The 72,089-nt window shown below is 43.2% G+C and overlaps 1 protein-coding gene across 1 annotated transcript; it reads left to right on the forward strand.

Moving 5' to 3' along the window:
- Positions 1-22,962: 22,962 nt before the first annotated feature.
- On the forward strand, positions 22,963-55,144 carry KCNJ4 (potassium inwardly rectifying channel subfamily J member 4). The gene is made up of 2 exons (XM_066594584.1): positions 22,963-23,075; positions 53,774-55,144. The coding sequence occupies exons 1-2, from the start codon at positions 23,050-23,052 to the stop codon at positions 55,071-55,073; spliced, it is 1,326 nt and encodes a 441-aa protein (XP_066450681.1). The 5' UTR covers positions 22,963-23,049; the 3' UTR covers positions 55,074-55,144.
- Positions 55,145-72,089: the final 16,945 nt, after the last annotated feature.

The following is a 72,089-nucleotide window of genomic DNA, read 5'->3' on the forward strand; positions in this document are numbered from 1 at the left end:
GGGAAAACAGTTAAATTTGTTCTCCTTCACTCACTCTCCTCCTGGTTTTGCTTGGGGAAACATACGTTGATGACAGCTTGCTCTGAGCCTGCGTTGGCGAAACAAACCTTTACTTTGATATAATTTTGGATAATCGACATATTTTTACGTCATTCGTCTTAGGACATAAAAGGTAGAGAGAAGTGGGCCAGCTCCTCTATAATAAAAATGGCACATTTCTGACTACCATTTTAAAAACCTGCCTATTGGCTTCTTTTAATACAAGATACAGTCTACACTGAATTGACACTTTATTAGAGACAGCTGGCCTTTTACAATGGTAGCTTCTCTTTATGAAAATCAGACCAGTCACCCCCATAAATTTCAGCATTAAGTCTTGTACGTTTTCCAAGGATTGCTCAATTTTCCCCTTTTAATATAAATTCCCACTAAAGCTAATCTGAGCAACTTCAAACAAGGAATGGTAATCGGTACTAGACTAGCCGGAGCTAGAAGTTGAAAAACCTCCAACCTTGTGGGGTTTTTCTGTGCAATGGTGTGGAGAGTATACTGAGAATGGGGGGAGTAAAGGAAAACATCCAGTGAAAGGGGATATTGTGGACATAAACTACTTGTGGGAATCAAGATCAAATTGGATCACTGATCAGCGGAAAGACATCGCCTAGTCAGAGGGCTTATTCACATGGGCATTGCGATTTTTTTTTTAGCTGCTCAGACTGTGGCCGAAAATCGCATTAGCGAGAGAAAGCCGTGACGAAGTAGCGGCTAAATCTCGCTTTTCTCGCCCATTCAGGCGGCCAGGTGCAGCATATATATGCTGCAGCCCGGAATTCTGTTGCCTGTGGGGAGAGAGTTTAGTGCTGCTAAACTCTCTTGCCAGCTGAACGCAGCAATAGAAGTTTCCATAAAAGCCTATAAGAGCTGCCAGCAAAGGGAGGGGTAGGGAGGGAGTTTAGATGGGCGTTTCTAATAAAATTGTCATTCAGTGTTGCCAACTATCCAAAAATTCCTGCACAGACTGTAAAAGTGAGAACCTTTTTTTTCAGTGACTGTGAAATAAAATTGATGTACCCATGATTTTTTGTAAGCTAGAGGAGTGTGTGCAGTATATGTCACAGAGGTTGTTAGCTTCTGTGATGTAGATCGGTCCAATTTTACTCCAGGCCAGATCTTACACCTAAACCAGCAAGCTATATAAGGAGACAGGTGGAAGTGAGGGGTAGGTGTGTGTGTCTGGGAGAACCAGACTTCAGTGGTAACCTGACTTCTCTTGTGAGCAGAGAGACGCTGTGGACAAGGAGATACGTTGTTCCAGCAGGACCCTTATGGAACGCCTGCCCTAGGACTGGGGTCTTAAGACCCTATAACTTAAAGACCAGCTGCGCTCTGGACAACCACAGGTCTGTGAAAACAAACAGACTTATTACTGTTTACCTCAGCTGTGGACTTACCTGCTACTCCTGTGGACTACGGAGGGTTAACTTGTAAGGACTTTTTGCAAACTTTATTATTTCTCTGGAGACCCAGTCGTTTATGTTCTGCTAAAACTTGTATGAATAAACCAACAAAGAAGTAAAAGTGACCATTTAGCATACTCATTAACCCCTGTGTTGCTACAGGGCTTAAACAGACAAACGCATGGCTAAATATGCTTGTCGCTACAGAGCGTATTTGCGCCTGAACAATTCAGAAGTCTTTTTCTTAACAGTTCAAACTCTGCGCTATTGTGTGTGCAAAAAAAAAAAAAAAGCTGAAGGATAGGGCAGGACCTATCTTTTCTCCCACATATAAAAAATATGTGCGAGAAAGATAGGGCAAGGCCTTTCTTATCATATGCGTAGGAATTGCCATAAAAATTTTGTCTGTCTGTTATTTTTGGATAGGTTGATCAGAAAAAACAGAAAAAAATCAGGTTGCTAAGCCTGGTATGGATGCATCAATTTTATTTCATAGGCATAATAACAATAATATAAATTTAGTTTTTGCATTTTAAAAGTAGCTTTTCAAATGTACCTCCGCTGGTTTTACTTTTTTGTTTTTTGCATTGTTTTATAAGTGTTGTTATGTTTGATTATGTTTTTGTCTGTATGTTCACCCATGTTACAACTCTGTACTGCTAAGATTAAGACTCACCTATTAAGGTGCTTCTACAACTATGTAACTGGTTGAAAATTTTGAAAAATTCCAATAAAAATTAAATTATAAAAAAGTAGCTATTCTTCCCAACCATGAGCTCTCGAATTTAGATAGTCCTTGAGCTTCTTCCTGGAGTGCCTCTCGCATAGGCTCAAAATTGTGTTGGTATAGGTTTTTGTGTAAACAGATTATTGTTGCGGCCAGATATTTAATACGTTCATATAGTTGGTCAAAGAGTACTTGTTTTGTAGGTAGTTTAGCATATCTTTAGAAATATTTATCAGCAAGAGCTGAGATTGTTGCGTTTTTATTTTATAATAAGAGATCTTGCCAAAGTCTTTGATAACCTCCAATGCAGTGTCTAGGGAGAGTACGGCATATAAAGTCAATATAATATTATCCGGGTATAGTGATATAAATATGCGATCTCCAGTATGTAATCTCCAAAAATGTGCTATCTCCAATATGCACACCCCTTGATCTAACGGTTTTCTCTAAGGGCCTGGGCTAGTGGTTCTAATTATAGTATAAATATTAGTGGACACAATTGGCAGCCCTGTCTAGTGCTATTTGTGATATTCAATTCTGAATATGAGATGGAATCTCATTTGTAAAGAACCACCCCCAAAACCCATTTTGCTCAAGACCATAAATGCATATGACGAGTTTACGAGTTTTCCTTGATTCTATAAAGTATGGCTACCTTTCACTACTCCTACTTGATCTTCCTCAATTAACGATGGGAAAATAGGTGCCATTCTAGAAGCTAATATCTTTGTGTAGATTTTGATATCCATGTGCAATAAAGAGATGGGTCAATAATTTTGGGGAACATATGGGTTTTTCCCCAGTTTGAAAGGGGTAACTATTAAAGCTTGTTGGATGAGCGAGTATACTTGCTAAGGACAATTGCTCGATCGAGCATTGTTCTTAGCGAGTATCTCCCCGCTCGGCAGAGAAGTTTCGGCTGCCGGCGCGGGTGACAGGTGAGTTGCGGCAGTCAGCAGGGGGGAGTGGGGGAGAGAGAGATCTCCCCTCCGTTCCTCCCCGTTCTCCCCTGCAGCTCCCCGCCCGCCGCCGGCAGCCGAATCTTTGCTCCTGAGTGGGCAGGTACTCGCTAAGGGCAATGCTCGCTCGAGCAATTGTCCTTAGCGAGTATACTCGCTCATCTCTAGAAAGGACCCATCTGTGACCACTAATTAAAAGACTTTACACATATGTGGAGATAAAATCTCTTGGAGGGTTTTGTAGTAAGCATTTGTAAGTCCATCTGGGATGGGTGATTTACCTGTTGGTAAGGAGTTGATATGACCAAGCACTTTCACTTTTGTAATTGGGGAGTCAACAGATTCCTTCTGGGATACTGAAAGGGTGAGTAAATTAATATTTTGTGAGAGCATTTGAACATGATGGGCTGCACTAGGAAATATGTATTGTCGATCCCACTCCATACAATGCGGGTGCTGGCTGTTTCTTACAGCTGACACCCGCATTCAACAGTTATGATCTGCGCCGCCACTGATTACAGCTGTTAACCCTTTAAATGGCACTTTAAATTCTGACAGCAGCATTTAAATGCCCCAATTGATGTTCTGGGATACGAATGGCTGCCCATGATGAGATCGCATGGTGCCGTTTGGTTGCCATGACAGCTAGGGGCCTTTTGAAAGCCTACAGGGCTGCCATTGCAGATTGCCATTTAAGCCATGTCTATGGTGTGACTTGATAGATTGCCTGTCAGATCACGGTATAATGGAATGCTATGGCATTATATCATACTGCAGGAGTGATCAAACCATCGCAAGTTCATGTACCCTATGGGGGTTAAAATAAAAATGTAAAAATTTATTAAAAAGTTTAGTTAATTATTAAAAAAGTTAAAGGTTATAAAAGGTTAATAAAAACTCCTTTCGTCATATTGATAATAAAGAAAAATCTAAGTAAAAAATTGAAAAAAAACATGTTTGGTATCTCTGTGTTCATAAAGTCTGATGATTCAAAGTAACGCAATATTTACCCTGTGACGTTAGAAAACAACATAATACCAGAATTGCACTTTTTTGGTCATCCTGTTTCCAAGAAAAAATGTAATAAAATACAATCAAAAAGTCATATGTACTCCAAAATGGTACCAATACAGGACGTCCTGCAAAAAAATTTGGAAAATTTAAAAAGTTATGGTAGTCAGAAGATGGCGGCAGAATTTTTTTTTATTTTTTTCCAAAGATATTTTATATTTTAAAAGTAGTACAGCAAAAAAACAAAACAAAACAATGTAAATTTGGTATATAATATTAATGATACTAACCTATAGAATAAAGTTACATGTCATTCTTGCTACAATGCGAACAATGTAGAAACCAGCCCACATCCCAAAGATGGTGAAATCTATCACATATGATTCCACTTTGAATTTTTAAAATGTTTTTCAGTATATCATATTGGTCATTAATTAGTACCATTAAAATATACAACCCCTTCGCATCAAAAACAACAAACCCTCAGACATCTACGTTCATGGATAAATAAAAGAGTTATGATTTTTTAAAATTGGGGAGCAAAAACTGAAAATGGAAAAAAAGGGCCAAGGGGTTGAAGAGATTACTGCATGATAAGACCAAGTAATGCTCTCGATTGAAGGTTTCTGAGATAGCGATAAAAAGTTTCTATTGATAATGAACATATCAATTCGTGAATAACTATTGTGAAAATGAAGTTTGGTGAGGTATACATAGCTCTGAGAAAGATTATTCCTTCAATTCACAAATAGCTCTTCTTTCCACCATATATCACCTAGAGATTCGATCAACCTACACAGTTTAGAAGTTGTGTCTATGCTAACTTCAGAAACTGCGTTAAAATCCCCACAAATAATAGTCGGCCTTGTTTCTGTTTGGAAGGAATGCATAGAACTTTGTGGATGAAACTCCTCTGTTTTGTGTTTGGATCATACATGGAGGCCATTGTGTAGATTGTGTTGCTCATACAGCAGACTAGTATAACACAGCTTCCTTGTGTATTTATTTCCTCTTGAATAAGCTGAAATACTATTTTTATTGCAATTAACACTCCTCTAGACTTGGAATTATAGTGGGACTGAAATATGTTGGAGTAGTTTTTTTTTTTTTTATATGAAAACGTCCTTTTAAACTACATGTGTCTCCTGCCCACAAAAAATATCTGGAAATAGTGACTTGACATTTTCCCACATATGTGTCCATATTTTTATATTTAGCCCTTTAACATTTAATGATAAAATATTAATCACCATAATTGACAGTAAACAAAGAAGGATTAGTTGCATAGCATTTCATGCAGTCAAGGATGTAGGAACTTGGCCACGTAGGAGCATCCACCATGGACCAATGGGAGTGCCTGGTATATAACAAGAAAAGTAAAGAGCAGAAAGTAAAAATGTGCAACATTAACATCAAACAGTCCTGCACGGAGCAGTGAGTGAAAAAAGAAACATGGCAGCTCTTCTAAAGCTTGAAGTTCTCAGCTGTTTCCTGGTTTTACTTATCCATGAACACATGAACAGGCATGCTGAACTATTAATGATAGGAGTGCTTGCGAGGTGTCATGGTGTGCCAGTCTATCGACAGTTGTTGGGAAAATTGATTAGAATCTTTGTTGGGTAAAAACGCTTAAGTTCCATTCACGTATGAGGTTGATCCCATCTCCCAAAGATTTGACAACAAAGTTATTGTCCTTGATGATCAGGAGACGTACAGGAAATCCCCATTTGTATGGAATTTTCTGATCCCTAAGTGTTGTGTTAATGGGGAACAGTTGTTGTCTTTGAGCCAGGGTTGCAGCAGACAAGTCAGTGTACAAAGACTGATTAGTATGGCGCGGGTAAAGGGTATATTTTCCTTGTGGCCTCCAATAATTTCTCCTTTTTGTGAAAGAAATGGACACGAGCCAAAAAACATCTTTCAATATATACCTCTCTACCACAGGGAGAAGAAGCACAAGTAGAATTCAACATTTTTTTGGCTTATGCACAGCACTTAGAACGCCAAATAGTAAAGTTTTTCCTTCAAGGGACTTTAATATTAATGTTCAGTCCTCAGAGTAGTTAATCAATGTTTGATTGGTCAGGTCCTCCACACTCCCTTCATTGTGTACACAAGTACTTGTTGCTCATTCACATGGTTAGTTGTGCTTGATACTGCTGCTTAGTCCTATTCAAGTGAATGAGACTAAGGGCCCAATCAGATGGGTGGATTTTTGGTCCACATGCTGTCTGGGTATTCCATGGACAGCACACAGACCCATTATAGCCTATGCACACAAGCAATTTTTTATAGACTGATCGTCCTTGTGAAAAAAATCACTGCATGTTCTATTCTTGTTAATTTTCAATTATGAGAATAGGACATACAAAGTACATGGTCTGTGGAGATCGGCAGTAGCTGGACAGCCATATGTGCGCTAAAATAAGGATAGTCCATCTGAATTGAAGTCCCATCATCATTGCACTCCAAGAGCCATAAGTGTTTATTTTTCTTTTGACATATCTGAGGGTTTGTGTTTGTGGGGCAAGTTGTATTTTTTATGGCACCACTTTGAGGAGATAAATATATTGTATAACTTTTATGAACTTATTTTGGGGGGATAGGAAAAATCTGAAATTCTACCGTTGTTTTTTGGGGTTTTGCTTTTACGAAAATCACAGCATGGTATAAATAACAATGTTATTCTCTACATCAATGGGATTATGGCAATGCCAAATTTATACAGCCTTTTTGCCTTACCACTTTTGCACAATAAAAACTCATAAGAAAACTAATTGATTTTTGTTCTCCACATTATAAGATCATAGCATTATTAAGAATAAAACCAAACTTTACAGAAAATTTGTGAAAATTAGCAATTTTCATAGTTTGAGCTTTTCTCCTTGTAAGGGGGCCTTCACTCTGGCAAGAAAATCACACAATTTTCTCGTGATGCGAGGGTGAGTGAAAACGTATGATTATGAAACCAATGATTTCCAATGCTTTCATTCTCATTTGCAATGTTTTCACTCCTGCGATGCTGAATGAAAAAAAAAAATGCAGCATGTCCTTTCCTTTTGCGATACAGCCCCTTGTTTTCAATGGGGCCAATGGCAACAGCACCGGCCCCATTGGAAACAATGGGAGAACATCATGATCTCCTGCTGCATCTGTGACAGCAGCGCTGGGGGATTCTTACAGTCACGAAGAGATGAGAGGCTGTTTCCATGTGAAAACGCCTCGCATCCAAGGATTTTCAGAAGAATTGTGAGGGCGATATCGGGCATGAATCACAGCCAAATATCGCCCTTACCAGTGTGAACCAGCCTAAAGACAGATAGTTGCATACCACACAATAGTTAATCCTTTCCAATCCACTGTCTGACGTCTGAAGACATTCTGATTGAAGTCTGTAACAGCTCCGATGTTGGAAGACGTCCAGCAGGGTATTCTTACTGTATATTACGGCCCACTCTGTTTTCAGGGGCCTCTCCAGCATTTTCCATACAGCAGTACTGGCTCTAGCCAGCAGATGGCGCCATTTTATAATGGCAGAAAAAGAAAGCCCCCTAGACAACCCTGAATCCAAATTGGATTGCAAAGGGTTAATTATTAACATTTCCTATAGGCATATCTTATATTGCAATCATTTTTTAAGTGTTAATTTAATTTTTTTAGAACTCTTCAACTTATAGAATTTTAGCAGCAATTTTTAAAATTTACTATCAACTTTCAAAAGCAGATTGTTTAAAGGGGTTGTCCTGCGGCAAAATGCAATTTTTTTCAACCTACCCCCGCATTCTGCCCCGTTAAAATCAATACCGTTTGTAATAAGAAAAAAAAATCGCTTACCTCCTTCCCAGTTCACGCAACATTTTCTTTTCTTCTTTTAAAGATGGCCACCGGTCCTTTCCCAATGATGCACCGCGGTTTTCTCCCATGGTGCACCGCGGGTCTTCTCCCATGGTGCACCATGGGCTCTGTGCGGTCCATTGCCGATTCCAGCCTCCTGAATGGCTGGAATCGGCACACGTGATGGGGCGGAGCTACGCGATGACGCATAGAAGGGGGCGGAGCCAGAACACCGCTCGTACCCGGACCGACCAGAAGGGAGAAGACCCTTCTGCGCAAGCGCGTCTAATCGGTGATTAGACGCTGAAATTAGACGGAGCCATGGAGACGGGGACGCCAGCAACGGAGTGGGTAAGTGAATAACTTCTGTATGGCTCATATTTAATGCACGATGTATATTACAAAGTGCATTCATATGGCCATACAGAAGTGTATAACCCCACTTGCTTTCGCGGGACAACCCCTTTAAGGATCAATTCAGTTCTGACGTGAATTTTAAGATCCTAGGTATCAGAAAACCCCTATAAATCACCCCATTAAAAAAACTGCACCCTCATGATATTCAAATTAGCATTTAGGAAATTTATTAACACTTTAGATGTTTCACAGGAATTAAAGTAAAGTGCACCAGAAATTAGAACAGTTCCAATTTTTTTTTACAGATTTTCAATTTAAAACCCTATTTTTTCTATAAGACAACAGGAGCTTGCAGAAAAAACAAACTGAGAATTTATTACTCAGATGCTGCAGTTCTTAGAAATGCCCCATATGTGGGCGTAGACTGCTGTTTGGGCACACGGCGGGCTCAGAAGGGAAGGAGCACTATTTGGCTTTTGGAATGCAGATTTTGCTGGAATCATTTTCAGTCGCTACATTGTGTTTGTAGCCCCTGAGGAACCAGTACATGTGATACCCCCAAGAACAGACTTCATTTTGAAAACTAGACCCCTCAGGGAATCCATTGAGGGGTGTAGTGAGTGTTTTAACATTTTGATTTGAAAACAAAAAACTTCAAATTTTTCCAGTAATATGTAGATTTTGCCCCAGATTTTCAACTTTTGCCAGCGGTGATAGGAGAAAAAAGCACTCGACAATGTGTTACCCAATTTCTCCCAAGCATTAAAATGCCCCATATGTGGACATAAACTGCTGTTTGTGCACATGACAGGGTTTAGAAGGAAGGGACCGGCATGTGGCTTTATGCACAAGCTGTGTGGGTCCATCAGGACAAAACGTATATTGGTGAGCGCATATATCATTCAATGCTGATGCAATATGCTGTATACTGTGCTTTATAGAGCTCTCCTAAATAGCTGTTAGAAGATATCAAGTAGGTCTACGGGTTTGAGCTACAAGAAACCCCTCCCTCCCAAACCAACCCCAACCACAAACCCAACATGCATCACCAACATAGTGGCATCCTCATGACTCTGGGGTTACTAGAGGGACACCCACCTAAATGACAGCTGTTATATAACATGAGGGAGGGATTCTTCCACTTGACTAACCAGTGAGAGACACTGTATGCTGAGCGGTCAATGGAGAGAAGAGACAGGTCCTTAAGCCAATCATGCACAGTGCTCCCCTCATATATAGCCAATCCCAATGTGTGATGATGTAATCAGCCCAGCGAATGGCGGGTTGACGTTTCTGAGCATGCTCAGTGTGTCCATTCTAGGACTTGAACATTTTTTCACTTCATTTTATGGTGCACATTCAGTACATGAAAGCTCACACTTGGGCTGAATAAAAAGTTAGCTGTAGCGGGAAGGCACATCTATGTTCCACCCTCTGCCTTTAAGCCATACTCCCTGTCACCTCATAAAGCCCTGTTCCCTCATGTCATAACTAACAGAAACATTTCATGTAAATTCCATTCATATTTTGCTTTCCAGAGGAGGAGTGGTTTGACTTTTTTTCTTATATTCATATTCAGTGTCAAGGCAATCCAGGGTGAGCGTGAGGGAAGGGGGATAGCATTCTATTAGAGGGCCGGACGCTGAGCACCGCACAAAATACGGACCAGGCAGGACACACACATGTAAAGGAGCTACCCACTGTGTGACCTAGAAGAACAGCCCACCAGGAGTCTGCCTGATGGGTGGATTGTCAGTCCAGGCCTCTTTTCAAAGAAGAACAGCTCACACTACAAAGGAATTTTTCTGGTGCTTGTGCACAAAATATTTAATGGTGATTCCAGAAGACATGGCAACACTTTTTTTTTTATAGAAAAACTATAATAACAATATAAAATGGAAATGTTGCAGTGTGCCGACCACAACACTGTTACAGTGCAACACCTGACATCAGCCCTGCCCATGTAACTGCAGTGATGACACATGCACCTTGTCATTCGGTGCTTGACGCCAATGTATGAATGTCTATCTGCTGCTGTGAGGTTTGTTTGGTCAGTGCGGAAGTTGTTTTCCCAGCCCGTCAATCAGCCTTTATTATAGTATATAAATTTGGCCACTCCTCTCAGAGGGCGCTGGTTATTCTTCTCATGGTGAAGTTCTGGCCGAGGACCTTTAGGTGCCATCCCAGTCTCATATAAGTCTCTTATTGTCTGGTTCATCTGCTACTTGGTGCTATTTTTATTATTGATATCTACATCTGTCTATATTTACCCTTTTACCATGTAGTCTACATAGCCTCAGGTTCTGGATGTGAGGCTGCCCTCCTCAGGGTGATCAACCCACTTACAGGCAGGGTTCTACCCATCTTAGAGCGATAAGGTGAGATTTTTCTTATCCCCCTTTTTGAGTTAGGTTTTGTTCTCAGAGTTATAGCTAGTGTGTATATCCCCTCTGTTGAACAACTATTACGTTCAATCTGGTCAAGGTTTAATCGTAATGCATATGGATGCCACACACACTTAACCCCTCTATGAGGTGGGAGATATGCACACTTCAATTTGCCAGCTTACCCGGATCCTGGACCAGAAATCCAATAGAAATCAGCTCAATACTTATAGAGAGTAAGCAGCATATGGGGTGTTTTTCTCTTAAAGCATACTCAAGTTGTCATTAAGGGTAAAAAAAATCCATTGTTTATTCTTCCATCTCTTTGCTAAAAAAACACCTGCAACGTTTCGACTGGCTCACCCAGTCTTTTTCAAGCCCATATAAGCCTAAGCACAAGCTGTGGCATATATAGTAGACAAACACATGAAAACACCAATCACCATCACCAACATAAATTGATATAAAAGAACAAGTGCCCTAATAGGATGGCTGACTTACACCTTCGCCGTGGAGACCAATTGCTTTGTCAGTATTATTCACTTAGTGGTTCACTCACCCGGAACTAATCCGGTTTCAACTGGGCATGTACGAGACTTCATAGCAGTCCCGCGGGATGTGTGATACGTCATTCAATATTTTGCATTACATCCAGTCTATACAGCCCCATTGCGCAGGCGCGAGACCGCGCGAAATCAACGCAAGAAACACGGCTCATCACTCACCTCCATCATACCAAAGGGCCGGTTCCCCTGCGCAAGCGCCAACCCAGTCAGTTATTGCAAAAGCAGCGATCAACACTCGCACTGCAGCATATCAGAACAGCGCGTGCGCATAGCCGCCCAAGTGTCTGGATGTCATAATGACAACGTCTCCTAGGCAACACACCGCGCCGTAATGCAGGGCTTGTCACGCCCATATTGCTTATGTATATCGACGTGTCACATATCCCCCAAGCAATTACATTGCCACTAATGGCCAATCTATTGTCAACGGGTTATTTCCAGTCCTCATACTTAGATGAGGCTATTGAGGCAGGTCTTATCCACCAGGTCTATAGTCATAACTTTAATCAGGGCACCAACCATCTCCAGCAATACATTAAACAGGAAGATGAATCTCATCAACTTTGTATTCATAATCAAATAAAGGTAACCAGGGTAAAGATTATCATCAACACCCAATTGATGCCCCATCATTAATATAGGTTAAATACCCCAAAGTTAATCAAGTCCATCATCATACTGTCAATACCGCAAAGCAAAGTAAAGTGAACACACTATACCAGAATTATGCTTAAACAAAGTGCAATTTATTAGATGTACACAAAATGTATGTATCTTAATGTAAGGCATCAATGGTTCTTGTATATAGACAGTAAACGCAATTAGTGTCCACAGCTTCTGGCGCAGTCATCCTCATGGTACGGGCAACTGTAAAAAAATGAAAAATAAAAACAAACAGAATAAGGTCTCTGCAAATTCAGCATCAATGTTTTCACAAATATCCATTATAGACTGTAATTTTAAACATATAGAAGCGGGTTGTAGTCTAAGTTGAGGCCTTTAGGATAGATGGTATCCAGCTCATGGATCCATTTCGCCTCCAACAATTTAAGCCTCCTTTCACGGTCACCTCCCCTCCCATTGTCAGGCATTGTCAGAGTCAATAACCCTGAATCGCATTTGGCTCACCGTATGCCCTGCCTCCTTAAAATGCTTTGGTACCGGTAGGTTAATTTTTTCTGTTCTGATGGTACTTTTATGTCCCGAAATTCTTATTTTAATAGCTTTAGTAGTCTCCCCTACGTAATAGAGGCCACACGGCCAGATAATCAAGCAAATGACATATGTTGAGTTGCATGTATAATGCCGCTTAATCTTATACTTATGTCCCGTATGTGGGTGCGCAAACACGTCTCCTCTAAGTAGGTTGTAGCAGTGGATACAATTCAGGCAGGCAAAATTGCCTTTTCTTAACGGGGCAAAGCGGCGCTGTAGATCTACATCCTCTCTAGTTACCAAATTATGTACCAAAGTATCTTTTAGGTTGCGGCCCCTACGGTAGGCCATCATTGGAGGTCTCTGAAACTCGCTGATATTCGGATGGCATTGTTTTAATAAATACCAGTGTCGATTGATAATCCTCCTCACTTGATCACTATTGGCACCAAACGTTGACACAAAAGGGATTCTCTTTAGTTCAGATTTTGTCTTAATTGAAGTCAACAGATCAGTTCTATCTCTCATCAGTGCTTTAGTTCTATAGGATCTAACCAACTCTTCAGGGTAGCCTCTATGTAAGAATTTATTGCACATTGCATCAAGGCGGGGTTCCACCCATTCATCATTCACAATCCGTCTAACACGGAGTAATTGGCTCCATGGTAGAGACCGTATTGTGCCTGGTGGGTGGTCACTCCCAAAGTGTAACAAACTGTTGCGATCTGTTGTTTTAGTATACAGGTCTGTCTTGAAACATGTGGAACTCTTGTACACCATCACGTCTAGAAATTGTGTCTCATGTGATGAGTACGTTAGTGTGAATTTGAGTTTGGGGATCATTCCATTAATCTCTGCATGGAAGGCCAACAGCTACTCCTCAGATCCCTTCCAAATAAAGAAAACATTGTCTATGTACCTCCACCACACCTGGACCAAGGACCAGGAGGGGGAGGCACACGGACGATGTTCTTCCACGTACCGCATAAAGATGTTCACATATGTGGGGGCCACGTTGGACCCCATAGCTGTTCCTTGCTTTTGGCGGTAAAAGACCTCATTATATAGGAAGTAATTGCATTCCAAGATGGTAGAAAGCAATGCAATCACAAACTCGATGCACCTATTTGACATGTCAGATTGTAAAAGATATTCTCTGGTTGCATGTATGCCTTGTTCATGTGTAATATTGGTGTAGAGGGATGTTACGTCAAAGGACCCTATCAGGGAACCTTCTAATGGTGTTACCTCACTCAATTTCTGCAGGAAGTCAGATGTATCTTGAATGTATGACCGTGCCTTAACTGCATGACATCTTAGTACCCTATTGAGGAAGCGTGATGTGTTGCTGAACAGAGAGTCTCGTCCAGAGATGATAGGTCTACCAGGTGGGGAGCGGAGGTCCTTATGAATTTTGAGTAAAGTGTAGAGAATAGGTACCAGTGGGTGTGATGGCAATAGGAATTCACTATTTATCAATCAATCCCCCATCTCTGGCTTCATGTACTATATCTCTCAACAATACCAAGAATTCTTCAGTGGGATTGTGGGTTAATGGCTCATAGACTTCTGTGTCCGATAATGGGGACATTATCTCTGCGTGATAACTGCTGGTATCCATAATAACTACCGCTGCTTACTCTCTATAAGCAATCTGGTCAAGGTGTTTTAGCGTCCAATTCAGATGTAATAGAATAACTGGCAGTAACGTTTTCTACAAAGTGGTCTCTGAACTTGGTGTTAATTATGGATCCAGTTGAAATGCTTGCCAATCAGCTTCAGGATCTCACACTGGAAATCGCGGAAATCAAACAATAAGCAGCCAGATCTATTTCCGTTAGAGACACTGCAGTTGAGCCTAAAGTTGACTTACCCGACTGATTTTCAGGTAAAGGGAAGGATTTTGTTTCTTTTCTGAAAAAATCTTAGCCTAAACACTTAATGAGACTATTACGCTAGTCATTTGTACAGGGTGACAGGTAAGAGAGAGGGTCAGTGAATTAGTAAAATCGTTACTGCAGTGGTGTCAGATTCAAAGCTGCCTATGCAGTCGGTGCATTACCTAAAAAGAAAATATGCAAGGAGAAATATGTATCAGAGGGTCGTTGTGGCCAGGTGGACCATTTTGTACAGAATTACCCAGTTTCTAACAATCAGTTGGAAAACTAATTTGCCTGGAGGTTAGAGGGGAAATCCCTCTGGGCTCACAAATTACTTGGATGTCATTTTCCAGGCTAGTTCTCGCTGTTAAAATATTAGTGAAAACTGCCGTATTTCCATTGTCTGTATTTTTGGATAGCAGCGCTGGAATTAATTTGATGTGCCAGCACTTGGCAGTTTATTTGGGTCTTTTCCTAAAGTCTTTAGACCATCCAATTCCTGTGTTAGCTATCGATGCTTCGCTTGCCCAAAGATATATAAAATAATGTGTTCCCCATTTGTATCTGAAAATAGGACTGTTTCATTGAGAAGAAAATTATTTTGTTTGTGATAGAGTCTCTCCCCAACACTGGTAGTGTTGGGGTTACCGTGGTTGAGGCTGCACAACTCTACTGTTGACTGGGATCAAGGGAATATGATTGAATGGAATCCTGATTGTTGGCATAGGTGTTTGTAAAAATAGCCACAGTTCAGACTGAAGCATTGCCAAATTGTATTAGAGACTTCTTGGATGTATTCTCTAAAGGTCCTTTTACATGTAACAAGTGTTGGGCAAACGATGCCGGACACTTGCACTCGTGTATACTCGCTCCCGTGCTGTTACACAGGAGCGAGCATCGCTGGATTGCTCACAGCACAGCTGGCAGGGAGGTGGATGGCTGGACGAGAGTTCTCTCCCCGCTCTTCCCTGCCCACCTCAATTCACTGTAAGAAGTGGCCGTTCCGTAATTCATTTTCTGCATGCTTTTACGTGGGACGATTATCGTTCAAAACCCTGCGGGAGCGCAGGGTTTTGGGCAACCAGAAAGATAATCATCCCGTGTAAAAGAGTCTCAAAGAGGGAACCAACAAATTGCCTTCGAACAGACCAGGTGATTGCTCCATTGAACTCATTCTTAATTGTAAACATCATGTTTAATTTTCTGGACATGAGAGACAGGCCTTAAAAGACTACATTGGCAATAGTCTTAAGAAAGACCATATAGTCCTTTGAACTTTTCTCTAGCTCCCAGATTCTGTTTCATTAAGAAAAAAGTATGGGGGACTGTATATTTGCACTGATTTTAGGGAACTTCGTAAGATCATCAAATGCAATCCCTATCCATTGCCACTCATCTACAACCTTTTTAGCCAGTTGATGGGAGTTAGCTGGTTCTCAAAATAGGAATTGCACTGGCATGTAATCTGATACAAATTGGGGTAGGGGATGAGTGGAAAACTGCATTTAACAATCCAGAAGGTCAGTTTGAAAATCTGGTAATGTCTTTCAATGTGACTAATGCACCTGCAGTGTTTCATGCTTTTACCAGTGAGGTTCTTTGGGAGTTTATTGGACTTTCTTGTTAGTGTATCTAGATGATATCATCATTTATTTCTCTGATCATCATGTCCAGGAAATTTTGCAAGTACTTCTTGATAGTAATGTATATGCTAAGAGAGAGAATTGTCTTTTCATTGTCCAGATCTTTCTCAATCATATCATAATTCCCTTGGGTTTTAGAATGGACCCAGCTAAATTTCATACCATTCTGGATTGGGTGCAGCTAAAAAACCTAAAGGCATTACAGAGGTTTTTGCGATTCGCTCTCTGTTTCAGAAAGTTTATGCAAGGATTATTGGAGATTGTTAAGCGACTGATATGACCAGGGAAGGAGCAGATCCATTTAATTGGTCTCCAAAAACTGTAAAGGCTTTAAATATAATTGAAAAATGTTTTTCTACCGCTCCAATACTAATACAGCCTGCTACTTGTAGGCTGTTTATGGTGGAGGTAGAGACATCTGAGATAGGGATCGGAGCAGTGCTATCTCAGAGTAACGATAATTTTGACCTAATTACATCCTTGCACCTTCTTTGCAAGAAATTTTCCTGTGGCTTACTAGAATTATGAATGATATTTGAGAGAGCTTCTAGCTATTAAATGGGTGTTTAAAGAATGGCTATACCTGTTGGAGGGGGCTCAACACAAGGTGACTGTTTTCACTGACCACAAAATTGAATGTATCTAGAGCAGGGGTGTCAAACTCATTTTCACTAAGGGCCATGTCAGTCTTATGGTTGCCTTAATGATATAGTAAGGGCTCATTCACATGAGCGTTTTTGTACAGCATATTTGGGCACACAATTTTGCTTGCATAATACATAGTGAATAGAACCAGATGATTTCAATAGGTTCGTTCACATTAACGTATTTTTACACGCGATGTGCAATCACGTAAAAAATATGTGGCCTGGTCTATTTTGATTTGTATCATGTACCAAAATAGGCCGTAGAAGTGAATGGGTGGATGCAAATATGCAGTAAATATGCAGGAAACCTGCGTACACTGCGGATTTGCACACCATTTCAGTGATCCTGTCTGCGGATTTTTTTGCGTGCTCAAATATGCAGTGTATTTGTGCACATTAAAACACGCCGGAACAGCCGAAAAGCATGTGCATAAGCGAGTTTTAGTTACTCAAATGCGCAGTAAACTTTTACAACCAAAATGCCCTTGCTCCTCTGTGAACCATTCTGAAGATGCTAATTTCTAAGTTGTGGAGTAAAGGCCCATTTAGACACAACGATTATCACTCAAAAGATGTGTTTTGAGCAACTTTTGAGCAATAATTGTTTTATGCATTACATGGCAAGATGATCGCTCAAACGTTGAGCGATCACCTTGCGCTCCGAGTGGGGATGCAGAAGACAAGTGGAGCTGCTTGTCTTCTGCATCCAGCTGTTCTCTGCTTGGAGAGCCTGGCTGTTATACAGCTGAGCACTCCGCGCGGGGGATGCAGAAGACAAGCAGGGCCACTTGTCTTCTGCATCCAGCTGTTCTCTGCTCAGAGCGCCCGGCTGTAATACAGCCAAGTGCTTCAAGCTAGTTATGAAGAACACAGCTGGACCGCTCTGTTCTTCAGCTGTTATACAGCCAGAAGCTCCGAGCAGGGAATGCAGAAGACAAGCGGGGCCGCTTGTCTTCTGCATCCAGCTGTTCTCTGCTCGGAGCGCTCGGCTGTTATACAGCCGAGAACTCCGAGCGGGGTATTAAGAACACAGCTGGACCACTCTGTTCTCCATACCAGGGAGCGGGATACAGCTGAAACAATAGTATCAGCTGTATGCCAGTGTGAATTCCTGATCTTTGTCTTTCAGCATGCTGAAAGACAACGATCAGCAACTGCTTAACGAAAACTGTACAATGTCAGTGCAATTACACACAACGATTATCGCTCAAAAGATGGCTTTTGAGCAAATTTTGTGCGCTAATCGTTGTGTCTAAAAGGGCCTTTAGTCTGGTTGTCTACCAAAAGCATTAGCTTTACTATCTTTAAAACTGGGCCTACCTTTCATTGGTCCATATAACATTAAAGAGGTTATTAATCCTTCTTTCAGTTTGAGCATTCACAATTCTTTTAAGATCTCTGATGTCTTTTGTAAATCCTTAATTAAGAAAAAGGAGAGTTCAATTAATAGTGAATCTCCTCTTCCTCTGATTATGGTGGACAGAAAGCTTCATTTGAAGCCCTTCGAATCATTGATTCAGTCTAAGTCAGAAATCCGTTCTAGTATTTGGCAAATTGGTGTGGGGAACAGTCTTGAGGAAAGGATTTGGGTTCCTGCCGCTGATGTTAATGGTGACGATCTACTCAAAGGGTTTCATAAATGAAATCCTTCTAAGCCAGGTCCTTGAAGTTCTGAGGCCACTCTATTGAGGGGATGGATTGTTGAGGCACGACGGCTACAACATTGTAATATTGCAATAGCTGTCACAGAGAAGCTGGTCCAGCCTGCCCTTACGCATGTGCCCTGATATTCGCTGCTGATGTCTAAACACTTATCTACTACTGTGGGGTTTGATTGGTCAACGGGGAGGTTGTTTTCCCAGTCAGCCAATCAGCTTTTATTGTAGTATATAAATTCTGAACCCTCTTCTCAGAGGCGACCGATTATTCTCATGGTGGATTTCTGGTCCAGGACCATTAAGTGACATCCCTGTCTCAGATAGGTTCCTAATATTTATCTCTTTTTGTCTGGTTCATCACCTTCTTGGTATTGTCATTATTATTAATAATTATGTCTATCTGTATTTACCCCTGTACCATCTAGGGTCAGTGTATGTAGCCCCAGGTTCCAGACACGAGTCCGCCCTCATCAGGGCAACCGCCTTCGCTTTCAGGCAGGGTTCTTCCTACCTTAGTGTGATAGGGTGAAATTTTCCTTTTCCCTCTTTTTGAGTTGTTTTGTTCTCCAAGTTATTTTTAGTGTGTATATCCGTCCTGTTGGACAAATATTACGTCTGATCTAGACAAGGATTTTTGGCGTCCAGCTCAGACGTAAAAGAAGAAAACCTTTACTCAGAAATCACGAATAAATGTGTAGCCGTTTTATAAAAATGAATTTAACAGTACCCTAGAGCAGAGGCAGCAAACCAATGTGCCCACCCCCAGCCTTCTTTTGATAGAAACATCCTCTTACTTTGACGTGTGTTATTGCAGTCATAGACCCAAGTGTGTATTTGTCATCAGAAAGTAATCCACCACCAGATGGTACCTCCCTACCTGCGTCAGCTGGAGATTTTAGCTTGTGTCATCTTGAAGAAGTTAGGGAGTACTTGCAAGTCATATTGTAATGGAAAATGTCAATTTTAAAATGTTTACCGTCAGATTTAATTATGAAAGAAAGTGCCCAGTGATCTTATTGGTAACAACAATTTTAATACAGTTTTCACACATAATTACTTTTACGTTTTATTGCAACACATTGCAAATCAGCAACATAAAACTATACTGAAAAATTCTGTTAAGAAAGAAAAATTGCTTAGGTATAAGCCATTGCTTATAGAGTCCACAGACTATTACAGAACAGTTGCAAGTGATATCATTTTACTACATTTTTCGTTGTGTTTTTGTTGGAGCTCTTGACAGTTTTTCATGTTACAAATGCTGCAACCAGATATTATCATAAAGGTGTTTCCTGTGCCTGCCTTAATATAAGCTGCACTGGAGTAAGATGAGCCAAATTTATTAGGAGCTGCACACCTCTTATTACATTTGGTGCATCTTATGGCAGTTCATGTGCCAGGAAATCAAATCTGCATCAGCTCTGAGCTAGTATAGATTTGAGCCATAATTTACCCCACTTTCTGGCACAATGTATAGTAAATCCATCAGGCTATCAGAACCCATGCCATTTTGGAAATGTGACAAGGGCTGCATAAAATGGAAAAAATGTTGCAATTTTTTTTTGCATGTGCCAAAATTTACTAGTATTTTTACACAAGAAACCTATTTTTTCTGAAATTTCTCCCATAGGCTTTTTTTTTATAGATCTTCAAGAACACCAGCAAAAATGTGCATTCAAAAAAATATATAAATAAGGCCACCTAAAGGGCTTCTATGAAACACTATCAAAAATGCTTGAAAGTCATGGTGAAAAATGCAATAATTATGTATGTAAAAGAGAACTTATTGGAATTTTAATCAAGTTACAATCTCTTCAAATTAAAGCTAACCATGGTAGATTTAATTTTAGGAACCTCCAACAATCAGCTGTTTTTACCAAAGGAAGCAGTAGAGGAAATGCAATATTATATGTTAGCTATTCAAACAAGTGGCCAACCACATAACACATTGCAACACCCAAGAGGGGTGACCCTGGGCACCTGGCTAATGTGAAGAACTGGGAGGGATAAGTACTGGCTTGTCAGGGTGGCACTTACTTGGCTCTGGTCGCTCAGGAATGACACATAGCCAAGGCCAGAGCAGGATCGCCGGCCAGCTTCGACAGTCCTTTGGCAGGGAGTACCAATAAAGGGGATGGGGGGAGTAGTAGTACCAATCACTCGTGATGCCACCGTTTCCACTCACCATTATTCTATTCGGCAGAGTAATGAACACGGAGACTTGTGTATATTACCTCGGGTCCCTAGGAACGTTTAGGACCAAGTATAACTTTTACTTGGAAATAAACTTGTATAACAGGTAATGCAGGTACAATTCCCTTACAGTAGTTACAGGCTATAACTCAGAGGTAGGGAGGATACACAGGATAAATACGTCCCTACAGTCCATGTTATTTGTATGTCACTGGTCCTGGATTGGGAGCACTCCAGAGGAGGAAGGGGGGGTAGGGGTTGCTCCGCAGACTCTCTGGCAGACAATTATTAAATGAAGGCTTAGCCAATAAGCACCCCGTACAGCAGATGCGTGGGAGTCTCTATAAAGTACCTCTGTGCGGTGATCCTAATGACAGATGGCTGCTCAGGAAAAGCCTGTAGTCTGAACGGGTACCTGTTTTAGAATTACTTGGGTAGTACGCTCTCTCTCTCTGTTGCAGGGACTCACTCACCCCATGCGACTCATATGCGGTATGATTGTCTCTCTTTCTCCTCCATATAAAGCACAAGAAAACCAGAGGTGTCTCCCTGCACCCCTGCGGATTCTCCAACGGATGCGGGAAGATGGATAATCCTCAACTCCTGCAGAGGGAGCCTCTCCTTTTTCTCCATTTTCGACACAAGGAAGCTAAAGGTGCTTCCCTGCATCACTGTGGGTCATCCACCATCATGGGCAGATGAATGATCATCAACAACCTTTCCCCCTCTCAAACACTCACATTTATAACCTCACTTGTACTACATGACAAGACAAACTGATACATCTACAGGCATGCATTGATTTTATTAAAGTTAACCTCTCAAGCACCGCAGCTGTAGAACATACACACTGGAGATGACAGGACAAAACATGCATGACAGTTATGGAGGGGATCAACATTGAGAGGCATGGTCCGTCAGAGTAAGATCGACTTCTTTTCAACAGCTCTCCTACCTGGCTAATAGAGGGCTGACATAAGTTGGAAAAGCTTCCTCCATGACACCCACATACCCCAGAAGACTATATGGAAAGGGGTTTAATAAAATAAATGTTGAAATAAGATGCCTTGTTGGCTTGGATTGGCTAGCCACTCCAATTACAGCTTTAACTTTGAAACCTGCTCCAGGAAAATAAAAGCTGAGATCTAATTAGTTGCTATGAACAGCACTGACTCTTCATAGTCGAGTACTTTAATGTATAAGGCCCCCATGTGTTTGTTCTTTGCTATTTCTTTTGGCTGTAAGCATGTCTGCTTTTTTAAAAACATGCTGCTAGCTTTCCCTGAAATGTATGCCTAAACGTGACTGCTTGCCAGGGAAGATAGAGGTTGATTTTAAAAGGTGTCGGTAGCTTCAATGTATAAAGGCCACTTTGAAACAAGTGTATTATGAGTGCATTTATGCACCTGTAACATAGACGAGTGTCCTAACCCAATTGTACTCGACATTGCCTAGACAAGATAGGTTGGTGGGTGACCCCTATACAATGCAATATTCTGTTATTATATAAATGCATAGACATCAGTTAAATTTCCGAAGAAGGGCATAACTGTACATGAAGCTCTATAGACCGGATTTGTCCATTCCCTATATGTTTCTCAGCACATAACCCACACATTCCCAAATTATCCAGGCTAGAATTTAAAGACAACCCATACTTCACTCCTGGTCATAGAAACTAAGATCATCATCCCAGGAGAGATTCTTAAAATTGTCTGCAACCAAGATTGGCTCTGTGAAACAATGTTTTAAGAACTGTTTTTCTTGTCCTCTTGATGCTAAGCCATAGAATCATATTGTCATATTCACATTAAACTAAACTTCCTAATTCTTTCTCAGCCTCTAAAAATCCATATCCATATGCAGTAATGTCTATCAAGAATTATTATGCAACTAGAAAATGAAGAAACAGATAAAAATAACCTGCGTTCCACTGTGCACATTACAGCAGATGGTTTTCAGAAGGATTTGGCTTGCTATTTCTTTTATCTGTTGCTATTTTTCTTTTTTCTTTGCTCAACAGTGAGAACGTGGTTTGTCAACTGGGGGGGCGGTCGGAGACTGTGTCATCCTCTCACATTACCAGAGATCATCAATGTCAAGACTGTTATACAAAATCACAAAGAACACCGTTGCTGTGGTTAAAAAAGCTGCTTTGAAAGTCCCACTACTTACACCAAGAGAACCTAAGATTGTCTGAGTATTTCTTATTATAATGCTACAGAGGATATGATGCCAGTTATAAGACGTCATCTCTCATATCTAAAGAATTCTTCAAAAGTTCATCAAACCACGATTATATGGATTCTGGAATACTGAATACAAAAAGACTTCAAATTCCCACTTTTTTCTCCATACTGTTGTCTTTTATTGAAGACCGTCAAGAACAACATCTTATTTGACTTCGTCAAACACCCAGATATGGTAGATATAATTATTTCATTACGAATGTGCCAAAGTTTCTAAGCTGCAGTGATGCATTTATATGGGCATTGGATGGTCACCCAAGAGGGCCTGAGCTAAGGAGATTTCTACTTTGCAAACAGATTTCGATATCTGTCTCCTGGGAGAAAAGAACATGACGATGGATACAGTTCGCAGCAGGTAAGATGATCACAGCCATGAAAAACAAAATCACATTCCCAACAACCTGTGCTGTCTGCTTCTGATCACACAACCTGTACTGGTGATTCTCAGCCAAATAAACTGTGTTGCCAAATTTTACTTAGCCTTAAGATGAGGCAACTGAAAGTGTTCTGGCTCCTGGGGTGGTAATGTTATTATGTTTCCTAGGCAGAGGCCCTGTGGGCTAGAAGGGTGGGCTATGGGTGCTCTCAAAACCTGTTTATCTAATGACCCATATAGTTAAAACCATACTTTCCTGCTGTTAAAATGCATGACTTCTAGGTATTTCCCAACACAACAAGCAGCTTAGGGGACCTTTCACACATGCGGAATATTTCTGGAAGACGCGGACAATTCATCACCAAAGTCTGCATCTATACATTGTGGGTTATAGAGCAGCCAATTAATCTGCGTCTTTAGGTGCATTTTTGGTACACAAGTGAAAGATCCCTTTCCCTGAGGCTGTTTTCACACAGCTGAGAAAATCGTGTGAATTTTGTGTGTTGTGAGACACACAAATCTTGAACGAATATCAACCCCATTCTTTTGCATGGGTCATAAACATGAGCATATACAAGTCGCAGCATGTCCTATCTTTAGGCGTGCCCTCACATTGCCATTGTTTTCAATGAGGCTGGCGGCAGCGTCGCACCACTTGCTAGGTGCACAAGGTGCGTTGCAAGGCTTTCAATGGGAGAAGCTCTGCAATCTTCCACCGCGGCTATTGCTACTTTTCTAAAGTGATGTGAGACGGTTTTTCGATACAAACTTCTCGCATTTGTGGCGAAATCGCATGTTAGCAAGCGCGATATCGGGCCGTTATTCACAGTCTCATATCGCACTCGCCTGTGTGAAATTGGCCTCAATAGGGGATCCAGATTTATCTCTTGAAGTCTGATTGCACATACCTGAAGCTAAAGATGAACATTGTTTAACATCATAGTGAGAAGAGGCAATTCATACAAATACTAATAGTAATTTGAAAAAAGGACTACTGTGTAATCCTGCCTGTGATGATAATGGGAATACTGCTGAAAGTTCTTGCCATAGAACAGGAAGTATTGGTCTATTATTAGACTTAGTGGTCAGTGTGAAAACCGCAGAGGTTTAGGACCATTTGACACAGAACAATTATTGTTCACTTTAACACTTGATTGTGCGAAGCTTAATGCAAGTGAACGGCAAACAATAATTTGTTCAGTTTATGCAGACATAATAATCAAACAACGATTGATCTGTGCAAATAGTCAGTTGTTCATCTACGAGCGACTGCCTGGTCATGGTGAGTGCAGGTGGGTGGCCTGATCTCTTGTGCTCCTCCTCCATTCATGGAGCGATCATTGCAACTGTGTGAAAGCCCAGGAGTGATGATCGCTGGGATAACTGTTAGGTTCTTAAGCATCCAACAATTGTCCAGAGTGAAAGGACCCTTAGGATTTTTTTTTTCAATCATAGAAAATATTAAAAAATCATCAAAATCAAACCCAAATTAAAAAATCGCACGTAACTAAAACTTGATTTAAACAATTGGTAATTTTCTGATGAAACAATAAGCTGTCTGCATCCTTCATTTTATTGTCATTATGTTTTGTATTGTACATTTATTGGGATGCGTCAGCCCTAACTGTGTGTCGTGACAAGCGCCCTGTCAAGTGATGTATTTAGTATTGGGACACTAAGGCAGGAAGAAAACTTCCACATCTGGGCTGTGAATTAATTCTTCCTGACGACCTTTGGTTATCCGACTGCTCTACTCTTACACCTATTGTAGCATTTCTATACATGGAAGCATTGTACAAATGTACTAACACCACTTACTAGCTAAGGGTACAGTGGGGCACACTTACTATTAGTGTTGTGCCCCAATTCTGGCAATGCACCTTCTGTTTAAAGCAAACCAGTTTAGATACGTTGACAATTGATTTGCACCAAAAATAACAGATATTAACACTTTTGTGACCGAGGATCATTGATCCTACTGTGCCCAGATCACATTCTGCTGTTCTGATATCTCCACTTTCCACTTTGTTGGATGAGTATTTTTCAGTGGTACCATGTTATGCACCGTATAATGTATTAGAAGATTTTAAAAAGACTTGGAAAAAAAACACATTTGTGTCATTTTCGAGGGCGGAAGGTTGTTTTTTGTTTTTTTTAAATTAGTTTTTATTAGATAAACCAGGACAAATCTTATCATTACAGTTGTTTTTGATACCTTAGCATCATAAGTGTATAAGTCATCCTGATTCATATTTTGCATAACATTTTTATATAACTGGGGGGGGGGGGAGAAGGGGGATGGGGCTGGGGGGGGGGAGGACAGAAGAAAAAACAAAAACAATAATAGTGATCCCCCTTGGGGGGAGTGTCAGCGGGGTGGGAAGAGGTCGGGGAGGAGGGGGGGGGGGGGGGGGAGAAACACATGCATTAAACCAAACTCTTGACCCGTTCTGATAATAACATATTTAGTCTGTTGACCTTCAAGTTGGAGCGGAAGGTTGTTTTTACTGTGCAGGTAAATATCTTTATTCTATGGGTCAGTACAATTATGACAATACGAAATTTATATAGTTTGTTATGTTGCACTATTAAAAAAAACAAAAAAACCTTATAAATTTTTTTCACATCTTTTACCCCTATAATTTCTTTCTTTTTTTCATCAATGGGATTTTTTGCAAAGTGACCTATAGTTTTTATTAGTACAAACAACTTGTTGATTGCTCTTCATTCAATTTTTTCTGGGTTAGGAGAAAAGAAAAGGCGCAATTTTGTCAGTGTTCACCATGTGGGATTAATAATGATTTTATTTTAGGGGATTTGAAATTGCCATAGTTTGATAACTTGCACAGTATAATGCAATACCATAGTATTTGATTATACTGTATTTGTATCAGCAACATATTAAGATATGCCACAGGCATGTCTTAACAGGCATTCAACCATGGCAGCCCCGTGGGGCCTTCAGAAGATCCCTGGCTACCATGACACCTGGACAGGGGCATAGCTGTGGGGGATGCAGGGAATGTGGTTGCACTTGTGCCCAGGAGCCTTAAGGGGCCCATAAGGCCACTTTTCTCCATATAGGGAGGACAGTACTATGAGTAAAGCATTATATTTGGGGGCCGTGTTACAGATTTTGCATGGAGGCCCAGATGTTTCAAGTTACGCCTCTGCACCTGGACATAACTCTGCGATCTCATTGTAGGGTACTATTTGGGATACTTTCCTGTGCTCTCTCCAATCCTGTCTGTTGCAGGCGGGTGTCAACATTTCAAAATGTCTTAAAATTTTTGAGCACTCTCACTTCAATAGGTGAGGGATTTAAAAAATGTAGGAACATCTATAGACATATTTAAAGATGTACTCTTCTGGTATGCTTTTCTTCCCCTCTCCAGCACAAAATGAAAAAAAAAAGTATCATATTATTACATAGTAACATAACATGTTAGGCTAAATGAAGACAATTTCCATCTAGATCCGCCTGTTTCAACCACCCCCATATTGATCCAGAGGAAGGCAAAAAAAAAAAAACGAGGCAGAAGCCAATTACCCCATTTGGCGGAAAAGAATTGCTTCTCAGCTCTATAATGGCAGTCAGAATAGTCCCTGGATCAACGTTTGATAGTTCCTACCTGACTGTAAGACCCGGATCAACAACCCCGCTGGTCACCTAATGTCCATATCCTGTAATATCATAGTGCTCTTGAAAGACATCTAGTCCCCTCTTAACGTACTCTATGGATTTTGCCATGACCATGTCCTCAGGCAGAGTTTCACAGTCTCACTACTCTTATAGTAAAGAACCCGCTTCTGTGTTGGTGATGAAACCTGCTTTCTTGTAGACGTAGATGACCATAGATGTTCATAAATTTGTGACATTTTATGTCCCTAGACTTTTTACACCACCCATCTACTGAAAGTGAGATCGCTCAAACAATTTGAGACATTTCAACATGTCCCTGCCCCTTTCATGTCTAGCGGCTTAACATCTGTTTTTTGGGGGGCGCAAATCAACAGTAAATTTATTGAAATTGATTTGAACTTAAATAATGATCAACTGAAAGAATTCTGGTGTAACACCCATTGTAAATGTGCCCCAATTTTTTCATGTTAGAATAATGTTAAACAATGTCTCTGCCAAAGAAGAATACTTTTTTTTAATTAAAAGCAACTTTATTTAGCCAGAATAAATGGACAAATAAACAGGAACAGTGGGCACATCATAATGAAGTCACACAGTACATGAAAACAGAAAGAGCGTAATTATTTGCATACTTGCGTACATTCCTTATAAATCATAACATTTGGCTATATATTTTTATTTTAACTTAATCAATTAATTATTAATAATGAGAAGAACCACAGAAAATGGCTCCCAAACCTTCAGTCAGAAAATAACACCAAAAATAAGAACTACAGCAACCCCCACCCCCCAAACAACACAGCATGCCTTTTAACAAAAAAGAAGGATAGAAAACAGAGTTTAGGTCAAGCGCGTACTCTTCACTCCATTCCCTCACGACACTCAGGCAGATCCCTCTCCCACCATTGCAGGGCAGCTCACCCACGCACCCCAGATTCTATCAAACTTCTCTGGGCATTCCCTGGCCATATACGTCAGCTTATACATAGGAACCATAGAATTTACCACCTGGATCCATGCCCTCCTGGTCGGCCTCTCTGGGTGTCTCTAGTTCAGCAATATCACTTTTTTAGCATAAAAAGCAGCAACTTATATACGGTATGGGTTGCCCCAGCCACAGGGAGGTTTCCAACAAGCCCTAAGAGGCACACCCCAGGGTGCAGGATCCTCAGGGCCTCCAGGTGAGACTCCATGAATATGAGAATGTCCCTCCAATAATCTCGCAGGACACTGGGGAAGCAAACCCATAACGTGCAGTCTGGAGGGAGTGTAATATATCCGATGCAAGAACTTGACCTGAATAAGTCTGTCCCTAGCGCTAATCAGAGGGGGGCCAGAACCCGCTAGTATGTCCCCATCCTCCCCCGACAACAGATCTGGAATATCATTGACCCACTTATGGGTGACCCTCTCCTTCATCAGGGCCAGATGCTGTATAAGCTGGGCGTAGAAACTCGACAGCGGTTTCACAAGGTTACACATCTGTGCCAGGCCCTCCAACTGAGACAGGGACAGTGATATGGACAGGCCCTGAAACTGAGCCCTGATCACATGTCTTAGCTGGTAGTATCTAAAGTACGAATGTTCAGGCAAGTTATGGCTTATCTGTAGTTTTAGGAAAGTGCAGAAGGTGCCCTCCCTGACTATATCAGACAGGATACTCATCCCATGAAGTCTCCAGAATGCAGACTCGGTGAAGCATCGCAGGTATGGCAAGTGTGGATTGTTCCACAAGGGAGTATGCGGGGACCACGTAACTTTCTCTACAAGCACCAGCTGCAAGGCCCTGTGCCACACCTTGAGTGTTACCAGCATGGGAGTTGGTAGAGGGACAATAGAACAGAAAGGGCTACGCATCAGCAAAGCTCTCAGACTCTGACCGGACCTGCCACCCTACGCTCCAGGACCACCACCGGGTTGTAATCTGATGAGGACAGCCATTACCCAGCATACACCAATTGACTGGCCAGATAATAGTAGTAGAAGTGGGGTAAAGCTAGACCTGCCCAGCTCACCGGGAGGCACAGGGTCTTTAGTTTAATCTTGGGGGGGACCTCTCCACAGGATGCGTAGTACAATCCCACAGAGTGTGGACAAAAGGATAGGGGAGTTATGCAAGACATAAAGAATCTTCGGCAACAGTTTCATTCCAATCAAATGAATTCTGCCTACTAGGGTAAGCGGGAGAGAGGCCTAGCGTGCCACCATTCCCTACACCCAGTCCGGGAGAGGGGTTAAATTAAGGTCACCAAAGGCAGAGACATCTGCCAACACCCTTATACCCAGATAAGTTGTCTAAGCTGTCCAGCTCAGTGGGGCGAGTCCACTGCGACAAGGCGGGTTTTGTACCAATTGACCTGAATGCCAGAGTGTAGGCCAAATGCATCAAAAATGCTGAGTGCAGAGTCAAGAGACGACTCCGGGTCCTGGAGAAAGAGAAGAGAGTCATCCGCATACAGCGCTATGCACTCTTCATAATTGTGCAGTCTAAACCCCCTTATAATCATCGACGTCGAGACCCAAATTGCAAGGGGCTCTATAGCGAGGCCAGGGAGAGAGGGCAACCCTGTCGCGTGCCTCTACCCAAGGGAAACTGTGCAGAAACATGGACATTGGTTCTAACATTGGCCACTGGAGAGTCGTACAGGATCCGTACCAATTTAATAAACATTGGCCCAAATCCAAACTGCCGCATCACTACCCACAAGTATCTCCACTCCAGTGAGTCGAAGGCTTTTGCCTGATCTATAAACACCAGGGTGCGCTTCCCACAGTTAGAGTGTTCATATGTCAGATGGTCAAAAAGTCACCTTAGATTCATGTCTGTACTTTTGCCAGGCATGAAACCAGACTGGTCAGCACTTATAATCTCTCAGAGGACGGTGTTCATGCACGTCACCAATATTTTTGCAAGAATCTTAACGTCGTTGTTGAGGAGTGAAATGGGCCGGTAGGAGCCACAGTTTGCAGGATCTTTACTAGCTTTAGGGATTGTGATAATTAGGGCCTTGCGCATGGTATCTGGCAAGACTCCATCTCGCAGGATAGAGTTATATAACGTTAGGAGCTGAAGGGGCTATGAAATCTGAATTTTTTATACTATTCCCTAGGAAGCCCATCCACGCCCGGGGATTTCCTATTGGGGAGCGACTTGATTGCATCCGTTATTTCCTCTATGCTTAGGAGACCATCCAGATACGCCATACTGGACTGGCTCAGCGCAGGAAAAAGAATGTTATCAAGATAGCTTGTGAGTTGTTCATCACAGCAGCTAAATTTAGAGGTGTATAGATTTCTATAAAAATGGGCAAATATTTGGTTGACTAGTTGTGGATCATCTATCCAGACGTCCTAGGCATCTCGCACCGTCGCAATTGGTGGCAACAACTGGTCCTCTCTGGCCAAGTAGGCCAGCAGGTGTCCATTCTTATCCCCTGGTCAAAAACTTGATGTTGGGAGTAAAGAAGTTTGTTTTTGGTGTATTCAGTTAATAGTAGTTTATATTCCCGTCGTAAGTTGTTAAGGTCTAGGTATGCTTCCGGGGAGGGATTCGCTATATGCCTGGTCTCTGCAGTAACAAGACGACACTTCAAGGGCGGCCCACAGGGACCTTCTGTACTCAGCAATGGCCGACTTGAAGGACCCTCTAGCGAAAGCCTTAAAAGCATCCCATACAATTAACTCTGAGGCCGTCCCCTTGTTAACCCCCTAGTACATTCCCATCTCTTGCTCAGCATATTCCTGCACCTTTCCCTGCGCTAGCCATAGGGAACTAAGTTTCCACAAAGGGTGACTACCTTCCACTCCGAGGTCAAGGACCAATTGGAGTGGGGAATAATCTGATATTCCTCTGGGCAGATAGGATACATCACGCACCATGGGGAGACATTCCGGGGAGCCAAAGCATAAATCAATGCGGGAAAAGGTGTTATATGTTAAAGAGAGACACAAGTAGGCGGTGTCATGCGGGTCTTGCAAGCGCCATATTTCCTGCAGCAAGTAGGATTTAGCCCATACAGGTAGCCGGGGTGATCCCGAGGCAGCTGGAGTAAAACGGTCCTGTACTGCATCCAAAATCAATTTGAATTCCCCTGCAAATATTATTAGGGCAGGCTCAAGCAAAACCACCCATGCCATCACTTTGTGCAGGTCTTTGATATCAGCAGGGGGTGGCAAATAAACATTATCTATCGTGGGAAGCTGCCCTTGAAAGGTGCCTTGAAGGATCAAAAAACGTCCCCCGGTGTCAATATGGATCTGTCGGAAAGCAAACTGGGCTGACTTAATCACTAGGATACTGACTCCTCTAGCATAATTGTAGTAGGTAGGCTGGTACGCAGAACCTGTAGTGGCCCGTCTAAGTGCAGGTACCCTTGAGCCCAGCAGGTACGTTTCCTGAAATAGTATTATGTAGGGGGAGTACGTCTTGAGAAAATTGAAAACTAGGCTCTTTTAAATTTTGAGTTCAAGCCTCTAACATTCCAAGAGACTAGTTTAAGATACATGCTAGCCATTGCAGTAGAGTTGGTCATCATCTATGAAGAGCACCCGCATAACACCTAGAGAAGATTCGCGCCAGAAAGAGAACAAAATAAAGCAGAAAAAAAACAGACAGCTCATACATATAAATCCCAACAAAAACCCTTTTCCGCCCTACCCATTCACCCAAACTCCGGACAGGTTTAGATCCCATAATTCACAGCTTTTGTAAGGGGCATAAGGCCTGCCCCCAGAGAACTCACTAAAAAACTTAAAACAGAGAGCATAACGATAGTCATAGAACCCCCCTGAGGAAGAGCAGGGACAACATCATGTAAGCGTGGGCTGTCCCATTATATCATATACATGCCCTGTTGCACAATAGTTTGATTCCCCGGGGTGACACCCCCAGGGCTCTTGGCCTCAAAGGGAGGGGGGGGGGGTCCACCAAGGGAAGACCACAGACAGCAACACTGCTCAGCCACCAGGAAAATCAGAAAAGAGAACGGTATTAACATCAGCCCACATCACATAGCAAAACTGTCCTTGCCAACAGCTGACCCCAGAAACCAGGGAGGAGGGGGGGGGGAAGGGGGCTGGGAGGAGGGAGGGATGAAGAGGAGGGGGGATGGCAGGGAAGAGGATGGTAAACCTGCTTCAGTAGTTACGTCATATGTAGATTAATGGGTCGGCCATTTCAAGGACCATTAATGCCCCAAAAACAGGATTTAATATTGCTCGAGCCAAGTCAGAACCTCCCCTGGACTTTCAAAGAAGTAAGAGCGATTGTTCTTGATCACCGTCAGGTTAGCAGGATATAACATTGCGTAAGCAAGCTGCTTGGAGCGTAGTAATGTATTTGCCTCCATACATTTTTGTTGCCTTTGCTGCCCCTCCAGAGAAAAATGCGTGAAAATGCGAACTGTTTGCCCCTCCACTCTCAGCGGCTCCTTCACGCAATTGAGTTCCAGGATTTTATCTCTGTCCCTGTAGTTGAGTAACTTGGTTATGAAGGTGCATGGGGGCCTCCAGGCGGTGGGGCTCTAGATGGAATGCGGTGTGCCCTTTCAACACAGAGTAGAGGTGACAGAGAATCTGAGTCATACGTCTGCTTGAGAAACGATTCCAAGAACTCGCAAGGATTTTTGCCCTCTGCTCCCTCCGGCAGTCTTATAAATCTGAGGTTACAGCGACGCACCCGGTTCTCCATATCATCTATCTTCCTTTGCTGCGAAGCTGGAGCTGAGGGCTCCCACCCACTGGCGATATTTTCTCCACTGCGATGCGATTCTAAAGTTAAAGTCTCGAATCGCACTGCGAGAAAAAAAAAAAATCGGCATCACGCCGACATATCGCCAGTCTTTTCAATGGGGCCAGCGGCAGCAGCGCTAGCCCCACTGAAAAGAGATGGAGAATGCCGGGGACTTCTGCCACAGCTATTACAGCTGTGACAGCTGTGGGAGGAGTTACTTTCATCCCCGCGGGGACCGCGGGTATGAAGGAATCCTCTGCCGCAGCTGTCACAGCTGTCACAGCTGTGGCAGAAGTCCCCGGCATTCTATTCCATTGCTTTCAATGGGATCGACATAGAAAAATCCCCGCCTCCTGAAAGGGCTGTGCAGATTGGCTGAGGGCTCAGCCAATAGCAGCTACTGCTTAGCTATTGGCTGAGCGCTCAGCCAATCACACATAGCCCTTAGCTATTCATTCATGAATAGCTATATCTTAGCTATTCATGAATGAATAGCTAAGAGCTATGTGTGATTGGCTGAGCGCTCAGCCAATAGCTAAGCAGTAGCTGCTATTGGCTGAGCCCGTTAGCGTTGCAATAGCGACCCCCACAGTGGGCCCGTTAGCAATAGCGACCCCCACAGTGGGCCCGTTAGCAATAGCGACCCCCACAGTGGGCCCGTTAGCAATAGCGACCCCCACAGTGGGCCCGTTAGCAATAGCGACCCCCACAGTGGGCCCGTTAGCAATAGCGACCCCCACAGTGGGCCCGTTAGCAATAGCGACCCCCACAGTGGGCCCGTTAGCAATAGCGACCCCCACAGTGGGCCCGTTAGCAATAGCGACCCCCACAGTGGGCCCGTTAGCAATAGCGACCCCCACAGTGGGCCCGTTAGCAATAGCGACCCCCACAGTGGGCCCGTTAGCAATAGCGACCCCCACAGTGGGCCCGTTAGCAATAGCGACCCCCACAGTGGGCCCGTTAGCAATAGCGACCCCCACAGTGGGCCCGTTAGCAATAGCGACCCCCACAGTGGGCCCGTTAGCAATAGCGACCCCCACAGTGGGCCCGTTAGCAATAGCGACCCCCACAGTGGGCCCGTTAGCAATAGCGACCCCCACAGTAGGCCCGTTAGCAATAGCAACCCCCACAGCGGGCCCGTTAGCAATAGCAACCCCCACAGCGGGCCCGTTAGCAATAGCAACCCCCACAGTGGGTCAATTAAGAATAGCGACCCCAGCAGTGGCCTCAGTAGTAATAACGACCCCCACAGTTGACCCAGTAGTAACAGGGTACCCCCAGTGGCCCCAGTAGTAACAGTGACCCTCACAGTAATATTAACCCCCCCCCCAGCAGCAGCAATATTAACCCCCCCTCAGCAGAAGCAGCAATATTAAACCCCCGGCCAGCAGCAGCGGCAGCAATATAACCCCCCTGCCCCCCAGCAGCAGCAATATTAACCCCCCAGAGCAGCGGCAGCAATATTAACCCCCTCCCCCCAGCAGCCACCATTAACCCCCCCCCAAAGCAGCCACCATTAACCCCCCCAAGCAGCCACCATTAACCCCCTCCCCCAAGCAGCCACCATTAACCCCCTCCCCCAAAGCAGCCACCATTAACCCCCTCCCCTAAAGCACCCACCATTAACCCCCTCCCCTAAAGCACCCACCATTAACCCCCTCCCCCAAAGCACCCACCATTAACCCCCCCAAAGCAGCCACCATTAACCCCCCCCCCAAAGCAGCCACCATTAACCCCCCCCCCAAAGCAGCCACCATTAACCCCCCCCCAAATTAGGCACCATTAACTCCCACCCTAAGCAGCCACTATTAACCCCCCGCAGCAAGATTAATCCCTCTCTCAGTAATAATAGTCCTCCCCCCGCCCCAAGCCATATACTTTCCTCCTCCCTTCTGTCAGCGCCGCTCCCCCTCCGCTCGCTCTGATCCCCAGGTGCACACTGATGTCAGTGTGTGCGCCTGGCACTCTTCCTCCCTGAGTCCTCTTCTGCGGAACTGAAGAGCAGGGGACTTAGAGGAAGAGGATCCCGGCTGCACACTGACGTCAGTGTGCGCCGGGATCAGAGGTAACAGTGCGATTACCAGCGGGGAGCTGCGGCACCCCAGCTAGTAATCGCTGCAGTGGTGAGCGGATTTGGCCCGCGGGCCTTGTGTTTGACACATGTGGTCTAGGCACTGCAATACAATGTTTAAGCCATCATTGTTGATAAAAGTTGCAAGTACTGAAACGTTCAATAACACCTGGCTGTCATGTACTGACATTAATAAGTCATCACACAAAATGCTTTGTACTGATTTATGTATTATTATATTTGCATGGAATTTTAGAATGTTGTGGACTTTTCATTACTTCTTCAATGAATATGGTTCAGTGGTTAGCACTGTTGCCTTGCAGTTTTGGGGTCCTAGGTATAAATCTCATCAAGGACAACATCTGCATGGACTTTGAAAAGCTCCACATAGATGTTGCACTTGGTCAGATTTGGGCCTAGAACTCCAGCACTGCAAGACAGCAGTGCTTACAACTGAGCCAACACACATGTTCTTTCTTCTCCAGAAGAGGAAAAGAAAGAGTAGAAAAAACACAAAGAGAACACATATCAGAAATGGAAAGTGAGCCATTTTTCCACTTCAGTCACCAAAATGAACTCATATGAAAATCGCTGGCAGCAACATATCTCAAAAAGGTTTGGACAGGGTTAAGAAAAGGCTGAGCAAGTTTCTACAATCACATGACCATGTATAAAAAGAGTAAGTTTGAGAGGCAACATCACCCAGCGTACGTGCTGAGCATGGTGCTTGTGTGCCGCACGTACGTGACAACTGTGTCTGAAAATTGTGGAACAATTTTAGAAAAATATTCATCAACATAAAATTCCAAAGACTGTAAATATCCCACCACCTACGATATAGAAAATCATCAAAAGATTCAGGGAATCTGGAGAAATTCACGTGCACAAGGGACAAGGCCAACGGTTAATATTGGATGCTCGAGATCTACGGGTCTTCTTCAGGCATCACTGCATTAAAAAAAGACTTGCTTCTGGAATGCAACTCACTGCATTGGATCACAAATACTTCCATTAATCAATGTCTGTGAACACAGTTCACCATGCAATCTACAAATGCAAATTAATGCTGTATCATACAAAGAAGAAGACATATAACAGTACAATTCAGAAACCTTGACATCTTCTCTGGGTCAAAGCTAATTTAAAATGGACTGAGGCAAAATGCAAAACTGTTCTGTGATCAGAAGAATCAAAATGTGAAATTCTTTTTGGAAACCACGGGGGTTGTGTCCTGTGGACTCAAGAGGAGAGGGACCATCCAGCTTGTAATCAAGTCACAGTTCAAAAGCCTGCATCTCTGATGGTATGATGGTGCAGTAATGGCTATGGCATGGGCAACTTACACATCTTGAAAGGCACTATCAATGCTGAGCAGTATAGAAAAACATATTGTTGTGCCTGTGTAGACTGTAGGAACAATGACCTACACGACCACCACCTTACTGGAGAGGAGATAGGGAACACCAACATCAAACAAGCATAAAACAGACATGCATCCAAACAACTGGAGAACAGGAGAAGTCCCAGAAGATTGGAAAATGGCAAATGTTGATCCTATCTTCAAAAAAGGGAAGAAGGTGGATCCAGGAAACTACAGGCCTGTGAGCCTGACTTCTATACCAGAAAAGATCTTTGAACAAATTATTAAAAAGCATGTATGCAAGTACTTGGATAAAAATGGAGTAATTAACCAGAGCCAGCATGGGTTGGTAACAAACAAGTCATGCCAGACAAATCTAATTTCCTTCTATGACAAAATCACCGACTGGGTTGATCAGGGACATGTGGTGGATATAGTATATCTTTACTTTAGAAAAGAATACAACAAAGTATCTCATATCATATCTATTAAAAAAATACGGGATTGATAAGGCAACTGTTAGGTAGATTCAGAACTGGCTGAGTGATCATACTCAAAGAGTGGTCATAAATGGCTGCACATTCAAGTGGAAGAATGTATTAAGTGGGGTACCACAAGGCTCTGTCCTAGGCCCAGTGTTGTTCAACATTTTCCTAAATGATCTGGAGGAGGGCATTAGTGGGAAACTGATCAAATTTGCAGACGACACAAAGCTAGGAGGGAAAGCTAACACTAGGGAAAAGAGGGAGAGTATTCAAAAAGATCTAGAAAAGCTTGCATAGTGGGCAGCGACTAACAGAATGGTATTTAACAAGGAGAAATGCAAAGTCCTACATCTGGGCAAGAAAAATGAAAAAAGTACATACAGAATGGGAGAAATTGGGCTAAGCCGCAGCAATTGTGAAAAAGACTTAGATATACTAATAGATCATAGACTGAACATGAGTCAACAATGGGAGGCAGCAGCCAAAAAGGCAAACAATTCTGGGATGTATTAAGAGAACCATAGAGTCTAGATCACATGAGGTAATTATTCCCCACAGAGGAATCAGCCCTATTCTCATTTGCACAAGGAATTACTAGAAGCAATGGGATGAAACTGAAAAGGAAGAAGACAGATTAGATATTAGACAAAAACTTTCTGACAGTCAGGATGATCAATGAGTGGAACAGGTTGCCACAGGAGGTGGTGAGATCTCCTTCAATGGAGGTGTTCAAGCAAAGGCTGGACAAATATTTGTCTGGAATGATTTAGTCAATCCTGCAATGAGCAGGGAGTTGGACCCGATGACCCTGGAGGTCCCTTCCAACTACACCATTCTATGATTCTATAATCCTCTAGCTAAAGGGGCTGAAATTTATCTGCAGAGACTGGTGGTGATTGTCTGGCTGGAGCAATCCACACACCAGCCAATTCAATCATCCTTAATCTGTGGAAGTGTGCTCCTCGTAACCCATAGATCTAGAGGTAACCCATATGTTCCTATCCAGACATCTCTTTCTGGGAAGGTCTTGCCTATTTTAGTAAGACAATGCTCAACCACATACTGCATCCATCACAACAGCATGGCTTCACAGAAGAAGAGTTTAGAGGCTGAACCTTCACCAATAGAAAACATTTTACGCATTATGAAATGAAAAATACAACAAAGACGACCCAGGACTATGGAACAGCTAGAATCCTACATCAGACAAGAATGGGACAACATTTCTCTCCTAAAACTCCAGCATTTGGTCTCCTCACTTCCCAGATATTTACAGACTATGGGAAGTAGATGGGATGCCACACAATGGTAGACATGGCCTTGTCCAACTTTTTGCTGTCATCAATTTCTAAATAAGTAACACTTTTTAAGTGAAATTGAAAAATATCTCCCTTTCACGTTCTGATATGTTCTATGTTTTATTGTGCATAAATTATACTTAGACGAGATCTACAAATCATTGTATTCTTTTACATTTACTTACATTTTACACAGCAACCCAACCTTATCAGAATTGGAGAATTGGGGTTGTGTGTGTATAGATAGATAGATAGATCTTCCTGATTTGAACACTTATAAATCACGCTTAATGACACTCAGTTATAGAAATTTAATATCAATGGAAACAGAAACTCAACAATTTTCATACAGCAAAGTTGTCTAATAGTAACCAACCACAGTACAGCTTTCGTTTCCCAAGCCGCTAAGGTAAAATGAAAACTGTGCCTTGATTGGTTGCTATGGGCAACAAGGACGGTCCTACCATTATACAGTTTTGCTAAACGAGGACCAAAAAGTATTATTCTGGTGTAGTCACCACTAAAGCAATATGAGACAAAATGTCTGACAATGAAAACAGGAGAACATTTTGTATCCTAGATTTACATGTCTACCAGTCTGTTATTAGTGTGCACTGTCATTTTTGAAAAAGGTTTGGTGAAGATTCCCCCAGCGAGTGCAAAATTCATAAGTGCTACTCCAATTTTAAAGAAAAGGTTGCATTGGTGAGCGAAAATCATTTGGCTGTCCACCAGTAAGCATGGAAACAGTGGAGCACATCCTTGCAAGCAGCGGCATAACTTGAAGCTGCTGGGCCTCAGTGCAAATCTGGAACTGGGCCCTCAACTATAAAGCTTCAGTGATAGTATTGGTTTGCAATATGGTGAAGAGAGACTTTATGGGCCTCCCAGGGCTCCTGGGCCCAGGTGCGACCATATCCTCTGCACCCCCTATAGTTACACCCATGCTTGTAAATCTCACATGAAGTCCTCAAAAATCCCCAAGAGAGCAAGCAGAGAATTGGACGTCTCGCTGCCGACTGTGTGGAAGATTCTGTGCAAACATTTACGATGTTATTCCTACCAATTGCAATTGTTATCGGCCCTGAAATTGGGGACAAAGTATTGAGACGTTGTTCCTGCGAGAGGATGCGAACTAATGGAAAGCAATGGTTTCATGGAGTCTTCAGTGTTTAGTGATGAAGCCACTGTCCACCTTTTGGGCACAGATAACAAAAGGAATGTCAGAATCTAGTGGAGGAAAGCCCACCTGTCTACATTGAACAAATGTTCGACTCCGCCAGGGTGGATTTGTTTTTGCGCTATAACCTGTAAGAAAGTGTACGGTACCCTTTTTTTTCATGAGGAAACAATGCTGGGGATTTCGTTCCTGGACGCTACAGATATGGCTTCTGCCACAACTGGAACAGGAAATCCCAGGTTTCATCTCCTAACAGAATGGCCCCTCACCCACCGTTTTCACAATAAAGTCAGAAGTGAACTCAATAGGTGACAACCAAACAGATAGATTGGCAATGCAGGTGGTGATAATAAGAAGCTTAGCCTCCATGTTCCCCGGACCATACACCCTTACACTTTGTGATTTTCTTTCTCTGGGTAATGTTAAAGATAGAGTTTACATGCCACCCTTACCACCTACTATGTATGATCTGCAGCATCCCAGAAGCCATTGCATCAGTCAATCGTCATACGCTACAATGTGTATGGCAGACTGTTGACTACAGGCTACTTGTGTTTGAGTGATAAAGGCTCTGATGTGGAAAACATTTTTGATGTTCTGCAACAAAACTTTTTGAGTTTGTTTCCATTGATAACAATTTTATATATCCAAGTGTCATAAAACATGAGTTTCAAATCAGGAAGATCATTTGTATTAACCTGGTATAAATATACATAAAGTATGCATCTTTGATAAATATTTTTTTTAATTAATAAAAATAGAGAGAAATACATTGTAAATCTTGTAGCATAAGTAAAGGACAAGAGCTACTAATCACAATCCTTACCCACATACCCTTTTCGCATCATGATGTCATAAGGTGACATCACTCTTTTTCTCACATTGTCTGTAGATAGGGGTGAGTCAGGGTTGCGTGGGCCAGGAAGCTGAGGGATATGATAGAAGAAGGTGCATTTGGGTCCCCCGCCGTGTTCCTGCCTGCAACTGATGTTGAAATTACAGCCCTGAGCTCCTATTAGACGCCACCAGGGCCGTAGGTTGCCGTAGCAACTGAGTTGTGCTGAGTGTAGAACAGTCACAGATGGTTCTTGATAAAGCCTCTGAGAGCAAAAAATAGGATCCTGTGTTACATAATATGTAGATCTCGGAAAAGTCGTTAGTGTCCTCCAATTGTGTCCTGTCACAGTGGGAGGAATCACAATATGCCATATTGATGTTAAGTTCCTCATAGAAAAACAGCAAAACCCCAAGAGACTAGAAGTAGAAAGTGATAAGAACTATGATACAGTAAAATGTAAATGACCCATAAACAATTTCTGCCAAAACAGAATGGACACCAAGACTTCCAATTCTTGAATATTAATCTTAATGAGGTTTTCCAATGACAGATCTGTGGGTGTTCCTGCAGCTTTAGCTTATCTCATTCACATTTCATAAAAATCTTTAGCCTGGATATTTTCTTAACATTTACCACCATTGATCACAAACAGTTTTACTAATGTAATTGCATTTAGACTTTGTTGCAAAATACACTAAAATTCTGTGCATTTCTGGCACATAATCTTGTATAGACCTATTTAGGGCTCAGTCACACTGGCGTTTTTATGTGCGTATGTTACCTGCGTTTGCGATCCGTATGTATTAAGAACCAATGCTTTTCAATGGCAGTGGTCATATGCCCGATATTTACCTGCGCACAAAAATGCACAGCAGTAAATATAGGGCAGCGGATTTTAAAACGCAGGTAACTGCGGCATCCGTCTTTTTTGGATGTGAAACCCCTGGATGCTGTCACATCCAAGGGCTTCAGCTTGTGCTCAATGGGGCCGGCGGCAACAACGCCCACCCCATTGAGCACATAGTGAATCCTCTGGCAAAGCTGTGACAGCTGTGGCAAAGGAGCGCGATGTTCTCCCATTGAATTCAATGGAGCTGGCGCTACAGCCGGCTCCATTGAAAGCAATGGGCTGCCCGCAAGCCCTGCAGTAATTTTCGGTGAGGAGCTTTAAATTTAAGCCCGTCCCTGAAAAATCATGCCTAAAATGTGTGAAAAATGAAAAAAAAATATACTCACCTCTTTGCAGTTTCCGGGGCTCAGGCGTGTCCAGCACGGTCTTCTCCCTGCACTGCTCTGCAGTGCTTTCAGCAGGCAGGGATTTAAAATCCCTGCTGCTGAAAGAGCTGTATCTGATTGGCTGAGCACTGTGACCAATCAGAGGCAGCACTCGGCTATTGACTGACAGCACTTCAGAGCAATGCAGGGAGAAGCCCCCCACTGGATGCGCCTCAACCCCGGCAGCTGCGGAGAGATGAGTATATATATTATTTTTTTTTACACATTTTAGGGATGATTTTCAGGGAAGGGCTTCTATTTAAAGCAGGGCTTGCCGGCAGCTCATTGCTTTCAATAGAAGCGGCTGTAGCGCCGGCTCCATTGAATTCAATGAGAGAACATCACGCTCCTGTGGAACAGCTGTGACACCTGTGGCAGAGGATTTCTTCATCTCCGCAGGGAGTCCCCTTGTCACTGGACACTGTGACAATGCTGTCACAGTGTCCAGTGACAAGGGGACTCCCCGCGGAGATGAAGAAATCCTCTGCCACAGCTGTCACAGCTGTTGCAGAGGATCGCGATGTTCTCTGTATGTCAATGTGGCCACCCCTGATGCTGCCGGCCCCATTGACCAAAGGTGAAACCCCTGGATGTGACAGCATCCAAGGGTTTCACATCCAACGAATCCCCGGCTGCAGCTGTCACATCCGCAGTAGGGGATAGTGGGCAGCACATAATGCGTCCAAGTGCATTTTTTTCAGCGTGACGCCTGCTTCGGTCACGCAAATTTTTTTAGGCGTGCTTTTTTGCGCACATACATTCACACATAAAAACACCCGCTTGACTGAGTTCTAACGGAGAATATAAACTTGGAAAATGGGCATGGCTTTAATGTGTAGTTTGTGAAACTTGCGCCAAAATGTTGATACCAACTAAGCCGACCAATAGATAAACAAAAGTTAAACAATAGTTTCCAACAAAGTGCCAAATTTGTGCTACAGTAATTAGCCCCGCCCCACCCCGCCTCTCCCCATTGCAAATAGTGCAGAGGGGCGGAGAGGAGACAGAGAGGGGGCGGGAGCTCAGTTCATGCTCCTGACTCTTCCATCCTCCCCCCCCCTGCAGAGAGAGACAACGTATATCGGCTCGGCGTGAAAACCGAGCCGATATACGTTCGTGTGAATGCACCCTTAGCTCTGCGAGAGAAAAATTGTGCAATTAAATGCACCCATTAAAAATAATAGGTCCTTTCCACATGTGATTTCTTTGCATCTTGCAACACACAGAATTAATGCGGGAACATTGCCCGCGTAATTGCACCCTGTCAGCGAGGATCAGTAAATCCGCCCCAATGAGTCTGAATAGTTGTTGCGCAACTTATTATTTCATATCGTTCTTTCATATTGTTTTAGTTCTTTTTTTTTTTAGTAAAACTGCATAAAATGATTGTTCCAGATTCATTCACAATGGGGCAGATTTTGTGAAATTGTCTAAAAGAAAAATGGTCTTTATCGCTCACAACAACCAGTCGCAATGCAGCTTTTATTTCGTCACAGCAGAATACAAAATAAAAGCTGTGCTGTGATTAGTTGCTAGCGGCAACAAAGACCGTTTTTCTTTTAGACAGTTTCATAAATCTCACCTATGTCTTTATGCATGAGTGATTCATTAGCCAATCACCATTCATACAAACATAACAACATCAACTTTAAAGGGGTGTTTCCATTTTGGCTTTTCATACCTGAAAAAAGAAACCACTGCTATGGTTTGTGGCCACCTGGCCGGAGCCTATGGACAGAGCCAAGCTCTGTTTCTGTAGCTCCCATTCAAGTACTCATGTAGCAATTTCAGGCACTGAGTTGGAGCCTCAGGTGTGATAGCCGCAGGTTTGGAGAATAGCCAAGGAAGAGCCAGGAGTCAGCAACCAGAGGTCTCGGTTTGCAGTACAGAAGGATGAGGCGGGTACTGTAGTCAGGGGGGGGGGGGGGGAGGGAGCCAGAGGTCAGTATCAGGGGGTCTTGGTTGCAGGACAGATGGATGAGGCAAGTAGCATAGTTAGAAGGGAAGCCAGAAGTCAGTAACGTGAGGTCTTGGTTTGCAGTACAGAAGGATAAGGCGAGTAGCATAGTCAGTAGGGGAGGCAGAAGTTAGTATCAGGAGGTCTTGCAGAAATGGCAAAGGCACAGGCAAATGGAGCTTGATCAAACAGTGCTGTGGAGCAGAATAATCATGCACTGAGGGAGTGGCAAAACCAGGCTTTTATGGGAAGTGCAATTAAAACAGGCGAGATCAAGACCAGGAGGCAGGAACTAGGTAATATGGGATCAAGAAACATGGCTGAGAGTCATGCAAGGGAACTGATTTCTGGTTTGATTTCTGACAGCTCAGCTCTTTGCAACAGGTGGTCGGGACAGAGTGTAGGGTTTTCCCATCTCAGCCATGAAAGTTGATATGGAAACACCCTTTTAAGGCATTGCTTAAATTTTGATATTTAATCAGATTGCAGTATTTTTAGACAATATACATTGTCAATTTACCAAACCTTCTACATCAGAGACACATCTAATTTTTTAACATAAATTACATGATGCGGTATAATTATATTTAATGTGGTGTTGTTGTATACCGCGGTTCACCATGATATAGATTTGAAAGTCATCAGCGATATGCTTCCAATCTCAGAGTGCATCCCTTGCTGTTACAGCAAAAGAGAGTCACATGAATGTATTCTTACATCTCTATAGCCTCATTCGAGGGTGCATACGTGTACAGCTCAGCATTTAGGGTTGATGTTTTTAAGGTTGATGCTGTTATTTTTGTATACATTGTGATACAATCAAGGCTAGATACAATCAAGGCCACCATGAACATGTCAATCGCGGAACTGAAAGAAGCGGTGAAAGACAGGAATGCATGTTGAACATTGATCCATAGAGTGACCGAATGTCGGATGCGACTGAAAGAATAATCATCATCACATTGTGATTGGCTAATGAGTTGCTCTAGTCATGAATGATGCTTTAGTCACCAATATGAGAAATGTTCAGAGCAACTGAAAAGTCACTATATTTTGTAAAGTGTTACAATAAAGTAACCACAAGAACTTGCTGACATCAGAAAGTTTTTTTTTTCTGGAGTCTTTTACTGGTGTGGATAGACCTGGTCTGGTGCATTCCTGTGGTGAGCAGACAAGGCACATCTGGTGCTGTCTACGCAATTCTATTGCTGGGGTTGTCCTCAGGATAGATCATCATTGGCAGATTAGCAAGGAGATACCGGTCAGGACCTCCATCGATCAGCTGATTACATGCTACTATGGACGGCCGGAACTGTCAAAGTGCCATCCATAGCAATATGTAATCAGCTGATCTGATCTGCTTAGACTATATTCACATGCATGAGTGCAATTTTGGTCAATGACAACTGAATGTTTCCCACACAATTATAATGTAAATTTCATGTGTTTTACACATGATTTACATCTATTTTACATCTGTTTTTCATATGAATAAAGAAAAAAAATCCCAATGTCTTGGTGGTGTTCTGGGCTTGCGGTCATTTCACTTGCGTGAAGGGCCGGCAGGATGCCAGGTCTCCGTCTGTGGTCGGGCTGGCAGAAACTACGGGGCTGGCCATTCTGGGATGGAGACCATCGGGAGTTCGAAAGTTCCTAGAAAGTTAGGGAGGTCCCCTACGGAGCGGAACGTGGCGGATTTGCCATTCTTCCAAGCCGTCAGTTGAAATGGGTATCCCCATCTGTATGGGATGTCCCTCCCTTTTAGGGCCTCCAGGACCGGTCTCAGCGCCTTCCTTAGTTGGAGAGTTCTCTTTGCTAGGTCTGGCAGTAGAAGAATGGACTTGTCTTGGTGAGAAAGGGTCCCCGCTTCTCTCGCCTTTTTCAGGATGTCCTCTTTGTCTTTATAAAAGTGGATGCGGCAGATGATGTCCCGAGGTGGTTTTGGGTCGAGATTTTTGGGGCCAAGAGATCTGTGGATACGATCGATCTCTATGGGTTTGTCACGCGGTCTTTGTATGATAGAGCCAAAGAAATCCTGGGCCCATTGCTCTAGTTGGTCGTTGGTAATCACTTCTGGGAGACCCCGTACCCTGATGTTGTTTTTTTCTGTGCCTGTTTTCTAAGTCGTCAATGTGCACAAGAATACTGGTGATCTGGGTGGAGTGTGACATGATGACTTGTCTGTGGGATTCGAGCGTAGCATTCGTTTGTTCTTGGGACTCTTCTATAGCTAGCACTCTATGCCCGATTTGTTGTATGTCTTTTTGGATCTTTGATACTGCTTGTTTGTGAGCTTGTTCAAGCTGAGCAAACGAAGAGTTGATTTCAGCTTTAGTGGGAAGGGCTCTGAGGTGAGCCTTCCAGTCCCAGTCACTGTCGTTTGATTGCGTGCTGGGGGATGGGGAGCGTGAGGCCCAGTCTCCTCTTGTCTTCTGGGGGGGTGTTGTGACCCTTGCCCGGGCTGTCAGCGCGGCTGCTGTGGGGGCTCATGCTTGATGCATATGGAGACATTTGTTGCTGCCTTTGGGTGCTAGTGTTGCTGTTGTCTGCACTATGAGCTGCTGGCATTAGCATTTGAGTGCTTGTGGGAGAGATAGGTCTGTCTGACCCTGTGGCTCCCTGTGTGTGGGGGGACTCTATGGCTGCCATCTTGTGGGTCCCCACTCTTTTCCAGAGGTTTTCTGACTCTCCTGCCCAGGACCTCTGTGTGGCTCTGAGTTCCCCTGTCACCTCCCCCCCTTCGTTTGTCACACACCTTTTAGCCTCCTGGCCTCTGACTGCTGGTGCATCTAGGGTCTCGGCAGTGAAGGGGTGCCTGCTCCTCCGTCCTCCATCTGACCGGCGCAGCTCTCCGACTGCGTCCGGGGCTGCTCCGCTCCCCTCCTCTTCTCCCTCCTTCAACATCTCCCTCTCAACTGCGGCTGCCCCTGTCCTGCTGTGCCGGGTGTACTGAGCGGCTGCCGCTGGAGATGTGAGCGCGGACCTGAGCGCGGCTTCCCGCCGATCCTCCTTCACGTGTGTCGCTGCTCCATCTACTGCCGCTGTGGCCGCCGGGCTGAAGAAGCAGTTAATACCGCTCGGATCCTTCTCCGCATCTTGCCTGGTGAGTGCTCGTCTGATGCCTTTATCTTGATTATTTCCCTGGTTTTAGGTGGCCGGTCCGGGAGCTCGTCCTCTGCATGGCTTATCCCGCCATTGGCAAGCCACGCCTCCCCAGAGTGCAGTTTTTAGACAGATTTATCAATGTAACAATTTTTGAGTTTTCTTACTCAAGACAATCGCTAGTATAAAGAAAAATGTAGGAACATCTCTAGACATAATTATGCTGGGTTCCCACGGGACTGCTCCACCGCAGAAATCTTGCCTCAGCCAGAAGTTTTGCCTCAGCGAAAAAATTTGAGATTTCCACGGGATAAGCACAGCTTCAAAACCCGCAGCATTTAGCCGTGGGTTTTGGAACGGCTGGGTCGCATGCTTCTTCATTGCGTCCGGCTCTCCCATAGAGAGGAGCGAGGCCCCAATGAAAAAAAGAAAAAGAATTGACATGCTGCGTCTGGGAATCCGCTCCACAGCGCCGGCTAATGCTGGCTTTGCCGCGATGGATTATCCACCCCGTGTGGGTGAGATTTTTGACAGATCTCGTCCACATGGCTGGCTAATCCTGGGAATAGCGTCCACAGGCGGATTTGCTACAGCGAAATCCCGCAGGGAAATTCTGCAGCAAATCCGCCCTGTGTGAATTCAGCCTTAAAGTTGCAACAAATGTATTAACATCATGCAACAATATTATAAATTTGGCGCATTTTAGAGAGGGGGGAAAGCCTTCCAAAAAATGCAAAAAATTCCTCTGCTGATAAATTCCCTCCAATGTATCTATATATGCAGTATAATGTATAATAGAGAAAGCTGTACAATTATGTGAGTTCTGCAAAACAAAATTAGCTGTGAAGTAATTTCACCTGCTTTGCTGCAAGTAAAAGTGACAACAGGAGCACTGGAGAGGCAACAGTTGGTGGTGACCACAGACTATTCCTCTCTCCCTAACCTTCCTGACTGCGGGTATATTCACACGGGCGAGCGCAATAAACATCCGAGAAACTAGGACCAATATTGCACTTGTAAAATTGCGATGTTCACTGTGAGTGTGTTGCGATTTGCAAGAAAATTATGTGGCATCACTAAACATGTGATTTCACATGCGTTTTTAACAGGTGTGAAAACTGCATGTATTTTCAATAAGAAAAATTAAAAATCGCATGTACAAATTACATGTGTAAATAGACCCATTGAAAACAATGAGGTCTAGTTCAGTGCGAGTTTTGTTAGCTTTGTAACGCAAGAAACCCACCTGTGTGAAGTACCCTGATTCTTCTCTGGTAGCCTGAGGCAGTACCTGCAGTCCAGTCGGGTTGTACAGGTAGTTCTGCTCCTCTCGGATGACACATCCATATGTGCCATTTCAAGAAGGTTTGCCGTGTCTCCCAACACAGTCTCAAGAGCATGCAGCAGATACCAGGACATGGGCCATTACATGTGGAGAAGTGTGAGGTCGAACAGGAGGGACACTGAGTCCTACAAAATGGTCTTCAGCGGGTTACTAGGCTTCATTTTTCTGACCAAACTGTCATACAGGCTCATGAACAGTAGGTTTTAAGTAAAAAGGATATGCGCTAGTGGAAAAAGCAGTTAGGTCGAGCAGAATGCAGAAAAAATCAGTCCTGTGAGGGACGGAAGAGATATAAAGTAGAATGGCACTTACTCGGAAGGAGGGGGGTGTATAATACAAGAAGCCCCCTCCTTTGTGTGCTGACTCCTCTAAATCCTCTCAGTCGCAGATGGTAATTGCGGAAAGCGAGTTGATTTGTCCAGTTTTATTTATATAAAATCAAGTTTACAGGAAGGCAACGCGTTTCGGTGCGGCATGCACCTTTCTCAAGCCTATGAAAAGTTTTTCAGTACATTATATGGTACATTAAATAGCACCATTAAAAAATACAACTCGTCCCAGTTGGTGTGGAATGGGGAACAGCCTGCATTTAGGTTCCACTCTTGGGTCTGACAATCTGGGGAAGCGGTCCAACTGTGTTTTAAAGCCTTTGTAGAAACACACCTCTGCCATTCTACCTCGGACGTCCTCAATGGGCAGGTCGAGTATATGCGTGGATAATCTGGATGAAAATCGGATAAAAATACCCTGTGTTAAATGTATCAAAGATCATCATAAATTTGTATTCCCACTCCACTGTCCCGTTAGGATCTGACATTGCAGGTTAATATACTTTCTTCATTTTGTGATTGAATACAAAAATGCTTAGGCAAAGGCTCACATGAGCGTTTTTGAATTGCGTTTTACACGAGTGATATCTGCGTGTATCATACGCAGTACATAACAGCAATCCAATGTTTCTGGGTAATGTATTCTTCATGCAGAATCCCGCAGCGGGTCCTTCCTTTCCCGCGGACATAAGGTCTAAAAAGAAGAATTACTTACCTGTCTGGACGTTGCGGATCTTCCCTCCGTCGCAGCCGGACCTTCCGTGCACCCTTTTTTTTTAACTCCTGCTCTCCTGCGCTCCTGAGGCGGAAAGCAGGAATTCAGCTGCGGGTGTGCTGCGGATCCGGACGGTGTCCATAGGCTTCAATAGAAGCCTGCGGGAGCCGTCCCTGCGGGAGACCCACACTAAAATGGGTGTTTTCCCACACACACAATCTGCGCCTCAGGAGAAAATGACATCTGCAGGTATTTAATTAACCGCGGGTGTCCAATGCATCCCTATGGGGCACGGAACATGCGTGCGGGTGATCCGCTGTGGATCTGTCCCCGTGGACATGAGGCCTTAGAGTGTTCATTTTGGTTTGACAGGTGTTGCATGGCCAAAGATCGCTGTGTAGCCCTGCCAGGGGCACAACCTGAATTTTTTTATTTTTTTTTTGGATGAATTATCCAATAAACATTTTTTACAGACAAATAAGAAAAACATAAATAAATGATAAATATTCTGTTTTAGGGCTCCTTCACACTGGCGATCACATCTTTGTTCCTGCTATTTTTGAGCATCAGCGCTGCTTTTTCCTGCAAAAACAGTGCTGTCCCGCACGTTTTTCTTGCACGATTTTTTCAGGCGAAAGTCAATAGGAGTTACTAATGTTAAAAATGCATCGCATCACACGAAAATTGCAGGTTCGTGCAATGCGATAAAAAGGGGGCACCATAGCCCATATCTCAAAAGAATGGGTTTCATATCTGTGTGAGATTTGTGCGTCTCACAACGCACAAATTTCACATGATTTGATTGCCAGTGTGAAGCTGGCCTTATGCACTTAAATTAGTGGCTGTCATCCAAGAAGTTGACCCCGAAGAGCACATGCTGCAATTTTTGCTTATTTTCTTTCAGTCCGTGTAAAAGAAAAAAGCATGTCTGTATAGCCCCATTGTCTGTAATGGGTCTGTGTGGATGTGCTGTCCATGTTCAGTCAGTTGCAAATATGGACAGCATACAGATATGAAAATCACTTGTGTAAATAAACCTCTACTGCACCTTCTCTGCTGGATTTGTCTCACAGGGGTTGAAAACAGCAGGGAGGCTGATCCCACCGGCAGCGATGTGAGAATGGAGCTGTAATTTCTTTCCCTCCCTTTCTGACTGGTCTGTCTTCTGTATATATAGTAATGCTGTCTGCCTTCTGCTAATGAAAGGTGAACATCTCCCTTGTAATGTCACCCCTTCACCAGCAGATGGCAGACAGCATTATATTCAGACTATAAATATACACTCTGTCAAAAAATTTCTTTAAAAATAGTGCCTCCAGAAGAAGTTGTCGCTTTGCTGTAAAACTCTGCATGCAGTTACATCTCAGACAGATATACAAATGATGAGAGCTGTGGTGTGATTAGGTGAACAGTCTTGCCACCTGAGGCCCTAAAAGTGGTTCCCACTTGGCCTATAAAAGGCTCTCAGAGGCTCCTTCTTCCGCTTGTGTAGAGCTTGTTGACCACTAGACGCCTCTACGATGCAAAGAAGAGATTTCACCCTGTTACCAGAGTCTGAGAGGGGCACATTATTGGGATGTGAGAAGGTGGATTAATTGTTCCCCACTTGGACTGTTCTGTCCAGACTGTTAGGAGGTGTTGGGACCAGTGGATGCATGAGGGCAGAGAAGGCTGAGGATGCCTTCGACAGACCACCGGTAGAGAGGATCGTATGATCATCAGACAAGCACCAGCAGCCGCAACTGTTTTGTTGTCCGCAATCCAGAGACAAGTCGTTATAGCCCTGTGTCTGTCTGAACCATTTCCAGACGCTTGGCTGAAGGAGTTTTGGCTCACAACACCCATTACATGTATGGCCTCTGACACCCACCCATCGTTGCCTCCGTTTGCAGTGGTGTGGTGAACGATGAAACTGGATGCTACAGAGTGTGACCAGGTTGTCTTCAATGAGGAATCCAGGTTTAGTTTGGGCACGGAGAACGACTGTGTTCATGTGTCAAAACCTCGGGGGGAGTGCCTCAATCCTGCCTTTGCTGTGGAGCGTCACACTGCCCCCTGCTGGTGTGATGGTCTAGGGGGGCCATCGTATACGACAGTTGGTCACCCCTAGGAGTGGTACGAGGGACAATGACAGCTCAGCGATATGTTCAGGACATTCTTCAGCCACATGTGTTCCTCTCATGGTGGCTTCCAAGAGGCGAAGGAATAATGGACGGCCGCACACACAAGGGGGTCACAGGAATGTGCCTACAACATTGTCACACTTCCGTGGCTGCCCAGTTGCTAAATTTATCACCAATAGAACATGTATAGGACCATCTGGGACGCCAACTTCCAGAGCATACGAGACTCAGTTACAGCAAATGTGGAGTGATGTGCCTCTGGATACCATATGGAACCTGTATACCTCCATGCCTGCCCGTATCACATCCTGTATCCCAGCTAGAGTGGGTACAACAGGGTAATAGATCCTCCCTGCCCGCCTGTATGACATCTTGTATCCAAGCTAGTGGTGGTACAACAGGGTATTAGAGCCTACATGCCTGCCTGTATCACATCTTGTTTCTAAGCTGGGGACAGTACAACAAGGTACTAGAGTATCTATATCCGCTTGTATCCCGTCTTGTATTCAAGCTAGAGGCAGTACAACAGGGTACTAATGCCTCTATGACCTCCCATATCACATCCTGCATTCAAGCTAGAGAGGGTACAACGGGGTACTAGAGCCTCCATGCCTGCCTGTATCACATCTTGTATTGAAGATAGAGGCGGTACAACAGGGTATTAGAGCCTCCATGCCTGCCTGTATCACATCTTGTATCCAAGCTAGAGGCGGTACAACAGGGTACAAGAGCCTCTATGCCCGCCTGTATCACATCTTGTATTCAAGCTAAAGGTGGTACAACAGGGTATAAGAGCCTCTATGCCCATCTGTATCACATCTTGTATCCCAGCTAGAGGTGGTACAACAGGGTACTAGAGCTTCTATGCTCGCCTGTATCACATCTTGTATTCAAGCTAAAGGTGGTACAACAGGGTACTAGAGCCTCTATGCCTGCCTGCATCACATCTTGTATCAAAGCTGGAGACAGTACAAGGTACTAGAGCCTTCATGCCCCCTTGTATCACATCTAATATCTAAGTTAGAGGCAGTACAACAGGGTACTAGAGCCGCCATGCATGCCTGTATTACATTTAGTATCCAAGCTAGAGGTGGTACAACAGGGTACTAGAGCCTCCATGCATGCCTGTATTACATTTAGTATCCAAGCTAGAGGTGGTACAACAGGGTACTAGAGCCTCCATGCATGCCTGTATTACATTTAGTATCCAAGCTAGAGGTGGTACAACAGGGTACTAGAGCCTCCATGCATGCCTGTATTACATTTAGTATCCAAGCTAGAGGTGGTACAACAGGGTACTAGAGCCTCATGACAAGAGTTTAGTTTTCCACAATAAATGCAACGTTTACTCTGATATTGTAATTACTTTCTTATATCAGTGTTACAATCACAGAGAGAAAGTTTCATTAGATTTCGACAACTTCTAGGAACTTGATTTTGTTTTGACAATAAGTGTAAGGCTGCCTGTCCACGGGCGATAGTTCATTGCATTACCTGCGGTGATAATCCGGCCGCGGATAACGCAGTGAATGCTTTCCATAGCGTTGCTATGGAAAGCACAGCCCCGACTGGAGAATCATAGCGATTCTCCACTCGCAGAAATATCTGTCAGATAGGCTCACCGCAGAGACCTGACAGCTCGCCTCCCTCCTCCCCCGTGGTGGAATATCACTAGCGATATTCCGTCACGGCCGTGGACAGGGAGCCTAAATGAGATAGAAGACAGAAGTGGTGAGGAGCCAGAAGAAGTGAGAATATTAGGGAAAACTTTTAACAGCTTCTCCTTCCCATCAGTCTATGAAAGGCAGCAGCGTGAGCATTATTACCCCCTTCTTTAGTTGGCTGAGTATGTTACCTTTAGCGCATTGCTGTAATGCACTGGGTCAACTGTTAACCCAATTCTGGGTTCTGATGATCCTTATTAAGTCCTACAGAATCTGAGCTCCTTTTCAGATTGCAGCTCTTGGAATTACACAAAATATTACTTGATTACTGGTTGGTGTCAAAGAGGCAGCATCATTTTGGCTGTTTCTGCTGCACAGCCCAGTAACATGTAGGAGACCTGAGTGAAATAATTAAATGGATTTTCAAGGACTTAGTGTCCTTTTTCACAGACCAATTGTTGGTGCTTATTAGCTTAATGATTACTCATTTCTAATATTCACAAGAGTATTAAAGGGTCTGGACTCCCACCTATCAGATACTTACATCATATGTTGTGGATACGCTATTAAACTCTATCGTCACAAGCTACTATATTATTGTCAGTATTTTCTTAATATGAAAGATGTCCTCATTTAAATTAGTTAAAGCGATCCTCGGGGTCTGGAGAAACAAGGATGGCCACACCAGCTTCTCTGACTACCTGATGCACACTGCATACTAGTATACATCATTAGTCTAAAGGCCCATTTAAATGGGACGAATGTTGGGCAAACGATGCTCGACACTCATCCCTGCATACACTCGCTCCCGTACTGTCACACAGGAGCGAGTATCACTGGCTCGCTCACAGAGCGGCCAGCAGGGGAGCAGGGAGGCTGCAAGAGATTTCACTCCTCGCTCTCCCCTGCCCCTCTCCATTGACTTAACATAGCGGCTGTTCAATACTGAATGGCTGTTATTTACACTGAACGATCAGTGTTCAGCTCATTGTCCATCGTTTATGTAGCATAGACGATGGACGATGAGCTGAACGATGAGTGTTCAGTATAAATAGCAGCCGTTCGGTACTGAACAGCCGCTATGTTAAGTCAATGGAGAGGGGTGAGGGAGAGCAAGGAGTGAAATCTCCTACATCCGCCCCGCTGTGAGCTAGCAATACCAGCTCCCGTGCAGCAGCATAAGAGCGAGTATGTGCGGGGAGGAGTGTTGGGTATCGTTTGCCCAACATTCGTCCCATCTAAATGGGCCTTAAGGCATTACACCTGCTTTGATTGACCAGTTGTGTCCACATGAGCAGTGCTGGCCAGTCAGAGCAGCATGTAGTGTCTTAGGCTACCAATGTGTACTATGCACAGTGTTGATCAGGTAGCCAGAGAAATGGTTTGGCCATCTTTGTTTGTCCAGGCCCAGAGGGTTGCTTTAAGTCAAAAGTCCAACAAATGAAATCAATATAAATCTTGTAGAATTTTCAACAGTCAAATAATAACTAAAGTTAATTATTAGTTGTCCTATAGATAATATATAAAATAATTGAATTAACCATGTTTGTGTCTTCTACAGTAGGTACAGCATTGTGTCAACAGATGAAGAAGGTCTCCGCATGCCTTCCATGGGTCTTAATGGTCACTGGGCTTCTTCACTCCACCACCCTCAATCACGACGGAAACGGCGTAATCGTTTTGTTAAAAAGAATGGTCAATGTAATGTCTACTTTGCAAACCTCAGCAACAAATCACAACGCTACATGGCTGATATCTTCACCACATGTGTGGATACCCGTTGGCGCTACATGCTGCTCATCTTTTCTGCCGCTTTCTTAGCTTCCTGGCTCTTCTTTGCCTTCCTCTTCTGGTGCATTGCTTTCCTCCATGGGGATTTAGGTGTTGCAATTCCTGCAGGAAGATCTGGGCCACCAAAACCATGTCTAATGCATGTAAACAGCTTTGTGGAAGCTTTCCTGTTCTCTGTAGAGACACAAACCACAATAGGGTATGGATTCCGTTGTGTTACTGATGAATGCCCTTTAGCCATACTAGCCGTAGTGGCACAATCAATCCTTGGTTGCCTCATTGACTCTTTTATGATTGGAACAATAATGGCCAAAATGGCTAGACCTAAAAAACGGGCTCAAACTCTGCTTTTCAGTCATCATGCTGTAATTGCTCTAAGAGATGGTAAACTCTGCTTAATGTGGAGGGTCGGTAATCTGCGCAAAAGTCACATTGTAGAAGCCCATGTAAGAGCACAATTGATCCGCCCATATGTTACGCAAGAGGGTGAGTACCTCCCTGTAGATCAGCGGGACCTGAATGTAGGGTACGATAGTGGACTGGATCGTATATTTTTAGTTTCCCCCATAATTATAGTTCATGAGATAGATGAGGAGAGCCCGCTATATTCAATGGGGAAGGAGCAATTGGAGGGCGAAGACTTTGAGATTGTTGTAATTTTGGAAGGTATGGTTGAAGCCACAGCAATGACAACACAAGCTCGTAGCTCATACTTAGCAAGTGAGATTCGTTGGGGACACAGATTTGAGCCTGTTGTATTTGAGGAGAAGAATCATTATAAAGTTGACTATTCTCACTTTCATAAAACATACCAGGTGCCAGGAACTCCTGTGTGCAGCGCACGTGAGCTGCACGAGAGTCGCATAACTGCTTTACCTTCCCCAAGCGCCTTCTGCTATGAAAATGAACTGGCTCTCCTAAGTCAAGAGGAGGATGACGACGAAGAAGCCGTTGGTGGTGGTCCTGATGAAGGGGTCATCCATGTTATGGGAAGTCATCTAGAACTAGATCGCCTCCAGGCTTCCATGGCACTAGACAATATTTCATACAGAAGAGAATCAGCCATATGATGGCTGGAGTGTCAGTGATTCCCTATGGAACTGTCTATTAGGGTCATGGTGTAGTTATATTTTGTGTATCTGAAGAATCCATAACCTATAAACTGCTGCATATATTTCATTGGAAAGACATTTACTTTTCCAGCAGAGTCCATACTTTACAATTATAAAAAAAGAGACAATGGGAGATAAACTTTTACTTTGTGCTCTTCCAAATCATACATGTATGTATATATAGCTCTCTTCAGACATTTATCAAAATGTACACAGAAATTTATTGTGATTTATTATATTATAATTAATATGGTCAAATTTTAATAGTGTGTAAATTGGCCTATGTTTATTTAACATGCTAGGGCCATTAAAGGGGTTTTCTACATAAATACTATTGATGACCTATCCTCAGGACCCCTATTGATGACCTACCCCGGCCAATCAGCTAATCGGGTGCTCGTTGTCAGTGCCACAATACACAGGGATCTGAGTGGGAGTAGTTGACTCAGACCACTTTGTAGTGGCCAGTGCTTGTAATTGCAGGAGCAGCTGTCATTGGTTGGAGGCAACTGCTTCCACTCTGACCCCTGTGTATTGTAGCACTAACAGTAAGTGCCCAATCAGACGATTGGACAGGGAACCGAGCGCCAACCCCAGATGATCAATTATTGTTGACCTATCCTGAGAATAGGTCATCAATAGTATTTGCGTGGAAAACCCCTTGGTCCTCCATATACAAGTTTCTAAGGTGATCTCTACACTATAGGTCCTTAATACCACAAGTAATAACAACTTCTGCTGCTTGGTACTCAACTGTACCGAGTTGCCAAAATTATGCCTCTTTACCTGATATCATCCCCTGCTTTGCAGTTATTGGCTGAAGATGCCTCGTACAGACTTCCTGCATTTCCTGTCCCCTGCATACACTCTGCACAGAGAATTGGCTGTCCATAAAGCAGATATATGACATCAACCCTAAAGGGACTTTCACATGGAGCAACTAGCATTCAAATAGTCACTCAGAAAAGTTGTAGAAGCGTACAAACGACTGTTGTTCTTTTGCTTCTACACAGAGCAATGAATGTTCATTACATGTTTGCTGAGGAGAGGACATCTCCATGCAAATTCGTTCACAAGTCATTCAAATATAAATGTCTGTGACTTTATTCCAAACAACTTTTGATTAACCAGCGACTATTTTTTTTAGTAAGCTAAAACTAAACGACTAGCAACTTATAGCTCGTCACCCTGTCAATGGCCTTGTTTACACTGAGTGACTGTCATCTGAATTTGCTTTTTCGAGTGAATATTCAGCCAATAGTCGTAATAACATAGTATGTAAAGCCGAAAAAAGACATATGTCCATCCAGTTCAGCCTATTATCCCCCAATGTTGATCCAGAGGAAGGCAGAAAAAAACAATGAGGTAGAACCCAATTTTCTCCATTTAAGGGGAAAAAAAATTTCCGGTCTCCAATCTGGCAATCAGAATAATCCCCGGATCATCAACTACTCTGAAGTTATTAATGATTATAACATATAATATTGTATCGCTCTTGAACTCTTTTATCAAATTTGCCATCCACAGGTAATCAGGCAGAGACTTCCACAGTCTCACTGCTCTTACAGTAAAGATCCCCCTTCTATGTTGTTGTGGAAACCTTCTTTCCTCTAGACGTTATCTTATGTAAAGGTTCCTTAAGCTACCAGCTGTGCTGTTGGCATCTATGTCAGAAGCAGTAGCACAGCCAGTCATGAGAAGAAGCTGGACAGACTCTACACAAACAAAATAGTAGGATAGTTTTCATGGAGATTATTTAGAAAGTTTTTAAATTTTGCATTTAGTAAGCATATGAATAAAAAATACTGCAAAGGTGTATATAGCCAGGATATCTCTTTCACGCAGCTTCAGCTAATCGCTGCAGAGCATTGGTTGGTATCAGAGGCAGCATCATTTTGGCTGCTTCTGCTGCACAGCCCAGTAACATGCAGGAGACCTGAGGGAAATAATTAAATGAATTTTCCAGGACTTAGTGTCCTTTTACACAGACCAATTGTTGGGTGCTTAAAGGGGTTTTGTCATTAAAAAAATTATCTAAACTTACCTATTCCTTCCCTGTCAGTCTCCTTTTCGCATCTTCTCCTGGTTGAGCTTCTCCAGTTCCCCAGGTCAGCTCACTGCAGGCTGGGCCCAGCTTGTTATGAGGGCTGCTTATCACAAATTTCTTCCGGTTAGGTCAGTGAAGGTCAGATCCCTGTGCTGTAGCTTCACTGCCTAGGAAGGAATTGTAATCTATTTCAGAGATAGCTCGCATGAGCAATCTCTGAAGAAGATAGACAGTCCTCCTGCTGGCCTGTGAGCTGTTGCTTAACGTACATTGGAGGACTGCCAACCAAATGTACGTAATCTCACAGGAAGGAGAAGAATCAGCCAGCTGGAGGTGGTGACCCCCTGGACTGCAGAAGACAGGAGAAGATAGTGAGGTGAAGATCTGGTAAGTAGACTGATGGGGGAGGAATAGATAAGTGTATCATTTTTCTTTTTTAGTGACAGAACCCCTTTAAGTGCCCAACAGTCATCCTAGCAATCATCACTCCTGGGCTTTCACTGAATAGACGCAGAGTGGCTGGAGATCACTTCTGGCTAACAACCTCCATTCACAGAAAGGCATTCATAGATGAACGATTACCTGTTTACATATTGTTCTATTTTTATGCCTGCAAAAACTGAATGCCAAATGATAAGTAACCAAATTATCATTCGTTGTTCAGTTGCTAGCAATGTTTACATTAAATGATTATCGGTCAGTTTTAATAGATTCAGCAATAAACTGCATGATAATCGTTCCATGTAAAAGGGCCCTTATATAGGCACTGCACGTTCAACAAACTTATGCTTATCTAATAGCCAATGTGATAACGAAAGTGAAAACACTTTATTTACCTAAAATTAAATTTTTGTGCTAAAAATCACTGTAAGGCCTTAGTCAGACGGGCGATTTTTCGCGCGATTTGTGGATCCCATGACGGATGCGCATCCGCAAATCGCGTGACCGGTGCGCGCAAGTCTCCCGCAAATCGCCCGCAAATCTGCTCCTAGCCGCGTTTCATTAGAAACGGGCCGGAGCTGTCCAGCGCATTGCATTCAATGGAGACGGCAATACAGCCGTCTCCATTGAAAGCAATGCGCTGCGGGCGAGCCCGGGATGAATTGTCGGTAAGGGCTTAAATATATAAGCCCTTCCCTGCAAGCCATCCCAAAATGTGTTAAAATTAAAAAAAATTGTATACTCACCTTCTCCCGGCAGCCGGAGCTCCACGTGGCAGTCCTGCAGTGGGTGTGAAGGGGGTGTGAGTCAGACCTGCCCCCTGATTGGCTCAGCGCTGAGCCAATCAGAGGCATGCCACACTCACACCCATTCATGAATTCATCAATGGATGTGAGTCAGACCTGCCCCTGATTGGCTCAGCGCTGAGAGGCAGCAGTCACTCACCCATTCATGAATTCATGAATGGGTGTGTGAGTGCTTTCAGCCTCTGATTGGTCAGGGCTGTGACCAATCAGAGGCAGATCATTCAGCAGGCGGGGATTTTAAAGCCCCTCCGGCTGAATAGTGCCAAGAAGCAGTTCAGGAGAACTGACAGCGGCCGCGGCTGGACTCCGGCTGCAGCGGAAAGGTGAGTATACAATTTTTTTTTATTTTAAACACATTTCAGAATGAATTGCAGGGAAGGGTTTATATATTTAACCCCTTCCCGACAATTCACCCCGCGCACACCGGCAGCCCATTGCTTTCAATGGAGCGGCTGTATTGCCGCTCCATTGAATTCAATGGGCAAACATCGTTCTTCTCTGTTACAGCTGTGGCAGAGAAGAATGATTTGTCTTCTATATGTTCTCGATGGGGTCGGCGCTGCTGCCGCCGGCCCCATTGAGCACATATAGAGAAGAGAACAGGAATCGCAGATCGCAGATAGGTGCGATCTGCGATTTTTTGTTCTATAATTTATCGGACGAGCGCATAAAAAGCGCTCATGTGTCCGATACCATTGCAAAGCAATGGTTTTATAAAATCGCCGGACGCATGCGCATGCGCAAATCGCGCGAAAAATCGCCCGTCTGACTAAGGCCTAAAAGTGTCAAATACTTGAAGTCTCACTTATTCTAACTAATTGTCCACTGCCTGTTGTCATGTGAAATCCATTTGTAGCAGCAGAGACTGGCTGCAGGAAATGGGGATGGGTCTTTTGCTTGCTGCTATCTCATGCTGCCTATAGAAGTCTATAGAAAGTGGAAAGGAAAGAGGAGAGAGCTGCTGAAGGGAAACAAAGGCAGATAGACTCACACAGACATGGCTGAAGATTCTAGTAAGTGTTTTATCTCACCTCAGTACTGGTGTCACATCTACACTGGTCAGTACTTCCCTATAATGTTGCTGCTTCTTTCTATATGAGAGATTGTGATAGGAAAGCATTATCTCCTCTATGTGTGCTCCCTGCTCCTCCCCATCACCTCTCAATAGACTTCTATGGGCAGCATACCATAACAGCGAACAAAATCCTACCCACACTTCCACTAATTTGTGTAGGTGAGATCGATTTCATATAACTACAGGTAGTGGACAATAAGTTGAAAAGAAGTGAAATCCCTAGTGGCCAACACTTTAGAGTGATTTTTTCAGCAGAAAAAATGTCAGTTTAGATAAAGTGATTTGCATTTTTGCTACTTATTACGTTGGCTACCACAAAAGCACAGGTTTATTGAAAATTTAGTGACCATTTATGGGAAAATCTCTTTGTGGCTTCATTTTTAAAGCTTGAACTGGATCATAAAAAAATCTGTTTTATGTAAAAATAGTAAATGGCCATTCATTTTTAGCATAGCAACATATGATTTTCTCTAAGATAAATATCAGCTTAACGTTGATATATTCTAAAATATTTTAAGTATGCTTAAAGAATTTGTCATGCAGTGCAAAATTCATTGGGGGTATTTTACTTAAATTTTCTTTTTATAAAGCAATCTAAGTAAAAAGTGCCCTTGAATGAAATGTACCATATTTATTAAGAGACGCACTTCTCTTAATAATTTGGTGCATGTTTGGCTCATCCGTGCACCAGTATGTGCAGTTTACATTAGTTATTAGCTGGATTCGATTTCCATCACAAATAATAATAAATCTGACGAGCCGTGGAAGACCATATCCTTTTTGCTAAGCCCTTTAAAAAAAAATACCAAGTGTGAAGCAAAAATTTGAACTTTTTTAAAGTCAGACATCTGGGCAGTCTGTTTAATAATATCCCCCACTGTAGCGACCTAGCTTTAATTTACATGCAAAGTTCCTATTCACTTCAAGGGGATCTTTGTATATAATACTAAGCCTCGCCACTGTAGTGGGAGCAGAACTGTCTGCTTCCTGCAGAAATCAGCTCATTGCACAAGTGCACTGGTCCAGTGAACAGCAGATCGACAAGGATCCCAGGAAACAGACCCATTGATCTACTATTGATGGCCTTTCCTGTGGATGTAGTGTGCTCCACCTACAATGTCAGCATCAGGACATCGTATGCAGCATCGCCTGGAGCAGAAGAGGAACTGGCCCTGCAGAGATACAATGGGAACCAAGTGGAGGTAATTAATTTGGCTGCAGCTTATTGGACTAATCTAATAGGTAATTAAAAGAAAACTGCTGCCCCCATGATTGCAGAATAGTGCCCAGAATAACATAGTAACATAGGCCGAAAAAAGACACATATCCATTCAGTTCAGCCTATAAACCCCAAATGTTGATTTAGAGGAAGGCAAAAAACCCCAATGAGGTAGAAGCCAATTTTCCAAATTGAAGGGAAAAATTCCTTCCTGACTCCAAGTCTAGCAATCAGAATAATCTCCGGATCACCGACCTTTCTGAAATATCAGATATATAACCTGTATTATTGTTACACTCAAGAAAGGCATCCATACCCTTCTTAGACTCTTTTAGCGAGTTTGTCATCACCACGTCCTCTGACAGAAAGTTTCATAGACTCACTGCTCTTACAATAAAGAACCCCCTTCTATGTCAGTGTAGAAACCCTTTTCCCTCTATACGTAGAGGGCGTCCCCTTGTTACTGTCACAGTCCTGGGTATACATAAATGATGGGAGAGATCTCTGTATTGTCCCCTGGTATATCTATACATAGTTATTAGAGCATCCCCTTGTTACAGTCACAGTCCTGGGTATAAATAGATGATGGGAGAGATCTGTGTACTGACCCCTGATATATTCATACATAGTTATTAGTTCACCCCTCAGCCATCCTTTTTCTAAACTAAATAACCTCAATTTTGATAACCTCTCTGGGTATTGTAGTTCATCCATTCCATTTATTACTTTAGTCACCCCCTTTGTACCCAATCAAGCTCTGATATGCCCTTCTTGAGTACCGGTGCCCAAAACTGTACACAGTATTCCATCTGTGGTCTGACCAGTGAGTTGTAGATAGGAAATACAATCTTCTTGGCATATGCCTCTAGACCTCTTTTGATGTACACCATGATCCTATTTGCCTTGGCAGCAGCTACCTGACACTGATTGCTTCAGTTAAGTTTACAGTAAACTAAAATCCCCAAGTCCCTCTCCATGTCAGTGTTCCCCAGTGGCTTCCCATTTAGCTGGAATTTAAAAATGATGCCATTCATGACAAATTTGGTACTGTTGGCAACTACAATGCATAGAATTCCTTGTGGCAGGCTGTCATACACTTTTATGAATGCAAATGTCGAAAATCCTTGCCATTAAGTGACAAAGATGCTGATTAGATGGAATAGAAAAGTATTTGTGTCAGGCTATGTACTATCTAGTTCCGAAAGTTTTCTGTGAAACTCAGTGAAAAAATGCCGGAACGCTCAAAGAAGGAGGACAAATAAGTGTATCCCAATAGGTATACATCATCAGCAGGGCACATCGTGTGATCAAAGGAGCTCCAAATGACAAAGGTATATCACAGGGGACGCTGCCACCCAATGAATGCCAATGACCCATGTGAGTTCTGAGTTGTCAGTCACCCATGTAACTGGTTTAGACTAGAATTTCTCTTTCAACTCTGCAGTGCATAGGTACTAGCTATAATTTGGACAGATTTCTTTTATTGTATACATGTGGTCCTGTTTCATTATTACAACATTTTATTCAACTAATTCAGTTGTAACAGGTTTTAGCTAATTATCAACAGTAGAATGAAAATATTTAAGCAAGCAAGGCTCAGCATATGTTGAACGTACTTAAATGGTTCGCTTACCAACTGCAAGTGTTAATTAGTTTATCACAATCAAGCATTTTAAGTTATGTTTCAATTAAATTTATCTTAACTTGCTACAGAAATATCGCTAAGGGTCCTATTACATGGGCGGATTATCTGCTCATGCAATGAACACTAGCTAAGAGCTCTTTTACAACACGGCCATAGGCATTTTTACGTGTGCTCGCCAGCGTGTGACTGGGCGCACTAATCTAACATTTGCGCGCCCGTTCAGACGGCACGGGCCCGGCATATAAGTCCTTATGGTTCAAAAAATATTTTATTCACTGCCACATTAATATCGAAGCATACAGAATGAAAATACAATTATAATAAAGAAGTAGCAATACAATACCCGTTTTGTTTTGCTATTCAGCTAACCACATTTTAGGCAGCAGTTATAATATAGCTCCCCAGTACAACTTCCTCCGAAGGAACCAACCGCCTGGGGAAAGTAAAGAGAAAAGGAAAAACGACAGAAAGAATAGACAGAGACAGGAAGGAAAAAGAAGGAAAGAGAAAACATAGGGTGGGGTGGGGTAAGGGAAGGGGATAGGGATAATCTGTCCACATTGACCATGTTTCCAGCTTGTTCTCTCAGTCCTATCATTGTCTAGTACATTTGGCAAGGGGTATCTCAGGCCAATCAGGTGTTCCGTTCTGGGGAGGAGCGGAACTGAAGCCACACCGCCCATACTGAGTAAAATTTGGTGAAACGCATCTCGTCCTTGGCACACAGCTCCTCCATGTATTTTAGATTGTCTAGAGACTCTAACCACATTAATCTTGTGGGGGGAGTCGTGGACTTCCATTTCCTAGGAATGATTTGTCTCATGGCTAGCAAGAAAAAGCGCAACAAGGAGCCTTTTATGTGGGACATCGAGCCCGGGATCATAGATAACAAGGCGATTTCAGGGGTAAGGTTGATTACCTGTTTGTAGACAGTTGAATACAGCGCTCCTACCTCCTGCCAGAGTGGCTGAATTAGCGCACAGGACCACCACAAGTGTACTAAAGTCCCTCTCTCTCTAAGGCACCTCCAGCACAGATCCGGATACTGGGGGTACACTCTGGCCAACCGTTCGGGCGTCCTATACCATCGTGTCAGGATTTTATAGTTAAGTTCCTGCATCCTGCTGGATATATTCATCTTATGTGTCATGATGTAAGCCTTTTTCCATAACTCACCCGAGAGGCCCAAACCCAAGTCCCTCTCCCAGGCCAACTCCAGTGTCCTGCTTCCCTCCGACGTCTCAGTCTCTAAGAGGGTTCTATATAAGAGGGAGATTTTCGGCGGACGGTCAGGACTTGATAAACAGGTTTTCTCAAAAGTAGTTATTGGTCTCCCCAAGTGTTGTAAATTGCCAAGTGACCTCACATAGTGACACAACTGCAAGTATTGATACCATGCTCCAGTCGGGGGGTCCCTTCCATCTAAAATCTCTTGCAAGGTTTTCATATAAGTCCTTATAATGAGCACATTGGATCTGCAATATGGGGACAAACATTAATATGATCATTTATCCCAAAACAATGCTGCAATTGGTTCCTCGTTCACATGGTGAGATGTGCACTTGACCAGCAAGCATTTTTAGGGCTCTGTCACGCGAGTATATGCATTGTTGTGGTCGCCTGCACGCGCCGTTAAATCGTGTGAATGAAGAAATGACGTGATCAAGTCCCAAGCTTAATTAGCATTTTCTCGGCCATTCACATGACAGGGTGCGACATATTAGCGAAAAAAGAAGTCACAGCCCAGAAATCCCTTGCTCATTATAATTCCTCAGAATGACTTGCAATGCCTAAATAGAGGCACCTGTAATCTTTCCCCTGCATTAGACACTGCTAAACTATTTGCTAAGGCAAAAACAATAGTTTCTATGTAAGGGCTGTTTCAGACTAAGTTCCCGGGAATTGGCTCCGCCCCCGTCCAGCCTCCCCTCATTGCAAATCGTGCAGAGGGGGGGAGAGGGGGTGGAGAGGAGGCGGAGAGGGGGCGGGAGCTCAGTGCACTGCTCCCGGCTCTTCCAGCCTCCTCCCTCTGCAGACAGAGATGCCGTATATCGGCCGGCGTGACAACCCGGCCGATATACGGTCGTCTGAAACAGCCCTAACATAAAGAAAAAGTCTAAAATAAAATATTTAGGCTGGTTTCACGGCTGTGTTACGTTCAGTTCAGGGCTTCTGGCTCTCGGCTCTGTTTTTGGAGGAGACAAACAAAGAAAACTGAAAATAAAACATCCAATTTTTCCCCCATTTCAATGGAATTAAAATAAAACGAAAAGCAAATTGAAAGGCTTCCATGCGCTTCCACTCCGTCAGTTTTCTGGGTTTTTTTTTCTTTTTATAGAAAAATAATACAGTCTGCAGCATTATTTTTGCACCCAAGAAAATGTAAAGCTGATAGAATGGAAGCAAATAGAAGCCTTTCCATTTTTTTGAAACCTCATTGAAATAAATGAGGAAAAAAAACGGATCTTTTTTTCCGTTTTATTTCGGTTTCTCTCCTCCAAAAACAGAGCATAGTAAATGTAACCCTGAACTGACCCCAATGCCGGTGTGATAGCAGCCTTATTCCTTATTTTACACTATAACTCCTGATTTTAACTTACAAATACTGATGCAAAAATATGCCAGTTTGAAAGTGGCATATATTGCTATTACCTAATATATTCGCTTGTATACCTAATCAGAGGCACACTTGATTTCTTCAGATGCTGCAATCTGCTTTACCTTCATTTGTGTGAAATTCACAATACGAAATAAAAATGCCCTGTTCTTCTCAGACAAGGATCTGCTGCTGAGTAAATGTCAAGACAGCGTGTGCAAACTATATATATACATCTTAACCTTTACCCATGTGAGAAGAAAGAATCAAAATGAAATGATAAAGTTGTGTCAGCCATTTAATTCTACCAAAAAACAAACACTAAGAAGACGACAAACTCTGAAACGTGTCCAGATGCAGCCCTTCAAGGCCTCCGTATGAAACACGGAGAAATAGATCACGCTGCGATTTATTTCTCCTGCGCTTTATACGGATGTCCCCTCGCAGTTCCAACATATGTGTGAATGGAAGAATGAAAGTCCATAGACTTTCACTGCCTCCATTCGCTGGGTGTTATGTATGGGAACTATGCGTGCGTAATACGCGGGGACAATACGCAAGTGTAAATGAGCCCTTAGGCCTCAGACACACTAACGTTATTTTATCTGTATGTTGGCTGTGAAAAAAACGTCCAACACAGACTCAGCATATAGACCCATATTATTCAATGAAGCAACACACACTACTGAGTTTTTTTCACACAGACATGGACTATATGAAAAACTCATCATGTCTTATTCTTCGTATCACAAATGAGCTGGCTATTGGACAGCACACGGAGCCTCGGACACATTCCAAATGTGACGGTCGTCTTAGTAAGACTGATATCAGACACCCGTAATCCAGACGTATAGTAGGGTTGCCTTATACCTACATGTTATAGAGAACTAAATTATCATATTGTTCTCTGTTGATCTGTTCAGCAGAAGTGACCGTGGTCCAAATCTTGTAATATGGACCCTAATATGTGGTCATAGCATAGCTGTCTGGTATAGGTCATATTCCAATAGTTAAACTCAAACACCACCCCAATTCTACACAGACAGTAAAGTGTAGGACTAACAATATAATTAATAGTTTGTGACACAGGTGAGAAAAACATTGTTTTCATAATAAAATATTCTGTATAGAAGGAAGTTAACTGCTGTATAAAACTGAATTAAATAACACCTCCAAAAAGTGCATAGATACACAATATTTTATTAGTGTAGTTTTCATTTTCTGAATGGGTCTGTGCAGTAGTTTAGGAGAAACTTGCATTTCTTTAGTAGCAAACAGACATAGAGGATTGCAGGAAGTAGTCCTTGATATTCATTAGATGAAGCTAGCTCCATGCAGCTCCCCCTTCCAGCCATTGATTGACAGCTATCTGCTTATTACTGTGCATAGGGAGAAAGCAGTCAATCACTGATTGGAGGGCAGGATGGGAGTGTCTTGCTGCAGCTCATGAATATTGAGGACTAATACTCTGTGTGTGCTGCTGCTATTAAAATGCAAACTACTGCACAGATACATACAACAGAGATATCACTGCAATCAGTTGGTCTGTCTGGGCCAGAAAAGTGAAGCTACAACCACTATAAAGATACATTAAGAAATTAATCAGCACTAGAGATGAGCGAGCATACTCGCTAAGGGCAATTGCTCGATCGAGCATTGACCTTAGCGAGTACCTGCCCGCTCAGGAGCAAAGATTCGGCTGCCGGCGGCGGAGGAGAGCGGGGAGGAACAGAGCTCCCCGCTGCTCATGGCCGCAACTTACTTGTCACCCACGCCGGCAGCTGAACCTTTGCTGCCGAGCGGGGAGATACTCGCTAAGGACAATGCTCGATTCAGCAATTGTCCTTAGCGAGTATGCTTGCTCATCTCTAATCAGCACATAATTTTGCGATTAGTTTGGAATAAACAAAATAAAAGCAAAATGATAGTAAGGGTTCATGTTCACTTTAAAGGGTTTGTCCACTTATAAACTAGTGTTAGCGCAATGCAGCGCTTCAGGTATATTCTTGATCTTTGCAGCCTTCTCTGAGAGAAACACAAACTAGTGACAGGCAAACTGGTTACAAAGTCCAGGAATTCGCAAAAGTTCCACTAGCAGCACTTCAGATAATCCCACTTCATGGTCAGGCTGGTAAGATGCAAAGCCAGGCCGGAGTCCAAACCAGACAGATTCCACGTGATAATCCAATAACAGAAATAGCCGGCAGCATGCATGGATGTGAATAGCACAAAGACTTTTATTGCCCCATCACAAAGACAGCGACGTTTCAGCCGTAGTGGCCTTCCTCAAGCTTGGGAGAAGTTGCTCTTGGAGGATGTTTAGATACAATTTATTCATGGCAATGTTCTTTGGGTGTGAGTGAGCCCACTCCCTTGGATGAAAAGCAACCGCACACATGAATAGTCTCAGGATGCTTTACTGTTGAATGACGCAGGACTCATGGTAGTGCTCACTTTTTCTTCTCCAGCCATTCTTCCAGATAGGCCTGTATTTGCCACTCCATTGAGTTAGAAGGAGGAGGCCCCAGAGGCTGTAAATTTTTTATATCCCCCCAACTCCTGTGGACTTAGGTCTCCAGCGGGCACAGGTGGGTGCTCTGATATGCCACATACGGCAACTCACTAGCTGCGTGACTGTCACTGTCAGTAATACAGGCACCGTCCACAGCGCTGTCCCAGCTAGACACACACTTTTACAAAAGAGAAAATTTCTCAGTTGTTTAGGAGAGGAGATATTGCCTTCTGCTCCCTCTATGATGCTCCGGAGCGGTTTCTGCCTTTCCTGATTGGTATAGTGCTGCAGTCAATCTTCAGCTGTACACCAATCAGAGCTGAGTGGGTGTTGTGACCTCACTTAATCCGTACATCTGCAGAGGAAGCCAGCGATGTCACTGAAGCCACTCCTGCACTGAGTTAGCCATAAAGTCCAGGGCTGCCTGCCACCTCATTAAAGGGGTTGTCTCACGAAAGCAAGTGGGGTTCAGCACTTCTGTATGGCCATATTAATGCACTTTGTAATATACATCGTGCATTAAATATGAGCCATACAGAAGTTATTCACTTACCTGCTCCGTTGCTGGTGTCCCCGTCTCCATGGCTCCGTCTAATTTCGGGGTTTTCTTGCTTTTTTAGATGCGCTTGCACAGAAGGGTCTTCTCCCTTCTGGACGGGCCGGGCACGAGCGGCATTCTGGCTCTGCCCCCTTCTACGCATCATCACGTAGCTCCGCCCCATCACGTGTGTCGATTCCAGCCAATCAGGAGGCTGGAATCGGCAATGGAACGCACAGAGCCCATGGTGCACCCGCGGTGCACCATGGGAGAAAACCGCAGTGCATCCCTGGGAAAGGACCGGCGGCCATCTTGGGAGAAGAATTTTTTAAGTTCATCTTTAATCACATCGGTGAGTAGCAAGCGGTTTAAAAACCGCTTTAAAATGCTATTTTATGCCAGGGGGGTGACAGGGGGAATGGGCTAATGTAAAATTTTGATGTTTGCCGCGAGACAACCCCTTTAACACTTCCACAACCACATAACCTCCTGGACTAGCAAACTGGTGCTGTGCAGAGTTAGTAATATAAAGCTATACACAGTATATTTTATATACTGCCTAGTCTGAAACTGCCAATCTGTGTTCCAAGGGTTTTCCTGGGAGGAGAGGGGGCCATGTCAGCGTGCTCATACAATCTGATAGAATGGCTTTTGTTCCTGGCCTGGCAACAAACTGAGACTGTGTTCACATCTGCGCTAGAGGCTCGATTTGAAGGCTCCAGTGCAGATCCAGTGTGAAATGTCAGGCAGGGTGACAGGAACCGAATGGACCCCATTATAGCCAAAAGGGTCCATTCAGTACCGTTTACTCAAAGTGCTAACGACCACTTGTCCATGAGTGAGTGCGTTACATTCTCCACCCCTGAGGACATGATGGTGATGTCATCGCAGGTCCTAAAGCATAAGACATAGATAGCCTGACAGCAGCGTGTGCTGACAGGACCTCTGATGATGTCAACGCCATGTGATCAGTCACTGGCTCTTAGCTTTGCTCCTGATCACATGACAGTGACATCATCACAGGTGCTTTACTTTATTTAAAACCTACAGAGCAGGACAGCAGCCATGTGCTGACAGAAACTATGATGATGTCACCATCATGTGAATATTCACTGGCTCTTAGATCCACCCCTTATCACATAACAGTGATGTCATCACATATCCTAAACCAGCAGAGGCCAATGAAGAATGTAAGTAGCAGAGTTGTGTGTGGTGTGTGTGACACGTGCATGTAGTAGAGCTGTGTGTGTGACACGTATGTAGCACAGCTGTGTGTGCTGTGTGTGACATGCGCATGTAGCAAAGCGTGTGGGGTGTGTGTGACAGGCGCATGTAGCAGAGCTGTGTATTTGTGTGTGAAGTGCATGTAGCAGAGCTGTGTGTGGTGTGTGTGACATGTGCATGTAGCAGAGCTGTGTGAGGTGTGTGTGTGACAGGCGCATGTAGCAGAGCTGTGTGTCCTAAAACAGCAGCCATGTGCTTACAACTCCAATCCCTTTCACTATACTATAAATCTGTATTTCCGCCACCAGAAACACCGGTACTTCAATTTTCTAATAATTACCAGTTGCATTTTAAAGCTGATCCATTCAACCAGAGGATTCCATTTTCCTGTTCCCATAATAGTTGTGCTGAAGCAGCAGGGATCTGGAGTCAGCTGGGGAGTATAATATATGTTATATGCCATTTCCTGCTTTAAAGGAAACACACCCTTAAGTGTATGAGTTGCATCTTTACCCTGACTTGCTGTGCTTTTACACGGGATGATCTATCTTACAACAGATGGCCAACAGGTTGTCCCAGCAATAATAATTCCTGTGCTTCAATTAATGAGCATTGCTGACTGAATAAAGGCGGAGTGGGGTTGGGGATCATTCCTGCTCATCCGCCTCCATTCACAGTAAGCAAGGAGTCACTCATAGCTGAACAACTGCCTGTTTACATGGAACACATGCATGCAGAAACTGAACAATGAACAAGAAGTGAATGATTTCTCATTCGTCATTCAGTCAGTACATGTATTTACACTGAACGATATTGTTCAGATTCTCGCTGGATCATGGAAATCTGAACGATAATCGCTCAATGTAAAGGCACCCTTACGAACAGGAGGTGTTAAAAGTACCTATGGCAGCATAAACTCTAAATATGACCCTGCTTCCAGGTGTAACAAACAGTCTGAAGGGGCTTCATCAGAGAAAATACTAAACAGGGATTGGACTGCAGAGGACTGGGGTAAAGTTATTTTCTCTGACAAAGTCCCCTTCAGACTTTTTGGGACATCTGGAAGAATTGTTGTATAGAGAAGATAAGGTGAGCTCTACCATGAATACTGTGTCATGCCAACTGTAAAGAATCATGAGACTATTTATGTGTGGGGTTGCTTTCTATCCAAGGGAAAAGGCTCACTTAAAATTTTGCCTAAGAACATTGCCATGAATAAAGAATAGTATCCAAACATCCTCCAAGAGCAACTTCTCCCAACCATGCAGGAGGAATTTGGTGTTGAGCAATGCTTTTGCCAGCATAACGGAGCCCCATGTCTCAAGTCAGAAGTGATAACTAAGTGACTCGATGAACAAAATATTAAAATTTTAGGTCCATGTTTACGAAACCGCTCAGATGTCAATCCCATAGAGGGCCTGCGGTCAGTCCTCAAAAAATGGGTGAACAAACAAAAACCACACAAAATGTGAATACTTTCAAGCACTGTTTAGGCATAAATGGGTTGTCATCAATCTGGATTAGGTCCAAAAGCCTGGGTGAAGTCTTCAAAAAGAAGAGTCAACACTTGATGTATTTGTCAATGAAAAGTTTCAAAAAACTTATAAAATGCATAATTGTACTTCAGTAACCATAGAAACATCTGACTAGAAGATCTAAAAACACTGACACAGCAAACTTTGTGAAAAATAAACTTTGTGTTAGTCTCAAACATTTTGGCCACAACAGCATGTGGGGACCATTTGGCACATGATATGCACCTTCAGGGGTCAGTCTGGCATTATAAACACTGCGCTGCACTTTATATTTTCTAATTCACTTCCTTCTGGCGGGTCTTTTTCTTTCAAATAATTTATTGTTTTGTCAGAACAAGATAATTAATAAATCAAATAACAATGCACAATATAGCCATACAAGAGTACAGTGTATATGTGAAGAAAATGTCATATATAATGCATTTGAATACTCCCCAAATGAAGCAAACCATACAAAGCAGCAGTTGGCTGGTATATCGGTAATCCGGTGTATTGTAGAATGTATCAGGTGCACTTTGGCAGCCTTTTTGAATCAATCTGAACTAGAAGAGACAGATGCTATAAGATGCCATGTTTCCACATTAAAAGTAGTATTTTTTAAGATTTATGCTGTAAAAAGAGGGGATTTAAGTTGGAGGTACACATAAACATTTAGTATTTATACAAACCAGTTTAAACTGAAGTACCACTTTCCATTTTTGTGGGCATTAATGCTCTTTCCTCATTCTTTAGAGATGGAAAATTAGTCTGTTTCTTATCATCTAAAAGCTCTGCTAGTCCATTTTAATATCATTATATGGCTTTAGAATGCAAGCAATCTAAGCACCATCAGGTTATTGTTGAGATGCTAAAAGTATGAGTTGACAAGAAATGAAATATTTGATGCAATGTGACGGCAGGTCTGTTACAACACAGGCTCTGAATTGACGATCGCTAAAGAAAGCCCAAGACTATCAACAATGAACCACCCATTGGACCACTCAAAGGTGCGCAGCGGCTTAGAAAGCAGATTCTAGGACTTCTGAAGAAGGCTGAGCAACGGGAGAAGCAAGCATACCCTGTGAGCATCCCTGCCATGCTACTGGTTTAGTAGCTACAGGGATGCTGGCAGATGTCTTCTAAACTGTCTCTTCCTGGTACTTGGGCATGGGCAAACTAGCACTATGAGGGGAAAATCTGTCCATAAAGAGAGTTCATACTATGACTGGCACTATTAAAGGGGTACTTCATCAATAGTTGATTGGTGGGGATCTTCCTGCGATGATCTGAGACAGATGTTAACAGCTCTGTACTCATTGTGGTTGAAATCAAATGGGAGCTATGCCTTCTATTATGC

The sequence above is a fragment of the Eleutherodactylus coqui genome, chromosome 3 (genome assembly GCF_035609145.1).
Source record: "Eleutherodactylus coqui strain aEleCoq1 chromosome 3, aEleCoq1.hap1, whole genome shotgun sequence".
NCBI lineage: Eukaryota > Metazoa > Chordata > Amphibia > Anura > Eleutherodactylidae > Eleutherodactylus > Eleutherodactylus coqui.

What these genes read in the sequence shown, in the direction of transcription:
- KCNJ4 (XM_066594584.1), top strand. Translation starts at nt 23,050, where the DNA reads ATGACGATGGATACAGTTCGCAGCAG. An exon ending in ATGGATACAGTTCGCAGCAG is followed by an intron (nt 23,076 to 53,773) that starts GTAAGATGATCA and finishes TGTCTTCTACAG; the next exon opens with TAGGTACAGCATTGTGTCAA.